Genomic DNA, 58,874 nt, shown 5'->3' on the forward strand with positions numbered 1-58,874 from the left:
ACATTCTTTTGTCTCACTCCCTTCTACACACTGCTGCCACATGCCCATAATCTTGACACCTGTAACAACGTAACGTATTCGGCACAAAAGCTCGTACCGGATAACTTATATCCTAACATCACTTTGTCGGGCAAATACTCAACATCAAACTCAAAAGAACAGAATATGACTCTTCTGTTTCTCCACTCACGCCACCCTGTCTGCATCGCACCAAACGACGAGCATCACAAACACTGGGAATCTTCCCCTTCAGTTGATCAGCTTTCACATTTACCACTACCCCAGTAATCATGCCTTTCAATGGCACCCTTTTCTTGAGAGCAAAACAATTCACATCTATTGTCCCCATTCGTTTAACACGGAACGCCTGCTCCCTCTGACCAGCAGAAACACAAACAATTATCACAAGACCACTTCTGGATACCCTCACCAATTCCACAGCACCCAACTCTGTTTTCACCCACCCTGAAACCACAAATGGATCAGCCAAAAGGCAAGAGTCCACTTTTTCCAAAAACGTCACTCCTATTGTCACAGACTGCTCTTTATTCTAACCCTTGGTGCAAACCTCGGGCTCCGAGAACTTCACACACCTACCACCTCCAATACCTCGCCCTCATTCACTTCCATTTCTCCTCCTGTCTTCAACTCACTCTGCTTACACTTTCTACCATTCTTCTTTCACAAACATCTTCCTTTTTCCCGCCATTTTTAACTGACTCAATCTCACCCTCTTCCTCCCCCTCTCTCTTAGACCTCCTCTGCCTCTCTTTTCCCCTCCATTCCTCCTCCGTATTCCAAGTATAACTCTCCTTATGATAGTACTGCACTTCTCCTGACATACATCTAGTTCTTGCCTTGTCTAGGGAAGCCATTTCTCCTCCGACTCAACTCGGGCCGAACGCCAATCCACCTTCGTTTGTCAACATTACTGGCTCCCAGATCAAGTCTAGAGTAGTGACGTGTGAAGTGTCGAAATTCGATGGGAGTGGCCAACTGAATACAAGTCAAACAGCAGTAGTCTGAAATAACTTTACTTCAGAAAACATTTAGTCTCAAAACAATCAAGAAGTGAACCCCACTAGTATATAACCATAAGAATATTTGATACACTAATATATATATATTTTTTAATTCTGCCCCTTGGACACCCAAACAAAATCAGTTGACATTACATTTACATTTTAGTCATTTAGCAGACGCTCTTATCCAGAGCGACTTACATTCTGCCCATTCTGTAACTCTGGGTCTTCCATTCCTGTGGCGGTCCTCATGAGAGCCAGTTTCATCATAGCACTTGATGGTTTTTGCGACTGCACTTAAAGAAACGTTCAAAGTTCTTGAAATATTCCATATTGACTGACCTTCATGTCTTAAAGTAATGATGGACTGTCGTTTCTCTTTGCTTATTTGAGCTGTTCTTGCCATAATGCTCAAAGGCATTAAGAAGGAAATATATTTAACTTTTAAGAAGGCACACCTGTTAATTGAAATGCATTCCAGGTGACTACCTCATGAAGCTGGTTGAGAGAATGCCAAGAGTGTGCAAAGCTGTCATCAAGGCAAATGGTGGCTATTTGAAGAATCTCAAATATAAAATATATTTTGATTTGTTTAACACTTTTTTGGTTACTATATAATTCCATATGTGTTATTTCATAGTTTTGATGTCTTCACTATTATTCTAAGATGTAAGAAATAGTAAAAAAAATAAGAAAAACCCTTGAATGAGTAGGTGTGTCCAAACATTTGACTGGTACTGTATGTCTGTGGCATCTTTATTTTATAGCAGAGATAACTAATGGGAATATTTGTGCAATCAAAAGGAATATTCACAAGGTATAGACCACACCTTCAACTGTATATGTTTAAGATATTTAATTGAGTGAGTGACAGACAGGAGTTGCGGGATCAACATTACCCACTTTGTATGACATTTTAACTTTGCATGTCACATGTGTCACATATGTCTGGATCACAACCAGTCATTTCTAGTATCCATCAAAGCATCATTCGCAATGGAAATTCAGGTAATATCATTAATTTTGACATTTGCTCAGTACTTGAAGGGTGAATAGAAAAACTCTCACATTAGATGTCTTTGAAGGTGGTAGCACATTACTGCTGTCTAGAGGATGAAAATTTTTACAACATAGGGGTTATTCAGTACAATTCAGCCATATTTGAGACTTGACGCAGGATTAATGATAGTAACTTCAACCCATGTCAGATTTAAGAATATTGAAGACCTTATTGTACATACAGTACCAACACATACATAAGCATAATATTTTTGATTATGCTTATGTATGTGTTGGTACTGTATGTACAATAAGGTCTTCAATATTCTTAAATCTGACAAGTGCTTTACCTTCAATTGAAACAGGCCTAGAAACAGAAAATGCTAGCTGAAGTGGATGGTGACTGCATTTGGCAATCAGGGAATAGATGTGTAAAGACAAAGCAATATCATGAAATCTCAATTTGATTTGATTTTGGACCACAGGTTAAATGCAGCAAATACATTTACTTTTATTACTCATCAAGAGAAGGAGGGGATGTAGGGGGAGAGGGAGTTTCTTCAAACAAACCCATCTACAAGCATGTATCCACTAACACCCCCCCCCCCCCCCCCCCCCCCCACCCACCCCCACCCTCATTCCTCGATACAAGTGCCATCTGTCAACGTTTAGTAAAAAACACACTTGAAGCAAATTTAAACATTGAAATAAACCGATTTCATCAAAAGGCAGTTGAACAACAGTGAGCAAAGTTTAGTATGAGGGGATAAAGTAGTTGATTTGGCAGCCTGGCATTGGTGCAGAGAGAGAGAGAGAGAGAGAGAGAGCGAGAGAGAGAGAGAGAGAGAGAGAGAGAATCTCCTAAGCAAGCTGGCCCAGGACAGCAACACAATTAGACCCAATCATGAGAAAACAAAAAGAGAATTACTTGACACATTGGAAAGAAGTAGAACTAGAATGCTATTTGGCCCTAAACAGAGAATGTCTTTATTATTTTGGAACTTGTGTGAGTGTAATATTTACTGTTCACTTTTTATTGTTTATTTCACTTTTGTTTATCCATTTCACTTGCTTTGGCAATGTAAACATGTGTTTTCCATGCCAATAAAGCCCCTTTGAATTTAATTGAGCGAGAACGAGAGATAATTTCTGTTAAGCATTGCATTTAATATAGTGTAAAACTGTTCTAGAGTCCTATTGTCTCAGCACAGTAGGGTACAGCAGGTTTAGAGAGATATGCAGACTTACAGTCATGGGGCCAGGATTATTGCTTCTCATCAGGGTGTTGTAGGAGGCGGTAGTGCAGGACCTTGAGAACATAATGTCCACTGGCTAGGGCTGAGTGTGGTCCTATCGACGTGTGAGTGTGTGTGTGTGAGAGAGAGAGAGAGAGAGAGAGAGAGAGAGAGAGAGAGAGAGAGAGAGAGAGAGGAAAGGGAGAGGAGAGAGTGTCTGTGTGTGTGGGGGGGGGGGGGTATCATTGATCATCATCCCCCTCCACAGGAGGTATGCATAGATATAGGATCTTAATTTGGTCATTTTCTCACAGCAAGAAAATAATCCGTCAGCAACAGGAAATGTGAATTATTGTGTGGAATTATAATTCATTGACAATTTTGTAAGGGTTGATACATTTTTAGTTATGGCAAATCAAGTCTGACATTTTAAAGTGGAAATTACAAAACTTTTTAAGCATTTCTAAACCTTGTATACACTACAATACATTTCCTGCAACAACAGAGTGATCCAATTAATTTCCTACACCTGTATACATTCATAGAAGTAGGCCAATTGTCACAGCAATATTCGTGAAGAGTATAGCATATGTCTGACTATAGCTTAATTGGATATTGTTGTATGTGTAAGCAATAGGTAAGTTGGCTATGCAAAGTGCCAGATAAGGTAACCATTTACAGTAACTGCTGTTCATCATTACTTAGTCAATAAACACTATCAGCCAACAGAAGATCTAGCTAAGTTAGCTACAGAAAGTAATGGAGAAATGTGACCTTTCTGCAGCAGGTAGCTCTAACTGGGCAGCTTCATCTTGTTGCAGGTTGAGGGACCAACTTACTTCCACTAGCTACTACTATCTAGCATGACTATATCCAGTAACCAGGTAGGGCTAGCTAGCCAGCCTGCTAGCTAGTCAGTAGCCAGCTAGTGCAAGTCAACCCCCCCCAACCCAGTGAATATTCTATGAGGGGGTGTGTTTTATTATTATTTTTTCACCTTTATTTAACCAGTTAAGCCAGTTGAGAACAAGTTCTCCGGGTATAAAAAATGTGTTGTTATTTGTTTGCCGTTATTACATGTCCAATTGTGACACAATAAATGGGAAAACAAGTTGATTTATGATTTTCGTTTTTTAAATTCAGAAAAAAAAAGAGCTGTTTTCTGTTTTTCCAATCCGTTTTGGCTCAAATATCAAAATAAGGAAACGTACACGGACCAAAGACATATATCATTGTTTTGATTTCCTATCATGCTGAGTGGAAAAGATGATAAGCATAATGAAACAAGAGGCATGTGCATACTATATCACATCTCAATACTAATACTAGTTAGGATGTGCGTACATATACACTGAGTATACCAAACATTAGGAACACCTTCCTAATATTGAGTTGCACACATACACAATCCATGTCGCAAATGCTTAAAAATCCTTATTTAACCCGTCACCTCCCCTCCATCTACACTGATTGAAGTGGAATTAACATGTGACATCAATAAGGGATCATAGCTTTCACCTAGATTCCCCTGGTCAGTTATGTCATGGAAAGAGCAAGTGTTATTCATGTTTTGCATACTCAGTGTATAAGTCCAACTCAGTAGCTACTGCATCAGTAATAGTATGTACATTGGGAGAGTGAATTATTTTCTCCCCAAAAGCTTACAGTGTAGATTTGGGAGGCTGGTATGGCTGGACCTGATCTTGCATGACTGCGGAGTCAATGGGACGTTCATCGGTCTCATGGAATGTAGAATCCTCTTCCCCATATCTTCCCTCCAGGATACTCTGGACTACGTTGATTACCTTGCTATTGAATACTATTTCCAAGTGGGGCATGGCCCTGAACTCCTTGACATGGACAGGCTGTGCTTGCTTTCCTATCCAGCGCTTACATAAACCCATGCTAACACTGTCCACTGTATCATCCCCATCAGCATACACATAGTCTATAGGGTCTACATTTGGGAACTGGTCGTCGTAAATATAGGTAACCGGTGTGGGCAGCCCCACACCATAGAAGCAGTATACCTCAACACCAGGAGGGGGCAGACCAGCTGTCAGGTTTCTGGTGTCTTCCCACATGAACCAGCCATCCTCAAAGTCGATGTCATTGAAGAAGCGCTGGTAGTCCTGGTGGGTATAGTTGAATGAGGGTGTGGAGATGAAAGCGTGGTCTGCAGGCCATGCCTCTTCAAATGGAAGCATCCAGGGGTTTGTTGTGGTCATGCGCTGCTCCTCCCGGATCTTGATGTTGGATACCAGTGGGATGCCATCATTTTCACCTGCAGAAACAATTGTTATCATAAATTATTTTCTCTTGGCAATCTTTAGCCAATGTGTGACTCGCCAAAGTAATCCAGACAAACCAGTCCTACCACCCTTTCAGGAAAATGAAGATGTGGGAATTATCGCAAGTAAAAGGATTTTACAATATGTACCGATTACTGTCAATGTGATTTATGGGACAGTAAGAACTACTTCAACCCGGTTATCAGGTTTTTTCAGGTTATGTTATGTTTCTACTATAGGTAAGGTTGTTTCAATCTGTCCACCAGACTTTGACGTATATTACCTGATGCTAGAACTCGAAGGGGCTTGACTGCCCCACCCCAGGGTGCTCCAAGTGAAATGAAGCCTTTGATGTATTGGTCTTTCCAAGTCTGGGTCTGCTGATATAAGAAGTAGAGGACATAATTGCTTCCCATGCTGTGTCCCAGGAGGTAAAGTGGTTGTTGATACTGCTCGTACATATCCTCAACCAGCTTCTTCAGCCGTGCAAAGTATTCCTCCTGCTCGTCTGATAAGGAGAGACAAATAGGCACAGTCACATGATATGAAAGCATGTGTGCATAAACAATGAATGAGTTGTACTTTTGCTGTACAGGAAAGTGATTGTCAGTTGGATGGTGTGTGTGTGTCCATGATGTCACTTACTTGGAGCTACCCTCCAGTCGTATGGTGCTGCTCGGACAGTCTCATTGCGGACATATCCCATGTTGACCAAATGTGTAACCATAGTATGAAAATAACCTGAAAAAGGACAGGTTTCATTTAATGAAATCATAATAAAAAAGAAAACAATTATAGGAAAAGTTGTCCTCCTTATGGTTGTTCTCACCTGACAACTTGTTTGTGTCCAAGAACTCAACAGTATATGTCTGTCCAAAACCAGGCACTCTCACCATCACCCCTGCAGAATTGGTGGTCTTGCGAGTTGTCCTATTGTATACAATTCTGTAGCAGGAAATATTCAGTATGTACAGAATGTTATTGCATAAGGAAATTATCCCAACCACTAAAATGCCCCGCACTCAAAATCAAACTTGTGAAAATAGAGTTGTGGTTGTATGCTTCTCTCTTCTATTACAGTGCATTATTTATTGATACAGCAATGAACAATTAGCAAATGCTCCCTAAGTGTTTTTAGTTGAAATTATTTAATTAATCATAAGATATAAACATAATTATTTTGACATGGATCATATTTATTCCCCCCTCACCTTATATTATCGATCCAACAGTCAATCCCAATTGGCATGAACATATTTAGGTCAATCCAAAGAGTGAAAAAGTCATCTGTCTTTTTGTAGCACATCCAATGCACAAGGCTTGGCTTGTCAATCTTGGCCTCAAGCTGGTTTCCTAGGTTCCCAGGCACTGGTAAAAAGTGGCAAAATGTTAGAACTTAGAAGCCAGATGAGCATAAAGTCATTTAAAAAGAGGATACAACAAGGGTAGATGAGAAGAAGAGGATGGCAAGACAAAGTCAACGTAGAGATTCTTGTGTTTTCCCTTGTTTCACAACTGTCAATGTGATTTGTCCCATCAAACAGACACAAGACATTGACCAATAAAAATCTAAACATTGGTAACACTTCATTTTAAGGGTCCTTATTACAGTTTAATTACACTGTAACAACTATTGTAATTAATTATAATAATTCATAGTTACAATGTAATAACAACATGTGGTAATTGAAGTCTGTAATTACAGGGTGTAACAACAAATGCTTATTTCCATGCTTGTTACAAATGTAAAAGTTTCCGATAGCATCCCAACACACCATATTTCAGCCTGCACAAACCACGTGATAAGTGTAAACCAATTGAAAACCGACCACCTCATTGACACAACTCTGCAATAAAGATCTGGAGTATGATGCCCAGGCCCAATGGCAAAAACAGGTTTACAAATGGTTCACATAAAATAAAAAGGAGTCGGCAGGGCAGGTGCGGGGGTCCCCCACACACACAATTAGCATTTAATAATAACAATAAATTAAGGAACTCAGTCCAGCTTTCAACTTACTCTTGAAATGTCTAATAGTAGAATGCACAAGATACAATTTCGAAATTGGTCACTGCATACCTTAGAGAGCTATTTATAACTTGTCAGACACGTCAGCTAACGTTTTTTTTGCTAGATTATTTTGCCCAAATGCTGGAAAGGGGGCCTGAGTGAAAAAGTTTGGAGTAGAAGCTCAGTGTGCAAAATCCAGACATTGCCACGAACAAAACAAAGTGTTGTAGGTCAAAAACGTCAACACAGGAGAAAGAAAGTAAGTTATGTTTCACTATATTGGATCACTCCAATATATTGGTATCACTCCGCGGCGGAGGGATACATCCGAGGTGAGGATTTATCCCTCCGACCAATGCGGCCATGCTGCTGCAGGCCTACCTACTCTATTGCCCCGGCTGCAGGAGGGCACAGAGGAGCTCCTCCAGGAAGCGATGGAGGTGTCTTGCCTGCTTTCCCTGCTCCAGAGGGTGTGGCCCGTGCCAATGGACGGGCCATGGCGCAGGTGGTTACCATCTCTGGCTGGCACAATCCCGTCTGCCAGCTGCTCTCAAGAGCACATTTGCCCTTCTCCCCATCACCCCAGGGCTGACGTTTGGTCCAGGGGTTGATGACATTCTGGAGCAGACCGATAAGGTTCGAAGCGCCACCGTCACCGCCAGCTGCAGGTGACCGCACAGTGCCTCAGAGAATTGTTGAGGTGGCGCTGTCGCTCCTTTCTCTCAGGTGTGGTGGAGATGCTGAGGATGTGCTGCCAGGAGCTGGTCAGCACAGACGCCTCCCAGATCGGCTGGGGGGGTGTGACCAAGGGCAGGTCGGCCAGCGGCTGTTGGCTACCCCCTTGGAGCGGCAGGCACATCAATACACTAGAGCTGTACTGCTGGCCCTGCGGTCTTTCCTTCCACATCTGAACGGAAGACATGTCCTGGTGAGAACGGACAACACCACAGTGGTGGCTTCCATCAACCATTAGGGTGGACTGAGGTCCCACCGTCTCCATCTTATGGCACAGGAGCTCCTTCTCTGGGCTAAGGGACGTCTAGCGTCTCTACGCGCAGCGCACGTACCTAGCAACCTGAATGTGGCAGCGGATATGCTCTCGAGGGAGGGCCTGCCACCTTGGGACTGGAGCCTACATTCCCAGGTGGTGCAGCACCTGTGGGACAAGTTCGGGAGGGCGCAGGTGGACCTGTTTGCCTCCCTGGGCAATGCACACTGCCCCCTGTGGTACTCCATGTCGGAGCCACCAGGGCATCTGGGCTTGGATGTTCTGGCTCATGATTGGCCAGGGCTGCTGCTGGTGGCCCCATACTGGCCCAGACGACCCTGGTTCAGCCTTCTCCTGTCCCTGATGTCTGGGACACCTTGGCAACTGCCCCAGAGACCCAACCTGCTGTCTCAGGCCGGGGGAACTCTGTGGCATCCGAGACCGCACCGCCTCAGTCTGTGGGCTTGGCCACTGAATGGCACCAATGGTCCATGTTAGGACTACAGGAGGGCATAATGAACACCATGCAGAGCACAAGGGCACCGGCTACAACCTCGGCATACCAGTTGCGCTGGCGGTTGTTCTGCTCTTGGTGCACTGGTATTGAGGTTGTGCCTGAGTCATGCGGGGTGCAGTATGTCCTCCAATACCTGCAGTCTCGCTTGGATGAGGGCTTGGCAGCCTCTAGACTGAGAGGGTATTTGGCCGCTATATCTGCCTGCCATGTGGGGTGGATGGACAGGCCAGTGGGGCGCCATCCCTTGGTCTTCAGGTTTATGAAGGGGGTTCGTCACCTGCGTCCAGCTAGGACCCACTCAATAGCGAGCTGGGATGTGGATGTGGTCTTGGCAGCTTTGGCAAAGCCACCTTTTGAACCGTTGGAGTCTGTGTGCCTGAAACACCTCTTTATGAAGGTGGTTTTCTTGGTAGCTATTACTTCCATGAAGAGCTCCATGCTTTTTCGGTATGTTCTGAGTGCTACTGGATGGACACCGGTGGGAGGAGTATATAATTTCTCTGCCCCAACCCTTCATTCCTCACGAAGGTTCTGTCAGACAGGCATGTGAACCCTTTTATCATGTCTGCTTACGACCCCCCAGCAGTGGCTGGGGAGTCTGGGCCTCCCTCCAACATGCTGTCCCCTATGCAGGCACTGGCTGCCTATGTGGAGCGGACACGGTCAGTGAGAACAACAGACCAGCTCTTTGTCTGCTATGGTGAGAGAGTCCTGGGGGCTGGGCTATCAAAGCAGAGGCTCTCTCACTGGATCATGGACACGATTACGACAGCATACCGCCTGGCTGGCAGGCCAGTGCTGGGATCTGTGGTGGCACATTCAAGACGAGGTGTGGCTACGTCCTGGGCTCTACTGAGAGGAGTGCCCCTTGCTGATATCTGTGTTCTAGCCAGCTGGGCTTCCCCTTGCACCTTTGCTAGGTACTATCGGGTAAATGTGGTACCTCCCTCTGCGGTTGGTTCAGCGGTCCTGGGCGTCGCCTCCCTTTCCGGGGACTGTGCCGGGACCCCCTTCCACATTGATGGCCCCTGCGTCTCGGTTCCGCGCTGGGACTTCGCCGCTAGCTGGCCAGGTCCCTCTAGCACCGACTAAATCTGGTACAGGTATATCAATATATTGGAGTGATCCAATATAGTGAAACATAACGGAGGTTACGTATGTAACCACAGTTATGTGAGCTATATGGATCGCTCCAATCCTCTACGGTGCTAGAGGCGCCTCAAAGATGATGTAGAGAATGTGTGTCGCGGCCATGGGGTCTATATATAGGGGCGGACCCCAGCCGTGACACAGGTGTACACAGGAGTAAATCTGTAAATCCTCACCTCGGCTGTATCCCTCCGCCGCGGAGTGTTACCAATATATTGGAGTGATCCATATAGCTCACATAACCCTGGTTACATACGTAACCTTCGTTTTCCATACAATTTGTTTTGCTTTTTTGGATACATTAATTCTGCTAGACAATTTAGCGTAGGTAGTTAGCTAGCGTTTGCTAGCTAGCTAATGTTAGCTGACCAAGGCTTCTCCCTCGATTGCTCAGTTTGTCCGGGCCGCCAGCTTTAGGAAGTGTCTTGGTGGTTCCAACTTATTACATTTCATGGAGGCCACTTTGTTCTTGGGGACCTTCAATGCTGCAGAAATGTTTTGGTACCCTTCCCCAGATCTGTCCCTCGACACAATCCTGTCTCAGAGCTCTACGGACAATTCCTTCGACATCACGGCTAGGTTTTTGCTCTGACATGCACTGTCAACTGTGGGACATTATATAGACAGGTGTGTGCCTTTCCAAATCATGTCCAATCAATTGAATTTACCACAAGTGGACTCCATTCAAGTTGTAGAAACATCTCAAGGATGATCAATGGAAACAGGATACACCTGAGCTCAATTTCGAGTCGCATAGCAAAGGGTCTGAATACTTATGTAAATAAGGTATTTCTGTTTTTTATTTTTAATACCTTTGCTTTGTCATTATGGGGTATTGTGTGTAGATTAATGAGGAAAATGTTTTATTCAATCAATTTTAGAATAAGGCTGTAACGTAACAAAATGTGGAAAAAGTAAAGGGGTCTGAATACTTTCCGAATGCACTGTGAGACACCCAGCATGTTAACATTATCTAGCTAGTTAACTACTTGTGTCAACACAAGCACTATTATTGCTAGCTTGATAACACAACAACTAGCTAGGCTTAGCTGGCTATATGCCTAAACTATAGAAATCATGATGATGAGAATTAGGGGTAATGTATAGTGCCTCTGCTAAGTTGTCATACATTCTTCTTCTCTACCACTGATTCCCACAAGGTCTCAGACTCCAGGATGGGAAAATGTTAACAAGAAAGAAACGGATGAAGACAGAGTGGTCAATTTCCATTGTTACTTGTAATGTTAAAAAGGGAAGAAAAAGAAAAAAAAATTGGCTAGCTTTCTAGGCTACTCACCATACTGTAGGCTACAGATTTGAGTCACCACTAGAATCGTTTTTTTATGTTATTGAGTGGGTCTATATATCTTAGAGTAATAATTTGACTAATTAGATTAAACAAACAAAACAAATCGTTATTATTTGTAAGAAATGTAAGGTATTTTTACATGTTGCAATAAAGTTGACTAAAGTAGAAGTTCATATTTTGTTTGTAGGTATTTTCATTTGGTAATGAGTAATAAGTAATTATATAGAAATTGCTCATGGGTAACTATAAAGTTACACTTCACTTCCCTTGCGAAAAAAGATAACAGTTAGAGTGCAGTATAACTGCAGTATGCTGCAAATACTGCATCCAAAATAACACAGTTTTTTGTACTGCAGTAATTATGCAGTGTAACTAGCGACAACCTTGTACTTATGCAGATATTACAGATCCTCTGTGGTGTATTGGTGTGTTTATTTTCTCACTTGGATGGCGCTTTCAGAAGCTGACAATTAGATTGTAAGATTGGGTAATGAACTTTGTAGGTACACAATAATTACAAGTAAGTACACCTCAAGATACACTTTATTTTAACTAGCTAAATCCTGTGTTATGTCTAGTAATTATATTGCACTTGTGCAGATATTACATGTACTCTGTAGGTACTAGTGTGTTTATTTTCTCACTTGGATGGTACTTCCGGAAGCCTTAAAATAAGGGCCAGGTTGTCAGGATGGGTAATGTACTATATAAGTACACAATAATTACAAGTAAGTACCCCTCAAGATACACTTCATTTTAAGAACCTAATCCTGTGTAACGCCTGGTAATTACATTGTACTTATGCAGATATTACATGTACCCTGTGGAGTCACTGACCACCTTCTGGAGACACTTGAAACCCTACCTCTTTAAGGAATACCTGGAATAGTATAAAGTAATCCTCCTTCCCCCACCCCCCATAAAAAAAAGAATTAAAAAAAGTGGTTGTCCCACTTGCTATCATAAGTTGAATGCACCAATTTGTAAGTCGCTCTGGATAAGAGCGTCTGCTAAATGATGTAAATGTAAATGTGTACATATGGGTTTATCCTCTCACTTGGATGGCAAGGAGGTTCAGGTTGTCATAATGGGTAACGTACACATTAATTATAAATTATTTTTGTATTATAATATGGGATGACACCCGTGTGGTAGACCCCAGTCAGTGAGGCTGGCCTAAATCTGATCTGTTATTGTAAAGTAAACCAAGTTAACTCAGATGCTACACTTTGGGGGGGGGGGGGGGGGGCAAGCGCTAGCAAGAACATTGAGTGGAGATTTTGAAGAGTGCGCATTCACGGGAGGTAATTAGAGCCTATTGAGCCTCCAACCTTTGTAATCCCGGACACCCAGCACATCTGTCCACAAGAGATTACAACCTTGTGACAGTTATTACTGAATCAGATGCAGCTGAGAAGAAACAAAACACTACATTTAGTGGAAACTTGCCCATTTATAACAAGCATGGTAACAAGCATTCGTTGTTACACCTCTGTAATTACAGACTGCAATTACCACCAGTTACATTTTGTTATTACAGTGTTATTACAATTAACTACAATACTTGTTACAGTGTAATTACACATACAATTACACTGTAATAAGGACCCCTTAAAATGAAGTGTTGCCAAAATAACAAACTATTCCCGAGCCCCAAGGCCCCAACCCATATCCAAACACTGGCAGTTCCTGCCCCACATAAAAAAATATTAACCCCAAATGATTTCCTCTCCAGACAGATATAGGCTGGTTGTCCTCCCATTATGCTAAATTAAGGTATGCTTCTTCACCCATGTCCAAACCTCAGCCAATGCCATTAGGAATCAAATATATATCCCTGGTCCAGGACAATAGGATTCACTTAGCATTCATACCAACACCTGCAGATACCATAGAAAACTGCCTGGAACTGGCTTCAAGTTCCAGACAGAAAATCGACCTGTCTTGTGAAATACATGTAGGACTTTCAGTATGCATGAAAGCAAACTGATATTACAATCACATAAAACATAAATCGAATTCAGTGATAAATAACACGGTGTAATAGGCCTATCACATCACAGCAAACTAATCAAGAAATAGAAAACGCTCACCTATAAGAACCGGCGGAGTGCTATTGTTTGCCACTTTGTTTTGAGGTTTGGCACTTGGTGGGAAGACCACATCGAAGAGCCAAAATCCAGCAGATTGTTGTAGCGCAAGGAATACTATAAGGAGAACGGTACAACAGTGTGCGTATCCCATTCTGTCCAAATCTTGACAGTGTTGTCTTGTCTCTCGCTAGGTCAGGAGGAGGAGAACTGGCCTATTAATGCTGTGTGTGAAAGAGGGTGGGGCGCGAAGTCAGAGGGAAAACGTGAGGTCAGTTACTCGATCATCGTTGGACCTCACTTTCAAGGCGCTCCTCACAACAGGAATAAAGGAGACAACATCAACATGATGCGCATCTGTCCTATAAGAGCAGTTGTGTGCTTCTACGGTGTAGTAGACGTAATAGGCCGACGGGTTATAGTTTAACTGAATTTATATGGAAATTTAAGCACACACACAGAGAAGGACAACACAGAGAAGGACAAACACAACGTGTACCACATACCCATTGCCCTATTGATTGTTTTACAAGTCCCATTCCGTCAAGGCTGTTTGCACTATGGTACCAAAGTAAATGATTAATAACATTTCGGCATTTAGAGATGTCTATTGGTTATACCAAACAAACAATTTAGAAGAAAAAAAAAGTTAGCTAGTTTGCTGAATATCATATTTGGATTATCATGCAATAGGCCTACATGTTTTGGCTTTTTACAACGTTATATAGGCCTATTGGTAGACTGGCCAATGCATTTTTATAGAAGCTACGTTTAAAATGAGCCCTTATTATAACCTACACACAGGGGTTAAATTGGGCCGGGTCCCGCCGGGTCCGAGACCCGGTACCTATATGACCCGAATGAGAGCCATGTAGGCTGAGCTGAGACCCGGTATCTGCTTTGGTTATTTGAATTATCTAATAAAAAAGTGTTGTCCACATTTAATTTTCCAGAGCTAAAAAAACGAGTAAACTACATCACAATTAGACAACCCCATAGTGAAATAGTTTAACTATTCAATTGTTCCGCCTGTCGCGTTCAATGCGAGAAAATAATATTAATGTCGAGGTGCATTCAAATTGGGAGTGCCGCACAGGGCGAGAAATATGCATGCCCAGTCATCATTGTACGTTATTAATGCAGTCGCGGGAAAACACATATTTGAAACCAGTTTTGATGGTCACTGTTAAAAGAGGAGGATCACGGAGCTTTCTTGTGTTACTAGGCTACACATATTTCTTAAATCCGTTAAATGAGTAGGCTAAAATGCACAATTTTAAAACCAGAGCTTTTAGCAGCAGCATGGTTTATTCGCTCGCCAATGGCGTTGAATGCATATGGAAGACCAGGGCTAAACGTAACAACGGTCAGATGTAACAGGTAGGCCTACATTATATTCATAGTACATGATCCTTGGTTGGCTGAGTGCCAATGGAACGTTATGTTTTGGGGGACATTCAAGTACTCGATATGTTGCTAACTAGCAACTAATGTTTAGACTTTAGAGTTCTAGCTAATGATTAGCCCAATGGGGTAAATGCAGATGAGCAACCCTTAGCCAATTTATTTATAGCCACTAAGCTGCATCATTAGATACATCAGGTGACAATGAGTATTGGACCAATATGTTAATGGTCCTCATTTCTGGAGGGGGAAATTATATTTTAGATGTCAGCATCATTTTATTTTAATTCATTTTGAAGTAGAATGTCCTTCAAAAAAGTAACCAGAACTGACCTCACAGTCATTCTCCACCCAAAAATTGTAGGTTCCTCCTCAACTTGCAGTAGCCTATGCTGTGATATGTGCTTTTGTCAGTATTATATTGTTTAGGCTAGTAGGCTATATTATATCATTTTGCTACGGCTGGCCATGCTTTCCACCTGGCTACCCCTACCCCGGCCACCAGCTCTGCACCCTCCGCTGCAGCTTGCCCATGCCCCCCCCCACTTCTCCTTCACCCAAATTCAGACAGCTGATGTTCTGAAAGAGCTGAAAAATCTGGACCCCTACAAATCAGCTGGGCTAGACAATCTGGACCCTTTCTTTCTAAAAATTAGCAGCCGAAATTGTAGCAACCCCTGTTACGAGCCTGTTCAACCTCTCTTGTTGTCTGGACCTCTGGCAGTCTCTATGGGGGTGCCACAGGGTTCAATTCTCGGGCCGACTCTATTCTCTGTGTATATCAATGATGTCGCTCTTGCTGCTGGTGACTCTCAGATCCACCTCTACACAGACAACACCATTTTATATACATCTGGCCCTTCATTGGACACTGTGTTAACAACCAAACAAGCTTCAATGCCATACAACACTCCTTCCGTAGCCTCCAACTGCTCTTAAATGCTAGTAAAACTAAATGCATGCTCTTCAATCGAACGCTGCTTGCACCCGCCTGCCCGACTAGAATTACAACTCTCGGCGGGTCTGACTTAGAATATGTGGACAACTACAAATACATAGGTGTCTGGTTAGACCGTAAACTCTCCTTCCAGACTCACATTAAGCATCTCCAATCCAAAGTTAAATCTAGAATCGGCATCCTATTTCGCAACAAAGCCTCCTTCACTCATGCTGCCAAACATGCCCTCGTAAAACTGACTATCCTACCGATCCTTGACTTCGGCGATGTCATTTACAAAATAGCCTCCAGCACTCTACTCAGCAAATTGGATGTAGTCTATCACAGTGCCACCCGTTTTGTCACCAAAGCCCCATATACTACCCACCATTGTGACCTGTACGCTCTCGTTGTCTGGCCCTCACTACATATTCGTTGCCAATCCCACTGGCTCCAGGTCATCTATAAATCTCTGCTAGGCAAATCCCCACCGTATCTTAGCTCATTGGTCACCATAGCAACACCCACCCGTAGTATGTGCTCCAGCAGGTGTATCTCACTGGTCATCCCCAAAGCCAACACCTCCTTTGGCCGCCATTCCTTCCAATTCTCTGCTGCTAATGACTGGAACGAACTGCAAAAATCTCTGAAGCTGGAGACGCTTATCTCCCTCACTAACTTTAAGCATCAGTTGTCAGAGCAGCTTACCTATCACTGCACCTGTACACAGCCCATCTGTAATTAGCCCACCCAACTACCTCATCCCCATATTGTTATTTATTTTGCTCATTTGCACCCCAGTATCTCTATTTGGATTAGCTGGATTAGCTGGCGAGTAGCTATTAGCAACGGTAGCAACTAAAAACAATATCCTTTTAGCCAGCTACATTCGTTCGCAGCGACGCCGTTTTTCAAACAAAGTCAACACAGTAGCCATTGCTAGCCAGCCAACACTACCAGCAGGCTGTACTGTGGTAGCTAAATACAATATCTTTGTGCTAGCTACCCAACGTTTAATCATTGCTGCGTTATGAAAGGTAAGCTCGGCTTCTTATATGGTGTTGAGTTAAGCTTAAACCATGTATTTAGATTGTAGGTAGGTATTGTAGTTTGGTATTATAGGTAGCTTACTCAGGTAGTTATTGAAGGTTATTGTAGGTAATTATTGTAGGTAAGGACTGTATTCGGCGGACTCCGGCGAAGCACGAGGCTAGCCTACCCACTACTTGGACCAACAAAGCTAGCTAGCTAGCGGGTAGCTACTGGTAACTTTTTGCAACTGTGGTTAATTGTTTCCAATGTTATTTCATGCTTAAGAGTACCTGTGATTGAGCCAGCTAGCTGCTACCATTCAGCTGTTTTTCTAACCTCATCCGAGGCATTAACGTTAGGTGGTTGGTAGCTGCTGTACTTAATTACAGCTACTGATAACAGTCTGCTGTAGTTTACAACAATTCTAATTTCTAAAGTGGAAGTTGGGAGAGTTTTACTCGGGTGGTTCAGTGAAACACTTATAGTTTCTGAGGTGGAAGTTGGGAGAGTTATATATATATATTTTTTTTTTTTGGTGAGGGAGGCCTGCTCTCTCCTTTCCCTGATGTTTAGTTCATTTCATCCCGATCTCCTCTGCATTATTGTAGCCATCTGCTGCAGCCTGTCAACTATGCCTCTGCCTATCCCTGTTCTCTCCTCTCCGCACAGGCTACACAAACGCCTCACACCGCGTGGCTGCTGCCTCTCTAACCTGGTGGTCCCTGCACGCACCACACACCTGGAGTTCCAGGTCTCAGGCAGCCTCTGGAACTGCCGTTCTGCCGCCAACAAGGCTGACTTCATCCCAGCCTATGCTACCCTCCAGTCCCTCGACTTCCTGGCACTGACGGAAACATGGATTACCACTGAAAACACTGCTACTCCTACTGCTCTCTCCTCGTCTGACCATGTGTTCTCGCATACCCCGAGAGCATCTGGTCAGAGGGGTGGTGGCACAGGAATCCTCATCTCTCCCAAGTGGTCATTCTCAATTTTTCCCCTAACCCATCTGTCTATCTCCTCATTTGAATTCCACGCTGTCACAGTCACTAGCCCATTTAAGCTTAATATCCTTGTCATCTATCGCCCTCCAGGTTCCCTTGGAGAGTTCATCAATGAGCTTGACGCCTTGATAAGTTCCTTTCCTGAGGATGGCTCACCCTTCACAGTTTTGGGGGATTTCAACCTCCCCGCGTCTACATTTGACTCATTTCTCTCTGCCTCCTTCTTTCCACTCCTCTCCTCTTTTGACCTCACCCTCTCACCATCCCCCCCCACTCACAAGGCAGGCAATACGCTTGACTTCATCTTTACTAGATGTTGCTCTTCTACTAATCTCACTGCAACTCCCCTCCATGTCTCCGACCACTACTTTGTATCCTTTTCTCTCTCGCTCTCCTCCAACACTACTCACTCTGCCCCTACACAGATGGTAACGCGCCGCCGCAACCTTCGCTCTCTCTCTCCCACTACTCTCTCCTCTTCCATCCTATCATCTCTTCCCTCTGCTCAATCCTTCTCCCTCCAATCTCCTGATTCTGCCTCCTCAACCCTCCTCTCCTCCCTTTCTGCATCCTTTGACTCCCTGTGTCCCCTATCCTCCCGGCCGGCTCGGTCCTCCCCTCCAGCTCTGTGGCTTGATGACTCATTGCGAGCTCACAGAACAGAGCTCCGGGCAGCTGAGCGGAAATGGAAGAAAACTAAACTCCCTGCCGACCTGGCATCTTTTCACTCCCTCCTCTCTACATTTTCTTCATCTGTTTCTGCTGCTAAGGCCACTTTCTACCACTCTAAATTCCAAGCATCTGCCTCTAACCCTAGGAAGCTCTTTGCCACATTCTCCTCACTGCTGAATCCTCCCCCCCCCCCCCCCCCCCCCCCCCCTCCCTCTCTGTGGATGACTTTGTCAACCACTTTGAAAAGAAGGTTGACGACATCCGATCCTCGTTTGTTAAGTCTAATGACACTGCTGGTCCTGCTCACACTGCCCTACCCTATGCTTTGACTTCTTTCTCCCCTCTCTCTCCAGATAAAATCCTGCGTCTTGTGACTGCAGGCCGCCCAACAACCTGCCCGCTTGACCCCATCCCCTCCTCTCTTCTCCAGACCATCTCCGGTGACCTTCTCCCCTACCTCACCTCGCTGATCAACTCATCCTTGACCGCTGGCCATGTCCCTTCCGTCTTCAAGAGAGCGAGAGTTGCACCCCTTCTCAAAAAACCAACACTCGATCCCACTGATGTCAACAACTACAGACCAGTATCCCTTCTTTCTTTTCTTTCCAAAACGATTGAGCGTGCCGTCTTTAGCCAACTCTCTTGCTATCTCTCTCAGAATGACCTTCTTGATCCAAACCAGTCAGGTTTCAGGACTGGTCATTCAACTGAGACTGCTCTTCTCTGTGTCACGGAGGCTCTCCGCACTGCTAAAGCTAACTATCTCTCCTCTGCTCTTGTCCTTCTAGACCTGTCTGCTGCCTTTGATACAGTGAACCATCAGATCCTCCTCTCCACCCTCTCCGAGCTGGGCATCTCCGGCGCGGCTCACTCCTGGATTGCGTCCTACCTGACCGGTCGCTCCTACCAAGTGGCGTGGCGAGAAGCTGTCTCCGCACCACGTGCTCTCACCACTGGTGTCCCCCAGGGCTCAGTTCTAGGCCCTCTCCTTTTCTCCCTATACACCAAGTCACTTGGCTCTGTCATATCCTCACATGGCCTCTCCTATCATTGCTACGCTGATGATACACAACTAATCTTCTCCTTTCCCCCTTCTGATAACCAGGTGGCGAATCGCATCTCTGCATGTCTGGCCGACATATCAGTATGGATGACGGATCACTACCTCAAGCTGAACCCTGGCAAGACGGAGCTGCTCTTCCTCCCGGGGAAGGACTGCCCGTTCCATGATCTCGCCATCACGGTTGACAACTCCGTTGTGTCCTCCTCCCAGAGTGCGAAGAGCCTTGGCGTGACCCTGGACAACACCCTGTCGTTCTCCGCCAACATCAAGGCGGTGACCCGATCCTGCAGGTTCATGCTCTACAACATTCGGAGAGTACGACCCTGCCTTACACAGGAAGCGGCACAGGTCCTAATCCAGGCACTTGTCATCTCCCGTCTGGATTACTGCAACTCGCTGTTGGCTGGGCTCCCTGCCTGTGCCATTAAACCCCTACAACTCATCCAGAATGCCGCAGCCCGTCTGGTGTTCAACCTTCCCAAGTTCTCTCACGTCACCCCCCTCCTCCGCACACTCCACTGGCTTCCAGTTGAAGCTCGCATCCGTTACAAGACTATGGTGCTTGCCTATGGAGCAGTGAGGGGAACGGCACCTCCGTACCTTCAGGCTCTGATCAGTCCCTACACCCAGGCGAGGGCATTGCGTTCATCCACCTCTGGCCTGCTGGCTCCCCTTCCTCTGCGGAAGCATAGTTCCCGCTCAGCCCAGTCAAAGCTGTTCGCTGCTCTGGCACCCCAATGGTGGAACAAGCTCCCTCACGACGCCAGGACAGCGGAGTCACTCACCACCTTCCGGAGACATTTGAAACCCCACCTCTTTAAGGAACACCTGGGATAGGATAAAGTAATCCTTCTACCCCCCCCCCCCCCCCAAAAAAAAAAAAAAAAAAAAAAAAAAGTATAATTGTAAAGTGGTTATCCCACTGGCTATAGGGTGAATGCACCAATTTGTAGTCGCTCTGGATAAGAGCGTCTGCTAAATGACGTAAATGTGCCCTTGAGCAAGGCACTTAACCCTAATTGCTCCTGTAAGTCGCTCTGGATAAGAGCGTCTGCTAAATGACTAAAATGTACAAATGTAAATGTATTTGCACATAATCTTCTGCACATCTACCACTCCAGTGTTAATACTAAATTGTAATTATTTTTGCACTATGGCCTATTTATTGCCTTACCTCCATAACTTACTACATTTGCACACACTGTATATAGTTTTTCTATTGTGTTATTGACTTTATGTTTTGTTTATCCCATATGTAACTCTGTGTTGTTGTTGTTTTTAATCACACTGCTTTGCTTTATCTTATAATAATAATAATAATATGCCATTTAGCAGACGCTTTTATCTTGGCCAGGTCGTAGTTGTAAATGAGAACTTGTTCTCAACTGGCCTACCTGGTTAAATAAAGGTGAAATAAAAAACCTCGACTAACGAAAAACCTGTGCCTCCGCACATTGACTCTGTACCGGTGTACCCTGTATATAGCCTTGCTAATGTTATTTTACTGCTGCTCTTTAATTATTTTCTATTTTTCTATTTTTCTTCCATTTTTATTTTTACTCATCTATTCTTTACTTAACACTTATTTTTCTTAAAACTGCATTGTTGGCTAAGGGCTTGTAAGTAAGCATTTCAATGTAAGGTCTACACCTGTTGTATTCGGCGCATGTGACAAATAACATTTTATTTTATTTTATTTGTGAAGTTGTGGAAGTTTTTTGTGATAGTGATGTGATGTAGGAATGTGAAAGTGTCTGAAAAATGTAGTAAGGATATGCCCTTTCTTGTGGAGACAACTGGTTTGGTTAATTATATATATATTTTTAAAACATTTGTTTTTACAGCTTTTTCTTTTTTTGTTACATTTTACATACATGGCGGTTTTTTTCACAGTAGTTACATAGCAAGAATATAGTTATTTGATATACATTACATCTGGATATATAGTACTTCAACTTGGGGGAAAACGCCCACCCTTAAGGGAAGAGTCTATTTTCGGACAGAAAAAAGCAAAGTTTGGTAAGATTTACAGTGCATTCGGAAAGTATTCAGACCCCTTGATTATTTCCACATTTTGTTACGTTACAGCCTAATTCTAAAATTGATTAAATTACTTTTTTTCCTCATCAATCTAAACACAATACCCCATAATGACAAAGCGTCATTATGGGGTATTTAAATAACTATTCAGACCCTTTGCTATGAGACTCGAAAAATTTAGCTCTGGTGCATCCTATTTCCATTGATTATCCTTGATATGTTTCTACAACTTGATTGGAGTCCACCTGTGGTAAATTCAATTGATTGGTCATGATTTGGAAAGGCACACACCTGTCGATATAAGGTCCTACAGTTGACAGTGCATGTCAGAGCAAAAACCAAGCCATGAGGTCGAAGGAATTGTCCGTAGAGCTCCGAGACAGGATTGTGTCGAGGCACAGATCTGGGGAAAGGTGCCAAAAAATGTCTGCAGCATTGAAGGTCCCCAAGAACACAGTGGCCTCTATCATTCTTAAATGGAAGAAGTTTGGAAAGATGAGCGGAGCAAAGTACAGAGAGATCTTTGATGAAAACCTGCTCCAGAGCGCTCAGGACCTCAGACTGGGGCGAAGGTTCACCTTCAAACAAGACAACGCAGGAGTGGCTTCGGGAAAAGTATCTGAATGTCCTTGAGTGCCCAGCCAGAGCCCGGACTGGAACCCGATCGAACATCTCTGGAGAGACCTGAAAATAGCTGTGCAGCGACGCTCCCCATCCAACCTGACAGAGCTTGAGAGGATCTGCAGAGAAGAATGGGAGAAACTCCCCAAATACAGGTGTGCCAAGCTTGTAGTGTCATACCCAAGAAGACTCAAGGCTGTAATTGCTGCCAAAGGTGCTTCAACAAAGTACTGAGTAAAGGGTCTGAATACTTATGTAAATGTAAGGTTTCAGTTTTTTATTTGTAATACATTTGCAAAAAAATTATAAAAACCTGTTTTTGCTTTGACATTATGGGGTATTGTGGTAGATTGATGAGGGGGGGAAAACAGTTTAATCCATTTTAGAATAAGGCTGTAACGTAACTAAATGTGGAAAAAGTCAAGTACTTTCCAAATGCACTGTACATAGGGGCAATACCAGAATAAGTTATCTAAATCTCTTAGCAGCTAAATTTGCATAGCTGAGATGGTTGTATGCCCCATATACATACACTACATGACCAAAGGTATGTGGACACCTGCTCGTCTAACATCTCATTCCAAAATCATGGGCATTAATATGGAGTTGGTCCCTCCTTTGCTGCTATAACAGCCTCCACTCTTCTGGGAAGGCTTTCCACTAGATGTTGGAACGTTGCTGCGGGGACTTGCTTCCATTCAGCCACAAGAGCATTAGTGAGGCCGGGTACTGAAGTTGGGCGATTAGGCCTGGCTCGCAGTCGCCGTTGCAATTCATCCCAAATGTGTTCGATAAGGTTGAGGTCAGGGCTCTGTACAGGCCAGTCAAGTTTTTCCACACCGATTTTGACAAATCATTTCTGTATGGACCTTGCTTTGTGCACGGGGCAATTATCATGCTGAAACAGGAAAGGGCCGTCCCCAAACTGTTGCCACAAAGTTGGAAGAACAGAATTGTCGAGAATGTTATTGTATGCTGTAGCGTTAAGATTTCCCTTCACTGGAACTAAGGGTAGGCCTGAACCATGAAAAACGGCCCCAGACCATTATTACTCCTCCACCAAACTTTAGAGTTGGCACTATGCATTGGTGCAGGTAGCGTTCTCCTGGCATCTGCCAAACCCAGATTCTACCGTTGGACTGCGAGATGGTGAAGCATTATTCATCACTCTAGAGAACGCGTTTTCACTGCTTAGAGTCCAATGGCGGCGAGCTTTACACCACTCCAGCCAACGCTTGGCATTGCGTATCTTAGGCTTGTGTGCGGCTGCTCGGCCATGGAAACCCATTTCATGAAGCTCCTGACGAACACTTCTTGTGCTGATGTTGCTTCCAGAGGCAGTTTGGAACTCGGTAGTGAGTGTTGCAACCAAGGACAGACGATTTTTACACGTTATGTGCTTCAGCACTCGGCTGTCCTTTTCTGTGAGCTTGTGTGGCCTACCACTTCGTGGCTGAGCCATTGTTGCTCCTAGATGTTTCCACTTCACAATAACAGCACTTACAGTTGACCGGGTCAGCTCTAGCAGGGCAGAAGTTTGACAAACTGACTTGTTGGAAAGGTGGCATCCTATGATGGTGCCATGTTGAAAGTCAATGAGCTCTTCAGTAAGGCCATTCTACTGCCAATGTTTATCTATGGAGATTACATGGCTGTGTGCTCGATTTTATACACCTGTCAGCAACGGGTGTGGCTGAAATAGCCAAATCCACTAATTTGAAGGGTTGTCCACATACCTTTTTATATATAGTGTAACATTCTGTTGGTGGCAATAATTTTGTATAATTATTTAAATTGAAAAACTAAGTTCTGAATCAAGTGTTGTTTTGCGTATTGGCAGCCGATACATTCGCAACACCTGTTGAATATGACCGTGCAGCAGCACAGCTACAGTCACACAGTTTTTATTTAACTAGGCAAGTCAATTAAGAACAATTTCGTATTTACAATGACAGCCAACCAAGAGGCAAAAGGTCTCCTGCGGGGACAGGGGCTGGGATTAATTTTAGAGCCAGTTAGGCGAAAAATCTGTCATTGCCCTCCTATAATCGCTCTGGGTCAATGACGTAGGCCTGAATGTAAATTCATAAACCATGAAACTGGTAGGCTATATCTTTCTATTTATGACGAATTATTTTCATTTATTTTTACCCAATTTTGGTCTTTAATAAAGGGCAGACAAACATTCCCTAACTTCTCCCCCTTCCACTTGCCTCCTCCATTTTTGCAGTAGCCTAATGCGCAATCAGTTGGTTGTAATTTTGGATAGAGCACACATTTCCATATATTTTTGTTAGCTGCACATGTGACATAACTCTACCATTCCTATTAATAATATCATAAACAAAGGTAATTCATTTTTGTACAAAAATAAATGTTTGACTAGTTTGTTACTTTATTTAATTGATGATGATTCCGGGAATTATATCTCTAGCTGCGCGAAGTCTAGGGTAGGAACCCAGAATTGAACACGTCAAACAATTTCCGTTACTATGGAGATAGACGGTAAACAAGAGGCAGACGACAACACACATCTTGTCTAATCCAAGCAAGGTAACCGGCATAAAGAAAAGTTTATCGTTCTCCATAAACTGTTTAATCCTGTAATAGTTGCTACGTACAATATTTATTCATAGAAATTTGCCAATGTGTTATTGTCTGGATTGCGGAAGTATGTCACCTGTTTGGTAGCTAACGTTAACACTGCTAGCTTTGCTAGCTAGCTCTCGTTAGCTCACATGGATGTAGACGTCAAAATTGGGTGCGTTCGTAAATTGCCTCCAGTGTGTCAGAGTGCGCTCTTGGCCGTTCGTAAATTCAGAGCGTTTTCAGATTGTCCGTTCGAGTGCTCTGAAATCGGAGTAGATAGCCAAAATGAATTTACGAACGCACCCATAAACAGTCCACTATATTAGCTATATGAGAAAATGTGATTGTTAGTTATTGATATGCCTAAATACAATTATTTTTCTAGATGGAGGTTTTGCCTAAAGTGGAGTCTGACAAAGAGGTTGCCATTGATGAAGCTGAAGAGGATCGACAGGATGAGGTTAACGAGGACCTGCTTAAACTAGAGGAGACCCTCTGCAACATACAAATAACCCCAACGTGTTCCCAGTGAGGTTACTAGAGGGCATTCACTTTTGTTACACTTTTGGTCATGTTTAACTAGGGCACATGGTTATTGATTCATATGGCTTTCTACAAAAAATTATAAACATACAGGATGTTTACGTTTAATGTAATGATTACTTACACAATGACTTGGAGTGCACTCACATACAGTGGGGAAAAAAAGTATTTAGTCAGCCACCAATTGTGCAAGTTCTCCCACTTAAAAAGATGAGAGAGGCCTGTAATTTTCATCATAGGTACACGTCAACTATGACAGACAAAATGAGAAATAAAAATCCAGAAAATCACATTGTAGGATTTTTTATGAATTTATTTGCAAATTATGGTGGAAAATAAGTATTTGGTCAATAACAAAAGTTTCTCAATACTTTGTTATATACCCTTTGTTGGCAATGACACAGGTCAAACGTTTTCTGTAAGTCTTCACAAGGTTTTCACACACTGTTGCTGGTATTTTGGCCCATTCCTCCATGCAGATCTCCTCTAGAGCAGTGATGTTTTGGGGCTGTCGCTGGGTAACACAGACTTTCAACTCCCTCCAAAGATTTTCTATGGGGTTGAGATCTGGAGACTGGCTAGGCCACTCCAGGACCTTGAAATGCTTCTTACGAAGCCACTCCTTCGTTGCCCGGGCGGTGTGTTTGGGATCATTGTCATGCTGAAAGACCCAGCCACGTTTCATCTTCAATGCCCTTGCTGATGGAAGGAGGTTTTCACTCAAAATCTCACGATACATGGCCCCATTCATTCTTTCCTTTACACGGATCAGTTGTCCTGGTCCCTTTGCAGAAAAACAGCCCCAAAGCATGAAGTTTCCACCCCCATGCTTCACAGTAGGTATGGTGTTCTTTGGATGCAACTCAGCATTCTTTGTCCTCCAAACACGATGAGTTGAGTTTTTACCAAAAAGTTATATTTTGGTTTCATCTGACCATATGACATTCTCCCAATCCTCTTCTGGATCATCCAAATGCACTCTAGCAAACTTCAGACGGGCCTGGACATGTACTGGCTTAAGCAGGGGGACACGTCTGGCAATGCAGGATTTGAGTCCCTGGCGGCGTAGTGTGTTACTGATGGTAAGCTTTGTTACTTTGGTCCCAGCTCTCTGCAGGTCATTCACTAGGTCCCCCCGTGTGGTTCTGGGATTTTTGCTCACCGTTCTTGTGATCATTTTGACCCCACGGGGTGAGATCTTGCGTGGAGCCCCAGATCGAGGGAGATTATCAGTGGTCTTGTATGTCTTCCATTTCCTAATAATTGCTCCCACAGTTGATTTCTTCAAACCAAGCTGCTTACCTATTGCAGATTCAGTCTTCCCAGCCTGGTGCAGGTCTACAATTTTGTTTCTGGTGTCCCTTGACAGCTCTTTGGTCTTGACCAAAGTGGAGTTTGGAGTGTGACTGTTTGAGGTTGTGGACAGGTGTCTTTTATACTGATAACAAGTTCAAACAGGTGCCATTAATACAGGTAACGAGTGGAGGACAGAGGAGCCTCTTAAAGAAGAAGTTACAGGTCTGTGAGAGCCAGAAATCTTGCTTGTTTGTAGGTGACCAAATACTTATTTTCCACCATAATTTGCAAATAAATTCATTAAAAATCCTACAATGTGATTTTCTGGATTTTTTTTTCTCAATTTGTCTGTCATAGTTGACGTGTACCTATGATGAAAATGACAGGCCTCTCTCATCTTTTTAAGTGGGAGAACTTGCACAATTGGTGGCTGACTAAATACTTTTTTTCCCCACTGTACATACATAATTTTATTGTATTCACATACTTACTACATGCTTAGACAGCTGCATCAACACTCATGCTCATATCCAATCCTAACAGGCCAGAACGGGCACAGGAGGTTGACCTGTCCCAATACCCTACCTCTTATAAGGAAAACTCCCCACAGGAAAAGCTGCTGCTTGCCATCGCTGACAACTTCTGCTGCCAGTATGTGCACCTTTACCCTGACCGAAAACCCCTTCTGCTGTGCCCACTCAATGAGTGTGGAGTCCAGGTAAACACCACAGCATTCACAATTACACTCACTTTTGACTTTGTTTTCTCTGTGACATGTTTGTTGTGCACACTGACACCCATACTTTCTATGTTCCTCCGACATCCCCTCTTTGAATGGGCATTTTTGTCACTCTTACCTTTCTAACGGCCAAAATAGAAATTTGTGAGTACAACCTTGAGGCCCACCTTGCTCTCATACCCGGAGCTATACAGCTGGGAGGGATGTGCAAGCTTTGTGTCAGAGTTCTTGTCTTTAGAGCCACTGGATCCCCCCATTGACCCGGTAAGAGAGAGAGACATCTCTTTGTTTGTCCTAAAAATGATATTATAATAATAGAAGATTTGGTGTATTTACTTTTGTATATAAGAGACATAAGGAGTATTGTTCTTCTTCATCTCTAGCCAAGACACCTCTACTCTCCAACCTGGTTGATGCAGACTCAGAGAGGCTCCTGCTTTGATTTCTCTACTCTGCTGTGTAGTCTGTTGCTGGGTGCAGGCTACAACGCCTACTGTGTTAGTGGATACGCTGTGAAGGAAATGTGTAGCCTCAACCAGTCCCTCCAGGAATGTCCCCTACTGGTTACACATGTTAAGGTGAGTGGCCTATAGCAACCTGGCATCACGACCTTTACATTGCCCTCCAGTACCACTGAACCGGTATATCAGCTATAATTTCATGTTCAAATTATGTAATTTCACTTTATGCGTCTCTTATAGCACAGTTGCATCACTCTTGTGGTTTTCCTGTGGGTGGGTGTGTGTGTTTCAGGGAAAGGCTACTGAGCAGAAGCGACAGGTGAAGAAGTACTCGGTGAAACCACCACGGGACCTTCGCAGTGGCTTTGAGCAGCGTCAGGAGGAACGCAGACAGGCTGATGCACAGGCTATCCTCCTGAAGAAACAGCAGGAGGCAGAGAGACTCCAAGAGGTAAGGAGGCAGCTGCAGAAACACTCTGAGAAACAAATTGTCAATGTATTGTCCCTGTTTGAGCACAGGGTATATGTCTGTGACTGTCCCTCTGTTATGTGCCTCAGGAGCGAGAGAGCCTTCCCCCAGATCCCCTGTTGGGCCTGCGGGTCCACTGCTGGGTTCTCATTCTGTCTGGCAACCGGGAGGTTCCAGAGAACTTTTTCATTGACCCACTCACAGGGAAGAGTTTATCCACTACCAACAAATGCTTCCTGGGCATAGAGAGCATCTGGAACCATCAGAACTACTGGGTCAACATGCAGGACTGCCGCTTCGGCTGTGCGGTTAGTAATGCCCTTTTGTCTGTGACAATGTGTTTGGACTGTATGCATGTACTACATGTATTATATCTTGCTCACAGAGGTAGTGACAAGGTGTTTTTGAAGTGTTTTTGAAATTGGGGAATCACTGGATGTTTTTGCAGGAGATGAATTTCGACCTTGGGGATGCGGTGAAGTGGGAGTATCTGCTCTATGGCACAACTGGCCAATCTCTGCTTCTCATCCCTGATATGAAAAAACAGCAGGAGGCAGAGGATGATGAAGAGGTGCATCCCAATCTCACTCTCTCTCACTCAACTCTGCTCTGGTGCCCTTTACCCTTGATTCTGCACACCCTCTATGACATAGACTGTGTGGGAATAAATGGTGAAGTTCATGCATGGGCGTATATTTGTGCTATCATTTACTATGAGCCTGTGTACCTTGTTGTTTTTCTGAAGGAAGAAGTGGAGGAGCCCAAGGTGTTTGAAATGCCTCCATCCTGGGTGAATCAAATCAACATCTCACAACAAGGTAAGTCATTTGTTGCTTTACTCAGCCTCATAATCTTGCATAACTAACTGGACCTTCTGGCCTGGATTAACCAGCCTAACCCAGTGTTATGTCTCCTATCCTTATCAAATGTTACATGCTCCATCTGTCTGGCCTGACTGACCTTTGTGACTTTGTCCAGACATGGAGACACGCTGCCCTGGGGGCATGAAGGTTATCCAGTATCGGAAGGCCAAGCTGGAAAAGTTTGCACCCTACCTCCTCCCGGATGGTCTTGTGACACGTTTGACCACTTACTCGGACCTCGACTGTGAGTTGCATATTATTGACATATTGAGTCATGGTGCTGTGATTGCCTAATATGTGTTACAGTAAAAGTCCTAAATGTAGACTGATAAAGCCAGCACACTGATAAATGATCAGCAATAATGCCTCTCTCTGGTATCTGAACTCTGACTTGAGTCCGTCTCTGATTAATCTATCTCCTAACTCAGACACTGACTCCCGTTTCCCCCTGTCCCCCTCTGGTGTGTTTCTGTAGGTACCCAGTCCAGCACTGTGAAGGAATGGTACCAACACAGGCATGACCACTTAGAGGAACGGGAACTGAAGAAAGCTAGCAATGTCACTATTGAGCATTTCAGACCTGGACGAAGCTACGCTTTAAAATGTAACTGTTAGAAAATTGGACAAAGTGATAAACACTTACTGTAACTTGAACCCAGTCTCATAAGTGATACATCACTCTGCCATAGTCATGACATAACAGCTAGTGTCAGTTTATGACAACTGCCTTAACCATGTTACAACTTTTACATCAGATAGTGGATCTAATAAATGTGGACAAAAGTGACAAGAGAGCATAGATGACGAATGTGTGTTTTGCTGTCAAGCCCACAGATATATCACTATGACTCCAGAGACAGAGCGTCAGATGGATTTCTACAGCCATGCCCGAGCAGACGGGCTGGCCAGACGGGTCGAGATGCCCTTTGAGATGACAGAGACCTTCGAGGATCGACCAGACTTCATGTACCACCGTCATGTCATTTTTGGCAAGCGTGTCAAAGTGTTCAGCCCCAGTAATACTGAGGCACCTGACCAGGGGCAACGCCCTTTACAGGTAATACTGCTTACATTACATGATAATAACTGGTTGCACTACCATTCAAACATAACTCAGTTTGGGTAAACTTAACACCACCATTATGTGTCATATACATGTCTGTATCACTGGAAAATATATGTCTAAACATTTGACCAGCTTTGATGATATCTCCGATGGTCTATGAGCAGAAGGTGGTGGAGCGGTTCAATCGAGACCGGTCCAAGCCAGCCGGGGAGGACGTAGCAGAGCGTATCTTTCTAGTGTCTGAGGACAGGATCCAAGTGACATACCACCGGGAGGACGACCGGGTTATTCCTGCTTGGAGAAACTTCATAAAGCCCAGAGATTCAGGCGATTCCCAGAACCCACACTCCTTCACCCCTCAAATGGCCTCCACTTTCCAGGTCATACATCACCAGGAAAAATAAACAGTACCTAAACAACAACCGATTCACAGATAATTAATTTACAACTCGCACCACAAGCAATTTGAGATAACATATTCTTCTGTTAATTGGTTTGAAGTGAACTAGGGTGTTTTTCCAATCATCTTTATGTATGTGCTTTCAGGTAGATCCATTTGAGAAGCCCAGTAAGAATCTCTTTCAGTATGAAATGCTAGTCCATATGATGAAGGAGGAGGAGAGCGTTGCTCTCAGAGTCAAGGAGTCTGAAAAAGAGGTATGCATGTGTTGTGTGGGTACTCTGGCATGAATTGAGAAACCTTTTCCAGTATGTCTTAAAATGAGAGAAATTGAAAAGTAATACCCAGTATGTAGTTGGTAATTGAGAGTGCATTTGTATTTTTCCTCAGGTGAGGGCGGTACTGGGTGTTAGGGAACAAGAAGAGAGCAGTATTGAGCTTCACATCTCTATCTACAACACAGCGAGAAATGAGAGAGCACGCTGCCACCGAGAGGCACTGGTGAGAATCACACTCTTATCACAAAAGGCTGACTGACCCTCAGTAACCTCCTTAACCTAATTCCACTCTACCTCATGTCCAGGAGCGGACGGCCAAAGAGGAGCGTCTCCGACAGGAGGAGAAGGAGCTGGACTTCTTAGCACCGTTTCTGGCCCAGCTGGGTGACCCAGAGAACCTGACCAGACCGGCTGCTCTACAGCTGAGGAACGACTGCCTGGCTGACCTGAAGCAGCGGCTCATTGATAAGGCCAACCTCATACAGGCTCGTTTTGAGAGGGTACGTCAAAACAGAGGATAAGTGGAATCAAAAGAACAAACAGTTTTGTGAAAATCTGTACAATAATGTTAAAATAAACAAAACAAGCAAAGGTTCAAGGTTTGGGAATAATCATGGTAGAACAATATTGGTAAAATAATGGTTTAATTTTCATGGGCATCTCTATAGTTTGTCATGTTTCTCTATTAATGTATTGTAATGCATACTGTATGTTTAGGAGACCCAGGAGCTTCAACAGAAACAGCAGTGGTACCAGAAGAACCAGCTCACTATGACCAAGGAGGATGAAGATGAATACCTTGCCTACTGCTCTGATGCCATGTTCAGGATCCATATTCTCAAACTGCGTCTGAGCAGGTAAGCACTAAAAAGTTTCAGTGTCAAAGCCTTGATTTATCATCGATATAGTAATTATTTCACATGACTGGGCTTTAATATAGATGTTTACATACTTCCATTGTTATTTTGTGTTTCAGGCATAAGGACAAAGCCCCCCAGAAATACATGGCTCTGGATGAGAGACTGAGACGAGACCCCAGACTGGCCAATCACCTGTGGTGATGAACATGGACACGTACAGCTCCCTAATCACATCCTTCCCCCACCCCATGATCTGACACTCCTCAATTTCTCTGTCTTGATTAGGTATACCACCACTCAAAGCAATAAACTAGTTTTTTATCAGTGATATTCTGGCTCTGAATAATTTTCATCATGACAATTCGTTTGAGCTTGACAAGACTGGATGTTTTTGTTAACTGGATTGAGTTAATTTGCCATGGCTCTATCTTGAACTATTCAATAAAAAATGGTATCCAACAATATCTTCCCACCCACACAGTGAGAAAGCCAACCAAGGCTGTTTTGGTCATGGTTTTGATGTGCAGTTGTGCACATCAGAGAAGTTAACTAAACCTAGCCTCTCCAGCAGGCGGCACTAGTTGGACCACTCTGTGTGCTTTTGTCAGAGCGCTATCGGAGTGAGGAGGTGGTGCCTGCTACCAGCTAGCTTGTTAGGCACAACATAGAGGAAGAGGAAGAGAGAGGCCCAACTCAGCGGAAAATAGAGGGCCAACTCAGGTGGCGGTTTTTCGTTGTTTCGCTCACTAAGCAAGGCATTTTTGTATGGAGGTCAATGAGAGTGTCAAATTTCGGTCAACAACAAAAATGTATGGCTTATTTGCTACGTGAAATGTATCTGATCGAATAGAAGTTTCGTAATGGTTAAGTTGTTACGGCTGTACTGATAAAAGTAGGACACGTGACATCCCCGCAACTTTGAGAAAAAACGCTAAATGGGAGATGACAGTGCGGAGAATGTCTCTTTATATCTTGAAGGAATAAGGTTTGTTAATGATGAGCAGCTTATCGAAATACCAATCTTGAAGAATCCATTTGAGCTATCCAAACTGGTGGAGAGAGTGATGGGTAAAGTGAAGGATCTGAGGATCACGAGAGGCAGGTTTGTTTTGATTTTTTTTACTTCTGCGGATCAGAAGGAACGTGTGTGTTGCGCCTCTCGCGATTTGAAAATTTTGACGCGTGTCTCTTCGGAACAGGGCAACCCACAAGGAGGTAATATCTGGCGTCTCGTGGGAAGTTGATGTTAAAAGAGATGAAAAATATTCCTGGAGTGATTGATGCACGTCGGATGAATCGAGTGGTGGATGATGAAAAAGTGAAGAGTTTATCTGTTATTTTGTATTTTGATATGGAGTCCCTACTCAAGTGTCTTGGGGTATATAAAAAGTCAGAACATTTATCCCAAGATCACTGTAAAGCTTTTGGTCATGTGTCAAGGGTTTGCAGAAGGGAGAAACCGAGATGTCCAAGTTGTGGAAAATATAATTGAATGTGTTATAAAAGTGATGAAAAAGTGAACTGTTGCAATTGTGGTGGGAACAATGAAGCCACGTCTTTTGAATGCCCGACAAGGGGGAAAGAAAATGAGGTGGCCAAAGTTAGGGTTGTACAGAGCATTTCCTATGCAGCAGCGGTTAAAAGGGTTGAGGGTTTGAATGGTGCTCCTGAAGAGTCCATGGTGGTGGATAGGCCTTCAATGCAAGTTGCAGGGGTTGCCTTTCACCAAGATGATCCTGACATTTTTAAAGGTTAAAAAGGTGGACTTTGTGGCCTTTATCGCAATGGTGATTAATGGCACTGCCAAGATTTTAGAAAAGATCTAGGAAGATAGAAATCATTGTGGTTGCAGCGGAACGGTTCCTGGGGCTGAAAGATTTCTTGGCAAAAGAGTTACATGGAATATTGTCAAAAGCCCTACCACCATCTCAGGCCCTGGAGACTGAAAAGGGAGATATGGAGATTTAAAAGAAGGAAGAAATGGGAGTTTTGTTTTGTCAATGTACTATTTTATTTGGGTGGATTTAGTTAGTTTCCCTATTATGGCGCAGTGGTCTAAGGCACTGCATCGCAGTGCTAGCTGTGCCACTAGAGATCCTGGTTCGAATCCAGGCTCTGTCGTAGCAGGTCCGCGACCGGGAGACCCATGGGGCGGCGCACAATTGGCCCAGCGTTGTCCAGGGTAGGGGAGGGAATGGCCAGCAGGGATGTAGCTCAGTTGGTAGAGCATGGCGTTTGCAACGCCAGGGTTGTGGGTTCGATTCCCACGGGGGGCCAGTATGAAAAAAAAAAAATGTATGCGCTCACTAACTGTAAGTCGCTCTGGATAAGAGCGTCTGCTAAATTACTAAAATGTAAATGTAATGTATGGTTTTCTTTTGTTACATGGAATATTGGCAAAAGCCATATCACTCTCTCAGGTCCTATAGCATGAGAAGGGAGATATGGAGAACTAAAATAAGGAAGAAATGGGAGTTTTGTTTGTTTTGGCAATGTATTATTTTTATTTGGGTGGAGTAAGTTAGTATCACTATTAAGTATGGATTTATTTTTTATTTTATAGTTTCTAACCGTCCAGTTGGTGGCGGCAATACAACTTTTGGATGTAGTCCGCCATTAAAACCATAGAAGCTACTCTCGTCCTCTGCAGTTTCTGTCTTGAGGCGGTCAACAATGGTACAACTAGTGGGGTCTCTCCGAAAAGAGCTCGCTGACTCCTTATCCGTTTGCCGGGTGCTGGTGGTTGGAGCTGGAGGAATTGGCTGTGAGCTCTTGAAAAACATTGTTCTCACCGGCTTCAAAAATATAGAAGTGGTAAGTCGTGCAGGGGACCGACACTTGCCGCTACAGCCAGCCAGGGTGATATGAAAGGCCTAGCTAGCATGCTAGATAAGTTTAGCTAGTCTGAAAATAACACTATTCGAAAATGCCCATATGGCTATATGTAAGTGGTGAAGTTAGCTATTTAAATATAGTCATGAATGAACAGAAAACCACCTAGTTAACGGTTAAGTCACTTCATCCAAATTGTAAATTGCGTGCCATGTTCTGACTTCTTTGTGGTCTGCTAACGTTAGCTAGCCAATGTTAAGGAGTGTATGCTTGAAGGCTAGTTTTCTGTGCTAACAATGCCGGTGACTCTGAGAGATGCTGTTAAGCATTACGGTAAGTAGTTACATGCTATTGATTTTCTGGTTCATTAAGAAAGCTAAAGTTATGTGTTTTTGGTTTAGTTAATTAGACCATGCTGATCTTTCTAGAAAATCAAAAGTTATTACAGATTATTTTGGCAAGTTAGCTGGCCAAGTCATTGCCAGAACATACTGACCCTGCGGTTACGCTTGTTTACACCGAGCTGCAGGGGTCAAAATGCAATCATGGTTACATTACGGGTGCGTTCGTAAATTATCTCCAGTGAGTTGGAGTGCGCTCTAGGTCGTTCGTAAAGTCAGAGCGTTTCGCTCTCGGACAGAGCGCACACTAGACGCTCTGGCCAAAGAGAAGGGTTGATCTGGCAGTCAAGCTAGAAAACTACTTCCAGGCACAAAAGAGAACACCTCACTGACCATTTTATTTGCCCAAGCAGAGATGGGTAGGCCGTTTTCATGTTATCTAGGTTGTTAATGACTAACTGTGCTGCTGGCAACAATTTAAATAAACATTTTTGCAGACGTTTATTGACACTTGTCATTCAATGTATGTTTCGCATTTGTAAATTCATCAGTTATTCTGCACTCTGGCATACTCGGAGTGCTCTGATATCGGAGTAGATAGCCAGAGTGAATTTACTAATGCACACTTTGAGACCGTGGAGCCGGCGCGAGATATGGGTCTGAAAACGTACCTCAAAGCAGGGATAGATGTGGTCCTCTGTAGCTCAATTGGTGGAGCATGGCGTTCGATCCCCGGGACCACCCATACGTAAAAATGAATGCACACATGACTGTAAGTCGCTTTGGATAAAAGCGTCTGCTAAATGGCATATTATTATTATTATAGAATATGCCACTGCACTCCAAATGTTATCTTTATCGACACTGCTCCATCGAGAAGATTGAAGTACTGCTAGTCCTCATACTAGCTAGCAGTAGCCATTATGGAATGGCATGTCGCGTTGAACAACAAATGAGCTGATTGGCTGTCACTGCCATTCCAAAATGCGTAGGGTCAGTGTAAATAAGCTGTAGGGTCGGTATCTTCTGGCAGGGTAAGTCATTGATCTTGCTTTGTAGTATACACCTCAGATGTTTATAATGTGCAATTCTGTTAGGTAGCTATATACTTTGCTGCATGTAGCAAATTCTTTCATACAACATTCACACTTTCGGTGAACCTGTCCTGATGTTAATAAAACATGTTTTGTAGCTATCAATAATTGTGTTTTGGTAACTTACATTTTAGTCATTTAGCAGACGCTCTGGAGCGACTTACAGGAGCAATTAAGGTTAAGTGCCTTGCTCAAGGGCACATAGACAGATCTTTCACCTAGTCGGCTCGGGGATTAGAACCAGCGGTTCGGTTACTGGCACAACGCTCTTAACCACTAAGCTACCTGCCGCCCTTGGATTTGGAATTTCATTTGCTGTATCTGTGTTTATCTTATAGATTGATCTGGACACTATTGATGTGAGCAACCTGAACAGACAGTTCCTGTTCCAGAAGAAACATGTGGGAAAGTCCAAGGCTCAGGTAGGGGACCCATTGTTCTTTCACAAACATGTATCACCGCTTGACCCTTTTGGTCCATTCTCACTTTTGCTGTAGGCTATGTAGCTATACAACCAGAATATTATATGTCAGGGGTAGGCAACTAGATTCAGTCACAGGTTGATTGGGGGGGGGGGGTTAGCCCGCAGGCTGCCTGTTGCCAACCCCTGCTATATATGAACTTGCGGCTGTCTTGCAGGTGGCCAAAGAGAGTGTGCTGCAATTCTGTCCCACTGCCAATATCACGGCCTACCATGACAGCATCATGAAGTAAGTCAACTAGCTACTGTAGTTATGTGCATGATTGTTCTTTGTGCATATGGTATTTTATTGTGTGTGTTTGTGTCACCATGAGTTGCTGATGTGAAAACTGATGTCCTTGGTCTGTATGTCCTTCCCAGTCCAGATTACAACGTGGAATTCTTCAGGAACTTCATGCTTGTCATGAATGCCTTGGACAATCGAGGTATAGTGATATCTCATGCCTTCCTAATGAAACCTTCAATACTGATCCCTAGTCAATTTGCCTCTGTGGAGTATATTTGGTATCTTTTCCCAATTATTATGGTCCTTGTCTTACTGCCAGCCAAAGTTCCCTCTAAGCTGCGCGCAGTAGCCCGATACTGCTGTACAGCTCCCAGGGACTGCCACACAGAAGAAATATCAGCCCATGGAGAGAAGCACGAGATTGAACTTCACCAAACTTTCTAGAATTTTCCCTGTTAACTCTATCAACATTTCCCTTTACTGTGGCAATTGTGATCGAATCAATGCAATATTAGCCGCTTTCAATGCAACATACCGAAACAAAATGAGCTATGCAAGAGATTTTGCAAGAGATTTTGTTGTAGGCAGAACGCATCGGAGTAGGATTCTATTGCATTGACACACACGACTCAGCCCGTACTCTACACAGACCGGTGTGGCATAACCAATCAGAGCTGCAGTAGGCCTATATGCAAATAGATCAATGCCATATATGGATCTGTGGCATTTACTTTGATCTGAACTGTTTCCAGCATGAGCGGTCCTGAGTAGATGCGCTTGTTTTGAGATCAAAGCGAGAGCTGCATGTAGCTACGTGTGCACATTTTGTTCATATCCTTTGCCAGTTAGTGAGTTATTAGCCCAGTTATAGATCATTTGTAGTCAGCAAAAAGGGAGTGATTGCTTCCTACAAGAGCTCAAAACATGTACATTTCTAGAGCCTTTTTTTGTCTTAAAGGGGCAGTGTTGTATTTTGAGGCAGGCTTGAATAAGCTAAGTAGCCAATAGGCAGAGGGTAGCATAATTTGTCTGATTTCCTGTAATAATGGTATGGGAATAATAATGCATTTTATTTTGTAAAGTGGTTTCTTGCATCAAACAACACAACACCATTTTCAGGCCCCTCTTGTCTGAAGGGCAAGTGGATGAACAGGTTAATGTCAAGCCCTGCATGTTGTTTAAAAAAAAAAGTAGGCCTACATTGAACACCACACATTAGCTGCTACTGTAGGCTGAATGATAGAACAGCTATTTCCATGTTAAAATGTTATGGGATGCATTTTCTCCATTGTTTATGATGGTAGGCCACTCTGGTATGTCTACATTATGATCAAGTAGCCTACTTTGCCACTGTTAAAACTGTAATTTAAAGCGGTTACAGCCTTGGTGTTAACAGTAAACGTGCGCTGGATGTTGCACAGAATTTTCACAACAGTCAAGTTTGCGCTCAGCAGACCTTAAATTTGCTCAGTGCCAAAAACATTTGAGGGAACATTGCCGCCAGCTGAATCTTTTCTTCCTTGCAGCGGCTCGTAACCATGTGAACCGGATGTGTCTCGCAGCTGACATTCCCCTTATTGAGAGTGGCACAGCTGGCTACCTTGGGCAGGTGACCGTTATTAAGAAGGTAAGACACAATGGATGTGTGTCTCAGATGAGTTTAACAATTTCATTGTGAATCACATATGTGCGTAGTTGTGTCAACCACAACCCGTGAGTAACAATTAGATGAATGGTCATGTTCAGCACCAATCTAACACATAAAACAACAACCTCCCTCTTCTTGCTTTTACACACTACAGGATCTGTGAGGATAATGTTCTATACACTGATCTTTACAGGAAACCTACTGATCGTAACAGTTTGTTGAGGGCTGATAGTTGTCACCCGCTTCCCTAGAAAAACAGTTTGCCTACAGCCAATTCTGTCGAATCAAAATAATTTGCAAAAAACAATCAGATTTCGACAGAAATATGGCTGAGACGCAAAGAAAATTCAAGGAGATGGGGTACAAAAATTGTGAGATTAATATAATATTAATACTGCCATTGAGAAAATTCAAAACGAATTGAGACATGATCTCTTTCAATGACATTCTCGCAAAAATAAGCATTCTTGTGTTCTAACTACACGCTATTCAAAGTGCTCTGAACAAATTAAGGGAATCGTTCACAAACATTGGCACATTCTAAGATCTGATGACAGTATCAGTAATGTGTTTTCGGACCCTCCCTTGGTCGTATTCTCGCGGGGCAGAAATCTCAGATCAATTGGTAAACTCTGATGTACCACCCCAAAATATCCTTGCACAACGTCTATTTGCACCTCTACCGGATGGAAACTACAAGTGTCCTTGTGGTAAAAATGATGTGGGTAAAACAAAGCGCGAATTAAAAGTACAAATCTCGGAGCGTCATAGCACCATTCGGTGCAAAAACTCGACATACCCAGTCGCGGCCCACTATTTGGAAGCGAACCACTCTATTTCGTCCCTACGTTATATCGGCATCAAACATGCCACCCTCCCTAGGAGAGGGGTTGACCTCGACAACTTATTGTTAAAATGAGAGGCTGCCTGGATCTTTAATTTAAAGACCCTTGCTCCCTTCGGTCTCAACGTAGACTTTGATCTGAAGCCATTCTTTTGATTATTGTGATTTTGCTATTTATTGTAAATGTTTGTAGGCCTATGTAGCCAAATTGTATCTATGATCGTATGCTATCCATTCATGTTTTTTGTATGTTCTGTTTATCTGTGAATTAACCAATGATATCAGGCCACACCCGGCGATGATTACAGACAACTGTGTGTGTCCTTTGACATTATATAAACTAGTGACCCGCAGTGTTTGGCATTATACCCTGATGAAGACAGCTTGTCTGTCGAAACGTTGGTTATTCAACTATTGCATCTGAGCTCCTAGAGTGTGCGGCTTTTCTTTTTCAAGGGTTCTACTCCGTTAGCCAGCACCTCGCCTAAATAGGTGTGCGTTTCTTTCGCCTACAAAAACAGCACCAATATAACACATAATAACAACAACCTCCCTCTTCTTGCTTTTACACACTACAGGGTCTTACTGAGTGCTATGAGTGCCAGCCCAAACCCACACAGAAAACATTCCCTGGCTGCACCATTCGCAACACCCCATCTGAGCCCATACATTGCATTGTGTGGGCCAAGTACCTCTTCAAGTAAGTCTAGTAAAAGTGCTTTCATCTCTCTAGTAGTAAACAATTGTGAAATAGATCATGAATATTCATTTCACCCAATAGGGAGTTAATGATGGGATTCCTGGCAGAGATCTGTTATTGCTGTCCGGTTGGTTGAGATTACGCCCATGGCATTGACAATCAGTTCTATCTACATCTCCACCTCAGCCAGCTTTTTGGAGAGGAAGATGCAGATCAAGAGGTGTCCCCTGACACAGCTGACCCAGAGCTTTCATGTAAGTATAACAAAACACTTGAAAATTCTTCAACTGCCACCCTCCCTGGCCTCCATGAACCAGAGGAGTGAGACTGAGTCGTGTGCACTAAAAGGCTGCTGTGTACTCTGGGCTTCATTGGGATAATAATACATGCCATGGGATATTTGTCGCCTATTCTCAGGGAACCCTGCAGACACTGAAGCCCGAGCCAAAGCATCTGACCAGGATGGAGATATCAAACGTGTGTCCACTAAGGACTGGGCACGTTCCACTGGCTACGACCCAGTCAAACTCTTCAACAAGGTAGGCTTAAGGGTGAACAAGTATTTACTAGGGGACTGCTTAATATGGCCCCATGTCTTGTTGTCAAGCAGCTTATTAGCATCTAAGCTATGGTTATTAAAATGTATAGAAATAGCAAATAGTCCATGACTATATTTGTGTGGTCCTCCAGCTTTTTAAAGATGACATCCGGTACCTCCTGACCATGGACAAGCTGTGGAAGAAGAGGAAAGCCCCACTGCCTCTGGATTGGCTTGAGCTTCAGAAACTTAGTAAGATATTAGCATCCTATATTATATTGCTCCAAGTTGAATTGAATTATAAGATTTTCTGCTAAATGGCATATATTATTATATTATTTTCTAGTTAATTATCTGGTGTTTTTAGTTTGAGGTTTAGGTTTGTGATTCTCTCTCTCTGGTTGTCTGATAGCGTGTCCCCAGGAGGTGACTGGGACGGGATTGAAGGACCAGCAGGTGTTGGGTGTGGCAGGCTACTCCCAGCTCTTCTCCCGCAGCGTGGAAACCCTGCGCTCCATGCTGGCTGACAAAGGGGATGGAGCAGAGCTTGTGTGGGACAAGGTGAGGACACACAGGGGAATGGATTTGGATGGGTAACTGTGCAGGGTCTAAACTGGACCACAATATATTATCAAGGTACAACAGACCGGAGAAGATGATGCTCTCATAGTTTAAGCTTAAAGTTGCATTGATAGTTCTTTGGCAGTCCATTTGATTGTCTTCCTCCTCTTGTTGCTAGGACGACCCTCCAGCGATGGACTTTGTGACAGCAGCCGCCAACCTGCGCATGCATATTTTCAGCATGAACATGAAGAGCCGTTTTGACATCAAGTGTGGGTATTTTGGGTGAAAGCTGTCTGGAGGTTGTAAAGTAAAAAAAATAAAGTTAAATGTTATTTTGACAATTTATTATTAATAAAGATTTTACGTTATTGATTTTTTTATTTTGCTATGTCTGTTTCCAAGTAAGGTGTTTTGATGTGTTTTAAATTGTTCCTTGCAGCCATGGCAGGGAACATCATCCCAGCGATCGCCACGACCAATGCAGTCATTGCTGGCCTCATAGTGCTGGAGGCACTGAAGATTCTTTCAGGAGATGTGGAGCAGTGTCGCACGGTGAGAAATCAGGAGTGATCCTTTCTGTTAAGGGTGGTACTAAACCTTCTAACATTTCGTCCCCTGCACATCAGGGGCCCGTGTAGCTCAGTTGGTAGAGCAATGGCGCTTGCAACGCCAGGGTTGGTATATATATATATATATATATATATATATCCAACCACATGTGCGCCTTTGTGTGTGCACGTCATGTGAGACTAACTAGAGCTGCATTGATAAACCGATAATTACAGACACCGACATTGCCCTCTTACCAAAGCTTATTTTGGTCATTAGGCTACACAACGTTCCTGCAGATTTTTTTTTTGTTCTAAAACCATTCTTTGGTCAACAGTAATGTGCATTAACCTGCTTCCGTCAATGAAAGTACACTACGTGACCAAAAGTATGTGGACACCTGCTCGTCGAACATCTCATTCCAAAATCATGGGCATTAATATGGAGCTGGCCCCCTTTTTGCTGCTATAACAGCGTCCACTCTTCTGGGAAGGCTTTCCACTAGGTGTTGGAACATTGCTGCAGGGACTTGCTTCCAGTCAGCCACAAGAGCATTAGTGAGGTTGGGCGATTAGTCCTGGCTCGCAGTCGGTGTTCCAATTCATCCCTAAGGTGTTCGATGGGGTTGAGGTCAGGGCTCTGCAGGCCAGTCAAATTCTTCCACACCGATCTCGACAAACCATTTCTGTATGGACCTCGCTTTGTGCACGCGGGCAATTTCATGAAACAGGAAAGGGCCATCCCCCAAACTTTTGCCACAAAGTTGGATGCACAGAATCGTCTAGAATGTCATTGTATGCTGTAGCCTTAAGATTTCCCTTCACTGGAACTAACAGCCCCAGACCATTAGTCCTCCACCAAACTTTATAGTTGGCACTATGAATTGGGGCAGGTAGCATTCTCCTGGCATCCGCCAAACCCAGATTAGTCCGTCGGACTGCCAGATGGTGAAGCGTGATTATCACTCCCAGAGAATGCGTTTCCACTGCTCCAGTGTCCAATTGCGATGAGCTTTGCACCACTCCAGCCGACGCTTGGCATTGCTCATTCCTCTTGTTACTATTTTTATTATTTTTTAACTCCACACCATTGGAAAGGGCTTGTAAGCAAGCATTTCACTGTAAATTATACGCCTGTTGTATTCGGTGCATGTGACAAATTGATTTGAATTATGTAGCATATAAGCGTGGCCTAGGCCAATATGCACAAAAACATGCAGGCAAATTAATCTCTAAAGAGCCAAAAATATATTGGATTATTCTGGATCCTGTTTTGACACGTTGCACATAAATATCCATCATGCATTCCCTGAACATAATATGAATTATCTAACTTCTTTCATGTCTTACTTGGCACCGGAAAAAGTCAGTCTAGAGCTCTCCTCCTTAGCTACCTTGCTTCGAAGTATAGCCATTTGATACCTGATTCACTGAATTAAGGAATTATTTTCTTATACTTTTTGGTTTGTAGGCTAATGTTCTAATGTTATAGCATAATACCTCCAAGAGAGCCATTGAGTGTGTAGACTTGTTCCAGCCATACTCTTAACACCAGATTCTACAAATCAACTGCTCAACAGGACCATGTTAATCTGACTCCTGTGTGTTTGAGCAGTGCTGGATCAAAAGCCTGCACACCCAGTGGCCTAGCTCTCCAGATGGAGAGTTGACCACGTGTTTCATACAGTAACAGTGCTGTATATTTGACTTTAAGGCATTTTTTTCACAGTGGTATCGTTATGATATTGAGTATCATTATACTAGGCTGGTTTTGGTATCAAAGCCGAAATTCTGAACACTTAGTTTGTGATCTAGCTAATGATTAGTCCATTGGGGTAGCCTAAACAAATGCAGATGGGCAACCCAATGCTTCAGCCATCTATAGCCTAGCCACTATGCTACATCAGTAAGCCTACAGAAGAATTCTCATTGCTAAAATGTCACACCTTCCTGATAATATAAGCCATGTAGGCTATAGCCTTTGGTGAAAGAGTCAGCCCTAAAAAATGACTTTTTGCCAACATGGGCTCATTTCTGGCACGTGTGTGTGGTGCGTGCAGACACCAAATTGGTATTAAATTGCATTCCAAGTGCCATTAAAAAGGTCTTAGTCTTAGATTCAACTTCATTGAACCTGCAGATACCCTGTGGTTGTGAATAATTTAATGGCAACTTATGGCTGTTTTAGTGTATATCTAATGTGCTCTGAAACCTATTCCAATGTCCCTTCCTGTATGGTCTTCCTAGATCTTCCTGAACAAGCAGCCCAACCCCAGGAAAAAGCTGCTGGTTCCGTGTGCTTTGGACCCACCCAGTGCCAACTGTTATGTGTGCGCCAGCAAGCCAGAAGTCACAGTCAAACTGAATGTGCACAAAACTCTTGTGCTGGCCCTTCAAGACAAGGTAATGCATGCCTCTCTGGCTCCTTTTTTGCATGTGCTCATGCTTACAATCAGACTGATAAAGCCAGACAAACGCACAGACTAATACAGACATTGTTGGCCAGTGATGCACACATTTTTGACCAGGGAGGCAGAGCGAGCCAGGTAGATAATGACTAGAGGGTTGCATGTAAATCTAAACAAAACCGATCTTGTTTGTTTTGTTGTTGCTATCACCATGACACAGTGAAATGTGATCAGCATATCCTGTGTTCAGCTAAATATTCTTCTTTCTTTGTGTTAGATATTAAAAGAGAAGTTTGGGATGGTGGCGCCAGATGTGCAGATCGAGGATGGGAAAGGGACAATCCTTATCTCCTCTGAGGAGGGTGAAACTGAAGGTATGAGACAATCACAGAATATTATCAGACTGTCCCAAAGGAGACCAGTAGAGGATGCCAACCTCTTCCCATGGTGACTGCATATTGCACTCAACAGTATTAAGGATGTGCATGTGAAATATTTGTACTATTCAAATAATATCATGACATTTGTTTGGATAGTCGAAATGCATGTTTTTTTGTAAAACTTTTTTTCTAAATAGCTCTTGTTTGCTGAGCGACTCGGGAGAGCTGCAGAAGGGCAGGGGCCAGTGTATGTGATGAGAGAGAGCGCGCGAAAGTAGCCATGCTAGATTGACAAACTTGCTGCTATAGATTATCTATCATACCATCTGGTAATGCCTGTCTTGACTGCATCAAATCGATGTAAAGTAGCTAGCTATACTAGCCAACTAAGTTAGCTAGCTAGCAAGGCTAATTGAGGCACTCCTCGTCCTTGCCTACAACCACTACATTCAGATTAAACAACAGCCTACCTGTTGGTTGCTCATTGTTTTCTACTCCTCACTACGGTATCTTGATTCTGTAATTTGAATTCCATTATGCACTGATAAAAAATATCCCACTTCACTTTCAAGGCTACATATGCAGCCTCTGACTGATTGCCCTACAATAATGTATTTTTTATGGGGTGCACGTTAGTGGTGCGTAGGTCAGCTGTTTGTTCACCCGTACCCACCCGCAATCGCTAATAACCTGACTATATGTGAAAATCTGAGGCCCGACCCTAAACTGCAAATATAGAAAATGCGCTGTAGGCTACAGCGGAACGATTTTTTGACGGGGTGCAGGATTTTTAGATATGTTTCTGCTTATAATTTCTGACATTTTGGTAGGCTATTTGTTTGTCAACTTGTCTATAATTAGATTCATTAAACAAAGAGTGTACAAAACATTAGGAACACCTGCTCTTTCCATGACATAGACTGACCAGGTGAATCCAGGCGAACGCTATGATCCCTTATTGATGTCACCTGTTAAATCCACTTCAATCAGTGTAGATTGTTGAGGAAAACTCGTTCCAGGAATCAGGCAGAACTCATTTATTAGCAGTAAGAGTTTATTCAAGCAATTGCAGGGAAGCTTACCCTCAGGATGAAACCGGAGAGAAAAACGTACAAATGTACAAATTACCTAGTAAGTTATAAACTTCACCTACACAAAGAACTGCTTACCCCTCCAAGAGGGAGGCAAGCTTACATGAGATCAGAGATACTTAGCTCTACTCCCTTAGAGCATTAAAACAAACTAAAGCAGGTTCTAACCCATGGGTGGGCAAACCTTTTGGCTCAAGGGCTACATTGAGTTTTTGAAACCAAGTGAAGGGCCACATACTATGCATGACAAAACATGTGAAGCCTTTATTCATTTTCACATTGACACGCAACTACTAGTGTACTGTAGGTGTACATATGCTTGTAGAACCATTCTACCCTTGTACCATCTCTACACTTGTTTTTTGTGAACACATTTCTCACAATTGATATAATTTATAACATCATAAGGAACTATTCTCATCTCCATTGTGAGCCATATTTACAGTTATCCAATCATCTCACCCCAAATCTGACTGATTAGTTATTACCTGTATCCAAGTGCATTGCTGGATAATTCTCACTGCATTTTTATTAGATTTTATTTCACCTTTATTTAACCAGGTAAGCCAGTTGAGAACAAGTTCTCATTTACAACTGCGACCTGGCCAAGATAAAGCAAAGCAGTGCGATTAAAAACAACAACAACACAGAGTTACATACGGAATACACAAAACGTACATTCAATAACACAATAGAAAATCTATATACAGTGTGTGCAAATGTAGTAAGTTATGGAGGTAAGGCAATAAATAGGCCATAGTTCAAAATAATTACAATTATAATTTAGTATTAACACTGGAGTGATAGATGTGCAGAAGATGTGCAAATAGAGATACTGGGGTGCAAATGACCAAAATAAATAACAATGTAAATAACAATATGGGGATGAGGTAGTTGGGTGGGATAATTACAGATGGGCTGTGTACAGGTACAGTGATCGGTAAGCTGCTCTGACAACTGATGCTTAAAGATCGTGAGGGAGATAAGTGTCTCCAGCTTCAGAGATTTTTGCAGTTCGTTCCAGTCAAGGAATGGGGACCAAAGGAGGTGTTGGCTTTGGGGATGACCAGTGAGATATACCTGCTGGAACGCATACTACGGGTGGGTGTTGCTATGGTGACCAATGAGCTAAGATAAGGCGGGGATTTGCCTAGAAGGGATTTATAGATGACCTGGAGCCAGTGGGTTTGGCAACGAATATGTATTGAGAGCATACAGGTCACAATGGTGGGTAGTATATGGGGCTTTGGTGACAAAACGGATGGCACTGTGATCGGCTACATCCAGTTTGCTGAGAATGGTGTTGGAAGCTATTTTGTAAATGACATCGCCGAAGTCAAGGATCGGTAGGATAGTCAGTTTTACGAGGGCATGTTTAGCAGCATGAGTGAAGGAGGCTTTGTTGCGAAATAGGAAGCCGATTCTAGATTTAACTTTGGATTGGAGATGCTTAATGTGAGTCTGGAAGGAGAGTTTACAGTCTAACCAGACACCTAGGTATTTGTAGTTGTCAACATATTCTAAGTCAGAGCCGCCGAGAGTAGTGATTCTAGTCGGTCAGGAGGGTGCAAGCAGCGTTCGATTGAAGAGCATGCATTTAGTTTTACGAGCAGTTGGAGGCCACGGAAGGAGTGTTGTATGGCATTGAAGCTCGTTTGGTTGTTAACACAGTGTCCAATGAAGGGCCAGATGTATACAAAATGGTGTCGTCTGCGTAGAGGTGGATCTGAGAGTCACCAGCAGCAAGAGCGACATCATTGATATACACAGAGAATAGAGTCGGCACGAGAATTGAACCCTGTGGCACCCCCATAGAGACTGCCATAGGTCCAGACAACAGGCCCTCCGATTTGACACATTGAACTCTATCTGAGAAGTAGTTGGTGAACAAGGCGAGGCAGTCATTAGAGAAACCAAGGCTATTTAGTCTGCCAATAAGAATGCGGTGATTGACAGAGTCAAAAGCCCTGGCCAAGTCGATGAAGACGGCTGCACAGTACTGTCTTTTATCGATCGCGGTTATTATATCGTTTAGGACCTTGAGCGTAGCTGAGGTATACCCATGACCAGCTCGGAAACCAGATTGCAGAGCGTAGAAGGTACGGTGGGATTCTAAATGGTCGGTGATCTGTTTGTTAACTTGGCTTTCAAATACTTTCGAAAGGCATAACCATCACCATGAAAAAGCATAATCCTTGCCTACCCCAGTCACAGTTATTCAAGTCTTAATGTGAACAATGGGTCTGGTCGCCTCTCTTGGCAAGGGCATCAAAGTCTGGTGTGATCTTTGATGTAGAGATTCTCAGAACAGCTGACAAGTGGTCATTTGTTAAATTTGACCTGTGACGGGATTTATTGTAATTCATGACTGAGAACGTTTGTTCACACACATATGTGGACCCGAATAAAACAAGCATCCTTTGGGCGTGCTTTTTAATGTTTGGAAACTTTGTTTCATTCAGTGAGCCATAGAACTGGTCTATTGTTGCTGTTTTGTACTTCTCCTTCAAAGCACTGTCACATTGGATGTCAATGAGCTCCAATTGTGTGTCTGGTGGTGCTTTCTCACTGTCGAAAGAGAACAACATAAGTTTGGCCTTGAATGCTTTCACGTTGGAATACAGTTCATGCACAAAAAATGTCCCTGCAGTTTCACATTTAGATCGTTCAGATGCCCCAATATGTCCTCACCGAAAGCAAAGTCGCCCAGCCAGTCTGTGTCTTTCAACACGGAGAAGTCGTCAGCTTTACCAACCGTATCAAGGAACACACAGCAAAATACTTTTCCCAGGCTTAGCCAGCGCACATTTGAATGGTACATCAAGTCCTGGTTCTCTGCCTCTGTGTCATTGAGCAGCTGAATGAACTGACGATGGTTAAGCCCCCTTGCCCGTATAAAGTTGAAGTTTTACATGCACTTTGACAACATTTTCCAGCTTTAACACACTTTTACACAGGGCTTCCTGATGAATAATACAGTGTAGAAATATCAATTCCTCCGAGTTAGGGCTTTCTTATTTTACTTTGCTTGGAAAATGACGATTGAGATTATATTCCTTAAAAACGGCAACACTTTCTTGGCATATCAGTCATACCGCTTTATGTCCAATATTAGTAAGAAAGTATTTTGCTGTCCATTCTTCTTTAAACACACGACATTCAGAGTCCACTTTTCTCATTTTCACAGCACTCATTTTTCACGGCAAAAGTCATCAAGCAATGAAGTGGCTATGATGACTGAGCGCATTCTGAATCTGACTGTAGGCCCAAATACAGAGCGCGCTGCCAGCGGCATCTATTGGAGGTTGTTTGTATATCATGGAATGAATAATTTTAGGCCAAAAATCGTAACTCAAATATAATATTTAATACATAAAAAAAATGTATTGTGGGCTGGATTGAAGTGCCCGGTGGGCTTACTTTGGTCCCTTGATACCAATTTAGCAACATTTGCGCGCCACAACTTCTAGAATCCATGCCCTGAAGAATTCAGGCTGTTCTGGAGGTAAAGGGGGGTCCGACCCGGTACTAGATGGGTATACCTAATAAAATTGTATGTAGCAATGTCACATGGATGATTATTTAATTCAGACAAAGCCTTTTGATTGTTAAAATACGTTTTTGTTTTTTATAAAAAATGAATACTTAAGCAAGTAATCGAATACTAACGTCCGTTCGGATAATCGATTAACTGTGCCCACCCCTAAATGGTATACTCTCTTATTATCATCAGTGTATATATATATATTTTCATGCACCATTCTCTTCTCATAGCAAACAACAGCAAGTTCCTGTCTGACTTTGGGATTCGAAATGGCAGCCGCCTGCAAGTGGATGACTTTCTGCAGGATTACACACTCCTGGTTAACGTGATTCACTGGTAAGATGGGATGTATTTCTCTGTGTGCTGTATAGGCCTTTGTATTCACATGACTAATGTACATTTGTTTCCTTAATGTAACTGTATTTCTGCTGTTGTCTGAAAAAGTGAAGACTTGGCGAAGGATGTGGAGTTTGAGGTGGTGGGTGACGCCCCTGACAAAGCTCCAACCCCACCCAGTGCACAAGCAGAGGGCAAGAACGTCGCCAATGGCAACACAGACTCTGCAGAACCGTCCACCTCTTCCAAAGGTGAGCAAAACCGACATTGTCTACAGAAATTGACTATTTTAGACATCTGATCATTCAAATCCTGGTCATAAGTAATCTGTCCTGTCCTTAAACCATTTGTTTATAGTGCTGAGAATCATGAGGCAATGTTTGTTCTGTAGCTGAATGTAAACTCTCTAAAGTGGTACAGGTAAATATTGTCTCTTGCTTTCCTTTCACGTCCTAGTCCCTGCTGAACAGAATGATGTTCTGATAGTTGATTCAGACGAGGAGGAGCCTTCCTCTAGCGCTATGGATGTCAGCATGGAGTCAGGAGGCCACAAGAGGAAGCTCCATGATGCTGAGACAGGCGAGGCCTCAGCTAAGCGCCAATGCCTGGGCCAACCCTCGGCTGATGATGATGACATCATTGCACTAGACTAGTATGTCTCTCCTGATTCCCCCCCCCCCCCCCCACCCCCCCCTCCTTTAGAAGAAGGAAACGGTTTTGTTTTCATACGCCGTTCCTCTTACCAAACATTTGTAAATATAAATGTACAAAACTGTTACGTTTGCCAGTTATTTCTTTTGGTCAACAGAGTACTGTGATAAAATCTTTGTAATGTAAAAAAAATATATATATGTGTGTGTATTTGTTTCGTCTCAAGTCGGGGTGTGTTTTTTTGGGAGACTGAAATAAACATTTTAAAGGTGCTACACCTAGAACTCCTCCCCTATGTGGAAGCTAGGTGAATTGCAACAGCACTAGGCTGCATTCAAAACAAATCCCCCCCCTCCCCTGCATCCCATTTCCCGTAACATGGCTTGAGCCTTTTACTTTCGGTTTTGGTCCACCAGCTTCAAATAGCTGTAAAATACATATTTTTTGTTATTGAAAATATATTTCAGAGATTTAGCTGGAATCTACTCTATTCAGTGCTTGTTTTCTCACATAAACTGAAATTGAGCGAACAGTGTAGGATTCTTGCAACCAGGAAATGAATGAGCGATTTCTACATAGGCCACTTGACCAGATTTCCACTAGATAACTCAGCCACAAAGTCAAAATACCTTTCCCATTTTGACAACGGATGCCGCTCTGGCGTGAGAAATCAATAGGTGAATATCACAGCCAATCACAACACTGGTAAGTAATACTGTGAAACACTCATTCCACTGTTACTGCAGATATATTATGGACATTTTCTGAAACTACAATGCAAATGTAAAAATCCTGTGTAGAACCTTTAATACCAATTTATTTATTTTTTTATCTACGATTTTTTTTGGGGAAAACCTCCCTGGTCTTTGTGGTTGAATCTGTTTTGAAATTCACTGCTCGACTGAGGGACCTTAAAATTATCTGTATGTGTGGGGTACAGAGATGATGTAGTCAATCAAAAATCATGTTAAACACTTATTGCTCACAGTGTCCGTGCAACTTATTATGTGACTTGTTAAGCAACATTTTACTCCTGAACTTATTTAGACTTGCCATAACAAAGGGGTTGAATACTTATTGACTAACATTTCAGCTTTTCCTTTTTAATTAATTTGGGAAAATTTGGAAAATACATAATTCCACTTTGTGTAGGCCAGTGACGACAAATCTGTTTAATCAATTTTAAATTCAGTGGGACAAAATGTGGAAAAGGTCGAGGGGTGTGAATACTTTCTGAAGGGACTGTATATGTTTGGAACATCAGTATTGTGAAGCCCTTTCATTGCTTGGTTTTGGTTTGACAATAAGTGATGTCTTGTTTTTGCCACAGTTGTCTTCTAAAGGGTTCAGATGGAGAAAATACCTAATTATATAGCAATTACAACATAGGGGAACAGAAATGTGGATACGTTTTACTTTTACAGCCATGTTTGCCAGAACAGCAAGTATGTTTCATAGTGTCCTTCTCACCTTGAGACAGTGTTTTGAGTCCAAAAGAGTAATCTCAGCCCTGTCAGTGAAGCTCCTAAATTGAGTACAAAATTGCAGCCATAAGCCAGTTTACGATAATGCAATTCCTATGGCGCTTTAGCTAAACATGTTCTCAATCAAGTACTAGTACAATGTTTGCATAACATTTGCAAGACTTCTATGTTAGTTAAAATAGCCTCATCCAATTATTTACATTAAATCAGAAAATAACACTTTGGCTGTTTGTAAAGATGCATTTGTGTGTTCAACCACAATTGGAAACTACACATGACGTGCATTTTTATTATAGACACAAAGAACTTCACATTTTACCATATTTGCTGCATGTATTGTAGAGCATAAGCCTGTAAGATGTATTGTGCTGTGGCCTCCTGTTGCTCAGTTGGTAGAGCATGGCGCTTGCAACGCCAGGGTTGTGGGTTCGATTCCCACGGGGGGCCAGTATGAAAAATGTATGCACTCACTAACTAAGTCGCTCTGGATAAGAGCGTCTGCTAAATGACTAAAATGTAAATGTAAATATGCTTTGCAAGTCCCGTCTAATTTCTGGATCATGCCCAATACTGTTTTCTAATGGGATTCAAGATTTATATAATCAAATTAATGAAAATGCGGTCATTTAAAGCAGCACTCAGCAGTTAAAACAATAACAAAGCGTATCCCAGACCCTATTTCGGTAAAAAAGTTAAGGGATGAGGCTGGAGAAATGTAACCACTCAAATTCATAGACAGAGCTATGGATGCACAGACTGATATTTAAATGTAAAAACGTTTTGATCACATTGGAGCTATATAGTATTTGCTTTGTTTACAAACATTAGCTTATATGTTGGGTTCTGATGAGGTACAGTGAGGGAAAAAAGTATTTGATCCCCTGCTGATTTTGTACGTTTGCCCACTGACAAAGAAATGATCAGTCTATAATTTTAATGGTAGGTTTATTTGAACAGTGAGAGACATAATAACACAAAAATCCAGAAAAACACATGTAAAAATGTTATAAATTGATTTGCATTTTAATGAGGGAAATAAGTATTTGACCCCCTCTCAATCAGAAAGATTTCTGGCTCCCAGGTGTCTTTTATACAGGTAACAAGCTGAGATTAGGAGCACACTCTTAAAGGGAGTGCTCCTAATCTCAGTTTGTTACCTGTATAAAAGACACCTGTCCACAGAAGCAATCAATCAATCAGATTCCAAACTCTCCACCATGGCCAAGACCAAAGAGCTCTCCAAGGACGTCGGGGACAAGATTGTAGACCTACACAAGGCTGGAATGGGCTACAAGACCATCGCCAAGCAGCTTGGTGAGAAGGTGACAACAGTTGGTGCGATTATTTGCAAATGGAAGAAACACAAAATAACTGTCAATCTCCCTCGGCCTGGGGCTCCATGCAAGATCTCACCTCGTGGAGTTGCAATGATCATGAGAACGATGAGGAATCAGCCCAGAACTACACGGGAGGATCTTGTCAATGATCTCAAGGCAGCTGGGACCATAGTCACCAAGAAAACAATTGGTAACACACTACGCCATGAAAGACTGAAATCCTGCAGCGCCCGCAAGGTCCCCCTGCTCAAGAAAGCACATATACAGGCCCGTCTGAAGTTTGCCAATGAACATCTGAATGATTCAGAGGAGAACTGGGTGAAAGTGTTGTGGTCAGATGAGACCAAAATCGAGCTCTTTGGCATCAACTCAACTCGCCGTGTTTGGAGGAGGAAGAATGCTGCCTATGACCCCAAGAACACCATCCCCACCGTCAAACATGGAGGTGGAAACATTATGCTTTGGGGGTGTTTTTCTGCTAAGGGGACAGGACAACTTCACCGCATCAAAGGGACGATGGACGGGGCCATGTACCGTCAAATCTTGGGTGAGAACCTCCTTCCCTCAGCCAGGGCATTGAAAATGGGTCGTGGATGGGTATTCCATCATGACAATGACCCAAAACACATGGCCAAGGCAACAACGGAGTGGCCTAGCCAGTCTCCAGACCTTAATCCCATAGAAAATCTGTGGAGGGAGCTGAAGGTTCGAGTTGCCAAACGTCAGCCTCGAAACCTTAATGACTTGGAGAAGATCTGCAAAGAGGAGTGGGACAAAATCCCTCCTGAGATGTGTGCAAACCTGGTGGCCAACTACAAGAAACGTCTGACCTCTGTGATTGCCAACAAGGGTTTTTCCACCAAGTATTAAGTCATGTTTTGCAGAGGGGTCAAATACTTATTTCCCTCATTAAAATGCAAATCAATTTTTTTGTTTGTTATTCTGTCTCTCACTTTTCAAATAAACCTACCATTGAAATTATAGACTGATCATGTCTTTGTCAGTGGGCAACCATACAAAATCAGCAGGGGATCAAATACTTTTTTCCCTCCCTGTATGACAGTTGAACTAAGCTCACGAGGCATTTGTTATATTCTTCAATAATCAATGGGTACATATTCATTTATAAGTCCACAAATTAATGTGGCAACTGGAGATTGCCCCTTTTAAGATAAATGTACAATTATATTCGCATTAGTGGATTAATTTACTTATACCCAATGCCTTTTTATAAAGGTTTTCGATTAGAAAAAGAAAACGCAATCGAAAACATTCATCAGGTAGAAGTAAATTAATCCACAAATATAATTTTACATATATTAAATTAGCTAATTTTAATGAATTTGATGATATAATCTTGAATTCCATTCAAAAACAGTATGGGACATGATCCAGGAAGTAGGCTGGACTTTCATTGCGTATTATGACATCATGTGATTTAAAAAAAAAAAACACACCTTTCAGAAAAGTACAGCAAAGAAAACAAGACCGAGAGGAAGAGGCGAAGTGAGAGGGTTGTCTTCGCCCGAACTGTCCGCACAGATTAAGCAGACTTGGTCTGCTTAAAGGGCGACTACACTTCCTGATTGGCCTCATTTTAGATTTGGTTCATTAAGAAATGCTAGCGGCCATGACTGAATTCAAACGTGAGTTGGTTTCAGGGTGTGGTTTGAAGTGGGTGTCTCGTGTGTATTCGCAGGTGGGAATGGTTTGCCAAATTATTTCGCCAATTGGCTTCAGAAGGCTGGTGTGCAGACAGTGGCAAAGTTGGTTTGAATTTGGATAGCCTATCTTCGGGGCTAGTTGGGGACCGGACAATAAATGACACAATGTAAATTAGACAATATTTTCATGTTGCACACCTTTTGGTTCTCATTAAATGCTTTCAATATTTGTATTTGAATTTCTACAATTTACAGTTGGTTTGAGGTTTTTAAGTCATTGAAATTTGGAGCTATTGGAATTTTAACAAATTGTCATGTACATTGTGTAATTTACTGATTGTCCCTAACTAGCCCCATAGGGATATCCAAAGTCAACCCAAATTTACCACAGGCATCACAATCAGGTGGCACGGAGCTGTATGCTGAATTGATGAAAACGTGTGTGCTGCCAGCTGTGGGCAGGATTGAAACAAACCTTCATTTATGTTGTGATGCAGTCATGACCACAAGTCTCACAAAACTCAGTTTTGGGCGAGACTGACTTTATGACCAAAATGATCCTATTTACACTTTGTAGTCAATTTTGACAGAATAAATGTTTGACTCATATCAATGCCGCATAGGCTGTTTTCTAAATGAGAAGTTGTTCTTTAACGCTTATAGCTTTAAGCAGACCAAGTGGGGAGTTTTTTGTATTGGGGGCAATGAGTGTCGATTTTGGTCAAGATAAAAGTTAATTGCTATTTTGATAGGTGAGACTTATTTTATCGAATATACGTTTCATAATGCTTAGGTTGTTATGAGTGTACTGATAGTTATATTTTCTACAAAAGATAATTGGCTAGAATGTTCCCACCTGATCTCCCTCCTCCTCCCACGAGCCAAAAGTGGTCCCCGAAAATTGCGTACTAAATCACATGTGCAGATATGTGCACCACATCATTGCTCTCGCTCTGCTGTGCGTGCTTCTTGCTAGCTGTCACTCAAACGGCAAGGGGCTGACTCTCATTGGCTGGAACTCTAATTGCTAGGGGGCTGGCCCACATGGGGGGGAAATCAAGGGAAAATGGTGCGGCACAGCTTGCAGAAAACAGTCGCTTTCAAACTAGGGATGTCATGGCTAATTGAGGTAAGACTGATTCATTGACACATCCAGCCCAAAGCGGGAGGTTTAAAAAAATTAAATACTAACTAGTCATCAAAGTACCGGCGCATGTCTTTTAATAGATTGATTTTTATAAATAATTTTTGTTGTTGCATTTAATTGTCAAAATTCCTGTTATCTAGGTAATTTCCTTAGGCATCAGAGGAAGGCCCTAAAAATTGTCAGACTCCAGCCAGCCAAGTCATAGGCTGTTCTCTCTGCTGGCGATACCGATGCACCAAGTCTGGAACCAAACAGGACCCTGAACAGCTTCTACCCCAAGCCATAAGACTGCTAAATAGTTAGTTTACATTTACATTTTAGCCATTTAGCAGACGCTCTTATCCAGAGCGACTTACATGAGCAATTAGGGTTAAGTGCCTTGCTTAAGGGCACATCGACAGATTTTTCACCTAGTTGCATTGACCCTTTTTGCAGTAACTTTATTGACTCATCACATACGCTGCCGCTACTGTTTATTATCTTTCGATTTATTCCTAGTTATATGTACATACAGTATCTACCTCAATTACTTCGTAACCTTGCACATCGACTCAGTACTGGTACCCCTTAAATATAGCCAAGTTATCGTTATTCATTGTGTATCTATTATTACGTGTTTTACTTTTCTATTATTTCTCTATTTTCTTTCTCTCTGCATTGTAGGGAAGGGCCAGTAAGTAAGTGTTTCACTGTTAATTCACACCAGTGGTGCGTTCAGTTCGCTTTAAAGTTTGGTACTTTGCGGAACGGTTTGTACTGAACAACACGTTTTCTCCAAAATGTTCTTGAACAGACTGAGGTACGTTTTCTTCCGTTTGGTGGGTGTGGCCTGAAGACATTAGTGACATATTTAAGGGCAGTAGCCAGTGGCCATGCTGACAGCCAAGACAGTACAGTTAAGTGATAATGCCCGAGAAGCTGGTGTTTGGAGGATATATTGGCATGGGTGTTGTTCGTCTCGGGCCGACAAACCATGCCAATATATCCTCCAAACACCGGCTTCGAGTGCATTATCACTTTTATACAACGGGTTATCAACATATTCATATAATGATTGACATATTTTCATTAAAAATGTTATTTTTATGAATTTATTCATACTATTTCATCCTTCCACGAGATATAGTCCCGACACAAATCTAAGGTTGCTACCTAAGCCGGCTGGTCGTTCGATCGGTTCGGTTGCCAGAGACGCGACCCAGTCATTAAATCTTCTTGTTATGTATTACATTTACATTTTAGTCATTTTAGCAGACGCTGTTATCCAGAGCGAGTGCATACATTATTCTTTTTTTATATATATATATTTTTTTTACTGGCCCCCCGTGGGAATTGAACCCACAACCCTGGCGTTGCAAACGCTATGCTCAACCAACTGAGCTACATCCCTGCCGGCCATTCCCTCCCCTATCCTGGACGACGCTGGGCCAATTGTGTGCCGCCCCATGGGTCTCCCGGTCGCGGCCGGCTACGACAGAGCCTGGATTCAAACCAGGATCTCTAGTGGCACAGCTAGCACTGCAATACAGTGCCTTAGACCACTGCGCCACTCGGGAGATGTATCTATGGACGCAACCCAGTCGTTCGTTCTAAATGTTCCATTGCAATCCTGGCTGGCAACATTCTTATCCCTTGCTTGCTAGCTAACCAACTACCGCTAACTTACAGTCACGTCAAACAGTGCAGCCAGAATAACAGCAAAGTAGCTGCATTTGCATTTGTTTAAGCTGTTTTCTAGTGACATTTATTTGGATACATCCATAACAATGAGCTAATGATGCACGATTTTGCCTGGTATAGAAAATGTGCTCTCTCATCAAGACACTGTTGTTCAGAGGAGCTAGCCAACAACACAGTTAACACAATCACTTCAAACTAAAGCTGGAAAGACGGCAAACTAGCTGCATTTCGTTTCATTGTATCTGTTTTTTTTGCAGATTTATTACAAATAAAAAAACGATACCTTATGTAAATAAGTATTCAGACCCTTTGCTATGAGACTCGAAATTGAGCTCAGGTGCATCCTGTTTCCATTGATCATCCTTGAGATGTTTCTACAACTTGATTGGAGTCCACATGTGGTAAATTCAATTGATTGGACATGATTTGGAAAGGCACACACCAGTCTATATAAGGTCCCACAGTTGACAGTGCATGTCAGCGCAAAAACCAAGCCATGAGGTCCGTAGAGCTTCGAGACAGGATTGTGTCGAGGCACAGATCTGTGGAAGGGTACCAAAACATTTCTGCAGCATTGAAGGCCCCCAAGCACACAGTGGCCTCCATCATTCTGAAATGTAAGCAGTTTGGAACCACCAAGACTCTTCCTAAAGCTGGCCACTTGGCCAAACTGAGCAATCGGGGGAAAAGGGCCTTGGTCAGGCAGGTGACCAAGAACCCAATGGTCACTCTGACAGAGCTCCAGAGTTCCTCTGTGGAGATGGGAGAACCTTCCAGAAGAACAACCATCTCTGCAGCACCAATCAGGCCTTTATGGTAGAGTGGCCAGACAGAAGCCACTCCTCATTAAAAGGCACATAACAGCCCGCTTGGAGTTTGCCAAAAGGCACCTGAAGGACTCAGACCATGAGAAACAAGATTCCCTGGTCTGATGAAACCAAGATTGAACTCTTTGGCCTGAATGCCAAGCGTCACATCTGGAAGAAACCTGGCACCATCCCTACGGTGAAGCATGGTGGTGGCGGCATCATGCTGTGGGGATGTTTTTCAGCAGCAGGGAATGGGAGACTAGTCAGGATCGAGGCAAAAATGAACAAAGCAAAACACAGAGATCCTTGATGAAAATCTGCTCCAGAGCGCTCAGGACGTCAGACTGGGGCGACGGTTCACCTTCCAACAGGACAACGACCCTAAGCACACAGCCAAGACAACGCAGGAGTGGCTTCACGACAAGTCTCTGAATGTCCTTGAGTGGCCCAGCCAGAGCCCGGACTTGAACCCGATCGAACATCTCCGGAGAAACCTGAAAATAGCTGTGCAGCAACGCTCCCCATTCAACCTGGCAGAGTTTGAGAGGATTTACAGAGAAGAATGGGGAAAAACTCCCC

The 58,874-nt window shown here is 43.1% G+C and overlaps 3 protein-coding genes across 5 annotated transcripts; 2 read left to right on the plus strand and 1 right to left on the minus strand.

Annotated features, from left to right (window-relative positions):
• Positions 1 to 1,863: 1,863 nt before the first annotated feature.
• On the minus strand, positions 1,864 to 14,014 carry LOC311135501 (phosphatidylcholine-sterol acyltransferase-like). The gene is made up of 6 exons (XM_084169498.1): positions 13,615 to 14,014; positions 6,759 to 6,915; positions 6,377 to 6,492; positions 6,193 to 6,288; positions 5,831 to 6,055; positions 1,864 to 5,540 (listed from the first exon to the last, which is right to left on the minus strand). Exons 1-6 carry the CDS (start codon positions 13,763 to 13,765, stop codon positions 4,918 to 4,920), a joined length of 1,368 nt encoding a protein of 455 aa, XP_084025624.1. The 5' UTR covers positions 13,766 to 14,014; the 3' UTR covers positions 1,864 to 4,917.
• Positions 14,015 to 24,873: 10,859 nt separating this feature from the next.
• On the plus strand, positions 24,874 to 32,277 carry ccdc135 (coiled-coil domain containing 135). Its single transcript, XM_084168338.1, has 18 exons — positions 24,874 to 24,937; positions 25,359 to 25,501; positions 27,356 to 27,530; positions 27,690 to 27,815; positions 27,935 to 28,129; positions 28,305 to 28,463; positions 28,571 to 28,789; positions 28,930 to 29,052; positions 29,227 to 29,299; positions 29,460 to 29,588; positions 29,820 to 29,948; positions 30,172 to 30,401; positions 30,575 to 30,790; positions 30,957 to 31,067; positions 31,201 to 31,311; positions 31,394 to 31,588; positions 31,806 to 31,945; positions 32,065 to 32,277. The coding sequence occupies exons 2-18, from the start codon at positions 25,359 to 25,361 to the stop codon at positions 32,147 to 32,149; spliced, it is 2,559 nt and encodes an 852-aa protein (XP_084024464.1). The 5' UTR covers positions 24,874 to 24,937; the 3' UTR covers positions 32,150 to 32,277.
• A 330-nt stretch (positions 32,278 to 32,607) lies between these two features.
• Positions 32,608 to 50,446, plus strand: LOC311135424 (SUMO-activating enzyme subunit 2-like). Of its 3 annotated transcripts, XM_084169371.1 has the most exons (18): positions 32,608 to 32,668; positions 34,599 to 34,762; positions 36,554 to 36,637; positions 36,855 to 36,925; positions 37,057 to 37,121; positions 38,449 to 38,549; positions 39,993 to 40,114; positions 40,301 to 40,368; positions 40,532 to 40,653; positions 40,805 to 40,904; positions 41,065 to 41,213; positions 41,392 to 41,485; positions 41,656 to 41,768; positions 44,012 to 44,167; positions 44,450 to 44,546; positions 49,418 to 49,523; positions 49,632 to 49,774; positions 49,980 to 50,446. In XM_084169371.1, exons 2-18 carry the CDS (start codon positions 34,622 to 34,624, stop codon positions 50,174 to 50,176), a joined length of 1,929 nt encoding a protein of 642 aa, XP_084025497.1. In that variant the 5' UTR covers positions 32,608 to 32,668; positions 34,599 to 34,621; the 3' UTR covers positions 50,177 to 50,446. The 3 variants fall into 3 exon arrangements, 2 of the variants coding, with proteins under 2 accessions (XP_084025497.1, XP_084025496.1); XR_014613761.1 differs by lacking the exon at positions 32,608 to 32,668 and having other exon boundaries at positions 34,548 to 34,762; positions 49,637 to 49,774; XM_084169370.1 differs by lacking the exon at positions 32,608 to 32,668 and having other exon boundaries at positions 34,549 to 34,762.
• The last annotated feature ends 8,428 nt before the right edge of the window (positions 50,447 to 58,874 follow it).

This window comes from Coregonus lavaretus (assembly GCF_964263955.1).
Source record: "Coregonus lavaretus genome assembly, chromosome: 9".
In the NCBI taxonomy this organism is placed as follows: domain Eukaryota; kingdom Metazoa; phylum Chordata; class Actinopteri; order Salmoniformes; family Salmonidae; genus Coregonus; species Coregonus lavaretus.

Excerpts from the sequence above, each read along its gene's own strand:
- LOC311135501 (XM_084169498.1), bottom strand. The coding sequence starts at position 13,765 with ATGGGATACGCACACTGTTGTACCGTTCTCCTTATAGTATTCCTTGCG. Across the intron at positions 6,493-6,758 it reads TGTTGGATCGATAATATAAG|AATTGTATACAATAGGACAA; the intron begins GTGAGGGGGGAA and ends TTCCTGCTACAG. Across the intron at positions 6,056-6,192 it reads CGACTGGAGGGTAGCTCCAA|ACGAGCAGGAGGAATACTTT; the intron begins GTAAGTGACATC and ends TCTCCTTATCAG.
- ccdc135 (XM_084168338.1), top strand. The coding sequence starts at position 25,359 with ATGGAGGTTTTGCCTAAAGTGGAGTCTGACAAAGAGGTTGCCATTGAT. Across the intron at positions 29,053-29,226 it reads AGGCAGAGGATGATGAAGAG|GAAGAAGTGGAGGAGCCCAA; the intron begins GTGCATCCCAAT and ends GTTTTTCTGAAG. Across the intron at positions 31,589-31,805 it reads TACAGGCTCGTTTTGAGAGG|GAGACCCAGGAGCTTCAACA; the intron begins GTACGTCAAAAC and ends CTGTATGTTTAG.
- LOC311135424 (XM_084169371.1), top strand. The coding sequence starts at position 34,622 with ATGGTACAACTAGTGGGGTCTCTCCGAAAAGAGCTCGCTGACTCCTTA. Across the intron at positions 36,926-37,056 it reads TACCATGACAGCATCATGAA|TCCAGATTACAACGTGGAAT; the intron begins GTAAGTCAACTA and ends TGTCCTTCCCAG. Across the intron at positions 38,550-39,992 it reads AGGTGACCGTTATTAAGAAG|GGTCTTACTGAGTGCTATGA; the intron begins GTAAGACACAAT and ends TACACACTACAG.